Raw genomic sequence first — 72,089 nt, 5'->3', positions numbered from 1 at the left:
AAAATCCGAAAGGTGCACTTTGGAATATGTGCCCCTTTGCCCACCTTGGCTGCAATAAAGTGTCACACATGTGGTATCGCCGTACTCAGGAGAAGTTGGGGAATGTGTTTTGGGGTGTCATTTTACATATACCCATGCTGGGTGAGAAAAATATCTTGGTCAAATGCCAACTTTGTATAAAAAAATGGGAAAAGTTGTCTTTTGCCAAGATATTTCTCTCACCCAGCATGGGTATATGTAAAATGACACCCCAAAACACATTCCCCAACTTCTCCTGAGTACGGCGATACCAGATGTGTGACACATTTTTGCTGCCAAGGTGGGCAAAGGGGCACATATTCCAAAGTGCACCTTTCGGATTTCACCGGTCATTTTTTACACATTTTGATTGCAAAGCTCTTCTCGCACATTAGGGCCCCTAAATTGCCAGGGAAGTATAACTACCCCACAAGTGACCCCATTTTGGAAAGAAGACACCCCAAGGTATTCTGTGAGGGGCATGGTGAGTTCCTAGAATTTTTTATTTTTTGTCGCAAGTTAGTGGAATATGAGACTTTGTAAGAAAAAAAATAAAACAAAAAATCATCATCATTTTCCGCTAACTTGTGACAAAAAATAAAAAGTTCTATGAACTCACTATGCCCATCAGCGAATACCTTAGGGTGTCTACTTTCCGAAATGGGGTCATTTGTGGGGTTTTTCTACTGTTTGGGCATTGTAGAACCTCAGGAAACATGACAGGTGCTCAGAAAATCAGAGCTGTTTCAAAAAGCGGAAATTCACATTTTTGTACCATAGTTTGTAAACGCTATAACTTTTACCCAAACCATTTTTTTTTTGCCCAAACATTTTTTTTTTTATCAAAGACATGTAGAACAATAAATTTGGCGAAAAATTTATATATGGATGTCGTTTTTTTTTGCAAAATTTTACAGCTGAAAGTGAAAAATGTCATTTTTTTGCAAAAAAATAGTTACATTTTGATTAATAACAAAAAAAGTAAAAATGTCAGCAGCAATAAAATACCACCAAATGAAAGCTCCATTAGTGAGAAGAAAAGGAGGTAAAATTCATTTGGGTGGTAAGTTGCATGACCGAGCGATAAACGATGAAAGTAGTGTAGTGCCGAAGTGTAAAAAGTGGCCTGGTCATGAAGGGGGTTTCAGCTAGCGGGGGCTGAAGTGGTTAAAGTCAATGGGTCCGCGAAAAAAACCGGAAAACGGCACAACGGCCACGGATGCACACAACGGTCGTGTGCATGAGGCCTAAGTCAAAGTGTTTTAAAGTTATCACCACATAAAGTGACATTGGTCAGATTTGCAAAAAATGGCCTGGTCCTTAAGGTGAAAATGAGCCCAGTCCCTAAGGAGTTAAAGTTTTTGAATGGCCCAGATCTGAATCCGATTGAAAATCTGTGGGGTGATCTGAAGAGGGCTGTGCACAGGAGATACCCTCGCAATCTGACAGATTTGTAGTGTTTTTGCAAAGAAGAGTGGTCAAATGTTGCCAAGTCAAAATGTGCCATGCTGATAGACTCATACCCAAAGAGACTGAGTGCTGTAATAAAATGCATACAGCCGTTGCCCCGCCAGGGCCGTATTGCAGCCCGCATACAGCGGGTCTGCAATACACGGCACCGGCCGTGTGCACCCTGCATCACGGATGCGCACCCATTCACTTGAATGGGTCCGCAATCCGGGAGATGCGGTGCGGATCAGAAGCACTACAGAGTACTTCCGTGGGTTTTCTGTCCGTGCCTCTGCACCGTAAAATTTTTTGGGAGAAAACCTGCTAAATGTCCTCCAAATGTCTTATATGACTGTATGAGGCAAAAAAAAGTAAAAAAATAAAAAAATAAACATAAAATAAATAAAAAGATAAAAAAGTTACTGCAAACTCTTGCTGAACCACAGCTTGTAGCCATACCTCCAGGAACCATAACCCATATATCAAAACAACTGAGGAAAGAGGATGTGATAAAAAAAAATAAAAAATGTTCCATGTTGTGTTATTAAGAACAATTTTTTTTTTTAAGTGAAAATCATACTCCCCCTTTTAAAAAAATAAATAAAAAAAAATACTAACATGGAAATGACATAAATAAAGGGCCATGTATGAGTGAAAAAAAGATGCAAAAGTCATTTGCATAACCAAACAGAAAAAAAGGTTATGGCTGAAAAACAAACAAAAAAAAAATGCACCTGGACTGGGGGAAGGGGTGAAAGGCCTGGTTTGGAAGTGGTTAAAATAAGAAGCTATATGATAATTAAAATTTGGCTTGCAAATATAAAGTATTATCGTGTGAAAAATAAACTCTTTTCAGAAAAACCAAGACAGCAAATAAATTGACAATTGTTTATCAGCATTGTGTATTTCAGGTTTACTGACATTCATTTATTCCGTTTTTAATTTTCAGGGAGCATTTATAGTCACTGTACTTTTGTAACTTCGATTCTGTTACAAGGTAAACTTACAATAAAGGCTGCATGTCTTCTAGAATTAGGCAAAGTTTATATGTGAAAGTATAAAAAAGGCTTTTTCCCTGACCGGGAATCGAACCCGGGCCGCGGCGGTGAGAGCGCCGAATCCTAACCACTAGACCACCAGGGAAGTTGCTGTACAGTTTCCACTTACAAGGTTGAGTGTCTCATCCCTGCCCTCTACTGGCGCTGGAAGTCATCTGCAGTCTGGCTACAGATCGGAACTGTTAGCTGAACGCTGATCCCCCTGATAAACACATGCACCCGGCAAGACGTAGACTCTGCTATGGAGAGTGATCCTGTCCTCCTCTGCAGTCCAGCAGCAGCCTACTCTGTACCTCATCCACACCCACGCTATTTAGCCCTAAAGAGACGTAAAATTAACCCATTGAGATCCCGAGCAGCTGTAACTAGAAAGCCATTTCTACTTATTTTATATATTAGTTTGGAACTATTTTATATGTAATGCAGACATGTTTCTAGGAAACATTGTTTTAACTTTACAGCTAATAATCCAGAAATTATATTTTGGCACAAAACTGAATCTAAACAGGGCTTTATGGACATATATTGATTGTTTATAATCTTTATTAAATAACTTTTATATTTTTCTGTAGGGGTTGCACTGTATATAAAAGTGTGCACATATTCATTATAGGGAGGACTGGAGGAGGGTATATAATGTATATAGAGGGAGGACTGGAGGAGGGTATATAATGTATATAGAGGGAGGACTGGGGGAGGGTATATAATGTATATAGAGGAGGGTATATAATGTATATAGAGGGAGGACTGGAGGAGGGTATATAGTGTATATAGAGGGAGGACTGGAGGAGGGTATATAGATAGAGGACTGGAGGAGGGTATATAATGTATATAGAGGGAGGACTGTATATAATGTATATAGAGGGAGGACTGTATATAATGTATATAGAGGGAGGACTGGAGGAGGGTATATAGTGTATAAAGATGGAGGACTGGAGGAGGATATATAGTGTATATAGAGGAGGGTATATAGTGTATATAGAGGGAGGACTGGAGGAGGGTATATAATGTATATAGAGGAGGGTATATAATGTATATAGAGGGAGGACTGGAGGAGGGTATATAATGTATATAGAGGGAGGACTGGAGGAGGGTATATAATGTATATAGAGGGAGGACTGTATATAATGTATATAGAGGGAGGACCGGAGGAGGGTATATAATGTATATAGAGGGAGGACTGGAGGAGGGTATATAATGTATATAGAGGAGGGTATATAATGTATATAGAGGGAGGACTGTATATAATGTATATAGAGGGAGGACTGGAGGAGGGTATATAATGTATATAGAGGGAGGACTGTATATAGTGTATATAGAGGGAGGACTGGAGGAGGGTATATAATGTATATAGAGGGAGAACTGGAGGAGGGTATATGATGTATATATATGAAGGATTGGAGGAGGGTATACAATGTATATAGAGGAGGGTATATAGTGTATATAGAGGGAGGACGGGAGGAGGGTATAAAATGTATATAGAGGGAGGACTGGAGGAGGGTATATAGTGTATATAGAGGGAGGACTGGAGGAGGGTATCTAATGTATATAGAGGGAGGACTGGAGGAGGGTATACAATGTATATAGAGGGAGGACTGGAGGAGGGTATACAATGTATATAGAGGGAGGACTGGAGGAGGGTATACAATGTATATACAGGGAGGACTGGAGGAGGGTATACAATGTATATAGAGGGAGGACTGGAGGAGGGTATACAATGTATATAGAGGGAGGACTGGAGGAGGGTATCTAATGTATATACAGGGAGGACTGGAGGAGGGTATACAATGTATATAGAGGGAGGACTGGAGGAGGGTATACAATGTATATAGAGGGAGGACTGGAGGAGGGTATATCATGTATATAGAGGGAGGACTGGAGGAGGGTATACAATGTATATAGAGGGAGGACTGGAGGAGGGTATATAATGTATATAGAGGGAGGACTGGAGGAGGGTATATAATGTATATAGAGGGAGGACTGGAGGAGGGTATATAATGTATATAGAGGGAGGACTGGAGGAGGGTATACAATGTATATAGAGGGAGGACTGGAGGAGGGTATACAATGTATATAGAGGGAGGACTGGAGGAGGGTATATAATGTATATAGAGGGAGGACTGGAGGAGGGTATATAGTGCATATAGAGGGAGGACTGGAGGAGGGTATACAATGTATATAGAGGGAGGACTGGAGGAGGGTATACAATGTATATAGAGGGAGGACTGGAGGAGGGTATATAATGTATATAGAGGGAGGACTGGAGGAGGGTATATGATGTATATATATGAAGGATTGGAGGAGGGTATACAATGTATATAGAGGAGGGTATATAGTGTATATAGAGAGAGGACTGGAGGAGGGTATATAGTGTATATAGAGGGAGGACTGGAGGAGGGTATATAGTGTATATAGAGGGAGAACTTGAGGAGGGTATATAATGTATATAGAGGGGGGACTGGAGGAGGGTATATAGTGTATATAGAGGGAGGACTTGAGGAGGGTATATAATGTATATAGAGGGAGGTACTCAATTACCCCTTAATTCCACAGTTTTGTTCCCTGTACTGCCTGCTTTTACCTGTGCTTAAAATCAGGTTGCTATGCAGGGTCCGTCTATGTGTTGAAGGACGGAGGACGCAGAAGCAGGCTGCGTGCAAGGTCAGATTACAGACAGCCAGCTCCTCCCCAGCAGCTGATAACAGTGCCTGGGCTGTGTGCACTTCTCCCTGTCCCTGCGCTTGGCAGACGCTCCCTCACTCAGCAGAGCTGGAGAATGCAGAGTTGAAGCAGCGCAGACCAGGGAAGGGAGATCTGCCATCTGCTCAGTGTATAAATGAAAGCAACATGTGGTAAGAGGACCCCTTTGTGCTGCAGGAGATTAACCCTTAAGGGGGGAGGGCTCTGGTTACTGACATTTTTGGGGGGCTATTGTTACTGGCTAGTGAGGGCAGGCCGGATTAGCCTCAGGATGAGGGCAGTGGCGGCCATCTTAACTGAATAGTGAAATTGCAGTTTTATGCAGACTGGTTGCTAAGAGCTGAATCTTATTAAATATGGGGTAAGTCAGTCTAATCGTAACTGATTCTGGAATATCATCTTATTAGTAACTACAGAAATGAAAATTGAAATTAGGGTCTAAGTGTGACAGTTATCCTTTAAAGGCATGTGGTCCTTAAATTTGGATCAGCTGAAAAACAGCCTGTTTCAGTTTAGGCTACTTTCACACTTGCGTTCAGAGCGGATCCGTCTCAGACGGATCCGCTCATATAATGCAGACGATGGGATCCGTTCAGAACGGATCCGTCTGCATTATATTGTAAAAAAAAATTCTAAGTGTGAAAGTTGCTCAGACGGATCCGTCCAGACTTTACATTGAAATTCAATGGGGGTGGATCCATTTGAAAATTGAGCCACAGTGTGTCATCTTCAAACGGATCCATCCCCATTGACTTACATTGTAAGTCTGGACGGATCCGCACGGCCAGGCGGCCACCCGAACGCTGCAAGCTGCGTTCAGGTGTCCGCCTGCTGAGCGGAGCCCAAACGCTGCCAGACTGATGCATTCTGAGGGGATCCGCATCCACTCAGAATGCATTAGGGCAGTACGGATGCGTTCGGGCCGCTTGTGAGAGCCTTCAAACGGAACTCACAAGCGGAGCCCTGAACGCTAATGTGAAAATAGCCTGAATCGTTATTTTCAATTAATTGAATGCTCAAAAAAATGTTTTATCTCACTCTCATTTCTTCTTGTTGCATGTTGAAGCTCTACTTGGAACCTTGTTAAGATCCAACAATGTAAAATATGATTTATTGCCATTTTTCAAGTGGTCTTAAACTTTTGATTAGGACTGTATGACCCTCACATGGAGGACACATTTCTGTGGATCATTTTCAGTGTGAATCCACATTAGAGTGGGAAAATCAAGCAGTGTGAGCAGCTATGAACTAGGCATGTTTACCGGTGGTAGACTACCTGGGCCACAAGTGCAACACGGTAAGGTTGCAGCGCTGTTGAGAGTATACCAAGAATGGGGTGATGGAGGATCCTGTGGATACAAACAACTTGATGATGAAAGGGTTGGAATAGTGATAAGCAGCAGGGGCTATATTCGAATTCACGATATTTCACAAATATTTTGTAGAATATTCGTCATATATTTGCGAATTCGAGATTATTTTATTGAATGCGAAAAATCGGCAATGTAAAAATTGCATAACGTGAAATACCGGCGTGGGTCACTTTGGCTAAATTTTTCAAGCTGGTATAAGTTTCCTGAGACTGGAGAAATGGTTGGCACGGAAGAACATTACAATAGTTTTATATGCAGATAGAGTCAAGTGCTCCAATATATTCGCGATTGCGTTAATCGGCAGTGATTACAATATTTTTTCGCACTACGAGCAACTTCACATTTTAGCGGGTCTCTCTACAGATTACTGATTGGTGCACGAAGTATTGTTGTCAACTTGACATTGCTTCCTTCTCATTGGCCCACAAGCAAGAAGCAGAGAGGAATCGTGTTCAGATGGAAAAAAATGCAGAATATTCGATATAGTGAATATATAGCACTATAGTCTAAATATTCGCGAGCTCTCAAAGTAGCGATATTCGCAATAAGAATTCGCTATTCGAATATTCATGCTCAACACTAGTCAAGAATAATTCAGACAAACAGGAGGGGCACAGTCAAGAAAATAGCAGCTATATACGCAATGTGGGAGCTTCAACATGTGCAAAACCCCAACTCGCCATTCCCTGGAACGGATGGGCTATAATAGCAGACAACCAGTTTGAGCGCCATTCCTGTCTAAGGGCTCACGCACACGAACGTTGTTGTTTTGCGGTCCGTTTTCACTGATCCGTTGTTTTGTATGAGTTTTTTTCCCTCTGATTTAAGTCCTCTTCCGTTCCATTATTCCACAAGACATATCCATATGCGATTCGTTTTATTTTTTTGTGGATCGGAAGTGGAAACAGTAACTTATTAATCACCAAACACATGAGCAATATGGGCTGGGCATAGCATTTCTACAGTATGGATCCACAAAATACAGATGACATAAGGATGTGTTACGGGTGCGTTCCGTATTTTTTGCGGACCCATTGACTTGAATGGGGCTTCGGACCGTGATTTGCAGACAATAATAGGACATGCACTACTTTTTTGTGGAATGGAAATACGGAAACCGAATGCACACGGAGTACCTTCCGTTGCTTTTGCGGACCAATTGAAGTGAATGGTTCCGCATACGGTCCGCAAAAAACCCGGAATGGAAGCGGAAAGAAAATACGTTTGTGTGCATGAGCTCTAAGGGGAAGAAAAATACATGACTCCAGTGGGCAAGAATGTAAAACATGTCATTGAGCAGTGGAAAAACATTGCCTGGTCAGATTACAGTATTTTAGATTTCTGTTGCACTGTGTCACCACAGCTGCACACTTGCTTAGCTATTTTCAGAACTCCCATAAAAGTGAATTGGCATGCTGGGAGTCGTAGTTTCAACACATCTGGAGTGCCGAAGGTTGCTGACCGCTGCCTTAGACTATTCCTGCCATTCATCAGTGCAGGACATGCTATGACCAGCACAGGCAGCGCACTGAATGTAGGCAGGCTATTATAGCTACATGATAAAGTACATGGAGGATATACTATATTGGACTGTAGTACTAAGGTTATACTGCTGTGTTGGCACTTTGCGATAAATAAGTGGGTTTTTGGGTTGCAGTTTAGGTATTCGGTCTCTGAAAGGTTCAGCATCACTGCCCTAGGTCCTCTAATACCTCTGAATGGATGTTTGGACAGTAAGGCCGAATTCACACCTCCGTTATTGCAAGCCAAAACCAGTAGTGAAGCCTACTCAGAGATTAGGTGTAATGATTTGAGATTTGATTTGCATCCGTTCTGCTTTTCTGAAAAAATGTGTATAAAATTATTGTTCTATAGATACACACAATAGGAGGGCTCATACACCTCTAGGTCGGTAGTAATAGCTAGCCCTATGACAGCTCCATAATACACATGTGTGCCCAGGCTTATTACACTTCAGCAAGTGGCATTTATCATGTAGAGAAAGTTAATATAAGGCATTTACTAATGTATTGCGATTGTCCATATTGCCTCCTTCGCTGGCTGGATTCATTTTTCCATCACATTATACACGGCTCGTTTACATGGTTACGGCCACCCTGCAATCCATCAGCAGTGGCCACGCTTGCACACTAAAGGAAAAGGTGCAGTTTTCCTGTGTGTAAGCACGCCACCGCCGCTGCATTGCAGAGTGGCCGTAACCATGGGAATGAACCGTGTATAATGTGATGGAAAAATGTATCCAGCCAGCAAAGGAAGCAATATTGACAATCACAATACATTAGTAAGTGGCTTGTTTTACCTTTCTCTACATAAATTCTATTTATTGAAGCAAGACAAACCCTTTAACTTACTTTTTGTCTGATACAACTGATTAAAGAGGTTATCCGACTCTAACAAATGCTTCCCCCTTATGCGGGGCTCCTCACACAGATTCTACTTACCTGGCTCCCTGCGCCGCTCCTGCTTCTCCCCGCACACGGATGAAAACAGAGAAGCAGCGGCGGCGCGGGAACCAGGGGTGCGCAGGAAGCCAGGTAAGTAGAATGAGTGTGAGGGCTCTAGGCATATGGGGGGGGGGGGGGGGGGGCATTTGTTAGTGTGCTGCTTGCCCTGTAAATCTCACGCCTGCGCTGTCCTGTTCAGTATATGGCGCAGGTGCAGTGAGCTTGCCAGCTTCCTCACTGCGCCGAATACTGAACGGGACGGCGCAGGCGCGAGATTTACATGGCAGACAGGGACAGCAGGGCGTGGAAATGAGGTGGGCCAACGGAGCCTCTAGGAGGCTAATTTGCATATAATAAAAGTTACAATTACACGAAAAACGGGGGCATACTTAAATAAAACAAATGCAGAGTCACCGGTCATAAAAGTATAAAAGCTAGTGGTCCAACCTCTGATATTCCCACTATAACCAAAAACTATGGCTCTTATGTTCCTGTTCACAGCTCGTGAATTCTCCCCACTTTCACAACTCATCTCTATGGGTGAAAACACATGTAGGCATTTTTCTATACCCACGTTTTAGTTTTTTTGCATTAAAAGAGTCACCTCCAGATGTTAGCGGAAAGTCTATGGTAGATATGAAATGAATAGAAAGACATGCCCATTTTTTGCCCAGTGAGTTTTTTTTTCTAATTGGTGCCACTTGGCCAAGTTGAAGCTTTTGGCATTTTTTCAGGAATTTGTTCGTCCCCTTAAGAGCAAAAACACCAGAACAGAAAATCGGCAGATTCACACGTGAAGAGGCTCTATAGGAATTAACTGTCCCTTCGGAAACGGCTAAACACTTAGATTACGCTATTTATCAATTTCACTTTAATTTATGTATAATTATGCAAGGAACAAGTAGTTGGCAATGGAATTTGTGACGAGGTGGCATTTGCAAGCAGCCGAGATAGCCAAGGTACAAATGATACTTCATTCAAGGCCTCCAAACTTCTATACCTTGGATGTGTGGAAAAGGAATTTGCAAGGAGATCAGTAATTCATATCAAGCACTGTACGCCATCTTCCAAAAGACATCAGACCTCAATCAGGACATTGCATTTTTATTTGGTCCTAATATTCCTATAGCAAAGGGGAGAAACCGGTTTTCATTAGATTTAGTGAGCTCTGCCACAACAAGCATAAGAAAATGGTACCCTAAGGGCTCATTCAGACGCCCGTATGCGGATCCTTTTTTTCGCGGACAGTTCAGCATGTCCGTAAAAAAAACCGGATTGCATTCCATATTTTTGCGGACCCATAGACTTCAATAGGGGAAATGTCCTGATTTTCATTGACAAGTATAGGACATGTTTCAATTGTTTTGCGGAGCCATGGAAGAAAAGGGCCCCATAGAAGTGAATAGGTCAGCATCTAATTTGCAAGAAAAAAACTGATCCGCATTTTTGCAGACAGCATACAGCCGTCTGAATGAGCCCTAAAAGGTAGCCACAGACTTCTTAATGAAGGGACTCAGAACCCAACGCTAGCGCGGCCTTATTGATTGTTCACGTGTTATTTCTGTATAATCATCAAAACCAAAAGAGTGCGATAAAACAAGACACGTACGCCGATTCTAGTAGGAAATGTTTTATTGACATTGCTCTGCATCCACTGTTCACATAGGGCAAGAACAGCGGAAAAAGCCCTGGGTCCTCCCCTTTTGCAGTTTGATGAGAATGAAGAACATAGCCTGCAGCAGTCAGTCCTACATGTAGCTCCTCATCAACCCCAACCATTTCCCATCAGTGCTGCGGTGGGACAGGAGGAGAAATCGGGAGACATCACCATTTTGAATGCTTTGGTTTTATGTATCACAGTGATAAATTGGAAACACGACATGATCACATCTAATGCAGACAACAAACAAACAGAATATGAGGCGAGGCACAAGACCGGTGGCATTTAGTGAACACTTGCTGGAAACCATTCGATTTGTCAGGTCGGTGAAGCTATACCTTATGCCAAAGCTGCGGTCCTACCTTTCTCTAAAAAAGTTTTTTTGAAGCTGTAAGTAGTGCTCACTTTCTATAGGGTGTGCATGTATTTAGTATGTACATTAAAAAATATACATTTTGGTTGGGCCACATTCTTATAAAATGATGACTCCACTTTTCTTGGCGTTAGATATACTTTACTACAGGCTACATACAGCACTACTTAGGCCTCATGCACACAACCGTTGTTTTGGTCCGCATCCGAGCCGCAGTTTTTGTGGCTCGGATGCGCAACCATTCACTTCAATGGGGCCGCAAAAGATGCAGACGGCACTCCGTGTGCTGTCCGCATCCGTTGCTCTGTTCCAAAGCCCCCACAAAAAAAAAATATGTCCTATTCTTGTCAGTTTTGCGGACAAGAATAGGCATTTCAGCAATGGGCCGTCCGTTCCGCAAATTGCACAAGGCACACGGGCTGCTTCAGTTTTTTGCGGATCCGCGGTTTGCCAACCGCAAAAAACGGAATGGCCGTGTGCATGAGTCCTTACTATAATGACATATCTTACTAAAATGCCACAGCCTCTGATTTAATTGCCAATACCGAGTTCTGACTACTTTCCAACGATCTAGCCAATGCAGTCATTACGCAATTTATTCTTTAGCATCTAGTCGCAGCATTTAGGCATTGGGTACAAAAAAAACTAGTATCTCACACTCCTCCTGGTTCCTAGTGAAATGACCACTACAATTGACTTCACACTGCAGTGTCTGTATGACGTATGCACCAGGAAAGCTCCCGGCGTCCGCGTCAAACCACCTTTCATATAAAAGAAGCCAAAAGCGTCCCTCTATGGGGCTGGTATAGGTCACAGCAACTTCTTTTCAACTGTATGGAATAGGGTAATCCGCTATGCTATTACATATAGCGGTATACAAAAATAATCTACATCGTTTACTTTTTTACCCCTTCACCTGGGAGCCTATGCGCCACATATGCCTCCCAACATTTACTGCTGAATAGATCCTAACTCCTTCATTTACAGTCAATACATGTAAAAATGCCCTTTATTTCTCATTAGCAAAAGTGGCAATGAAGTGATATGTCCAGCACATACGTCTCATGAGCAGAAGCAATAGTTAATATGACCCGAAGACAATGCTAGCATGGTATAGAATTCTATATATGCACTTTAATTTTTATATATTTTTTTATACATTTCTTTGCATTTCTCCACTCGGGCTGCCGAGGGCATTTGCAGCACAGCAGTTCAAGTATCAGAGAGGTGACAGACGGCTTTACAAGCAGTTGCAGGTATTCTGCATTCACTTTTTTTGTTTTTTTCCCCTGCAAGGACACAAGACATTCTCGGAGTGTCCGGGAGTTAAGTGCAGAAAGCAGTGTAAACTTGAACCCCAGAAACACGGCAGACAATTAAACACGGCACAACAAACAAAAAGAAAAAGGAATAGTAAGCGGCTACCCCAAAAAAAGGATTCTCAAAAATATTGTACAATGATATATGTAGCTAACTATTGGTGGAGTATAGTGACAAGCTCTGCATTATAGCTCATATCAGATCCGACAGGCAAACAAGGGCCCCGGAGGCAAAATATTAGGCAGATACCCATTATTTAACACAAGTGTGGGTATATGTATTAATTATCCAAAAGAAAAGAATGTCCAAACTGGCTAAAATGTCCGGATATGTTTTGGAATTGCAAATTGCAAAAAAAAAATAAATAAAAAAAAATAATGATCTGTCCTCTTAAAATTCACCACTAGCTCCAACTTAAAGGGGTTATCCAATATTGTTTTTCATGCTCCCCCCCTTGATTACGGTACTTATTAAGGCTACTTTCACACTTGCGTTCGGGGTTCTGCTTGTGAGTTCCGTTTGAAGGCTCTCGCAAGCGGCCCCGGACGGATCTGTACAGCCCCAATGCATTCTGAGTGGATGCGGATCCGCTCAGAATGAATCAGTCTGGCTCCGTTTGGATCCGTCCAGACTTACAATGTAAGTCAATGGGGACGGATCCGTTTGACGTTGACACAATATGGTGCAATTTCAAACGGATCCGTCCCCCATTGACTTTCAATGTAAAGTCTGGACGGATCCGTCTGACTACAAATTGGACTTAGACTTTTTTCTGAAATATAATGCAAACTGTTCTGTTCTGAACGGATACCATCGTTTGCAGTATAGGAGCGGATCCTTCTGTGCAGATACCAGACGGATCCGCTCCGAACGCAAGTGTGAAAGTAGCCTAAGTGTTGCTTACCGGGCCAGCGGTCCTTATATGCTCCTTGCACTTCCAGCATCATGTGCCGTACGCGTGATCCTAGCCTGATTACAACCATTAGTGCATGCGTAAAAGTGTCTTCTCTTGATAGCGCTGTGGCGAGAGATTCACTCACGCATGCGCTGTGGCATGTCACCAGGCTTGGATCACGTTGCATAATGTGCGAAACACAAATCCCAGAAGGGCAAGGAGCATATAAAGACCAGGGGCGCAGCGCTCGTAAGTAACCTGTAATAAATACTAATAAAAAAGCCGCTACTGTAATCAAGGAGGGAACATAAAAAGAAAAAGAAAGAAAAGCGGATAACCTCTGTAAGGAACTAAGGAGACAGCAGAGCCAAGATATTCGAACACAGAACAAGTAACTTCTAATATGAACAGCACCCTTACATACTTTATTTAAAAGACCCAGAAATTAAATCTCGCAATTTCCTACATCTCCTCCAATGACGGACCTTTAAAAGGAATAGAAAACATAAACCAATAAACAAGCCGATCAAACTGGAGGGAAAGGGTTGTAATAATTCTGTCAGACCTTCTAATATTAAGCAGCTGTACTGAACAACTACACGTCATACTTCGGACTATACACTGCGAATGTGGAAAGGCAGCAACGTGCACATGCTTGGGGACAGGGACATTTCATTTATTATGTAGCCAATTCCATTCAAACTGTATGGGACAACACCATGAAGTGCTGCTATGCTTTATGTTGAGGACATTTAGCTGTAAAGGAGAAGGCGTGAGAGGGAATGTTCACATTTTAACACAAAATCACATCATTTCTGGGGCAAAGGTTAGTGTCATTTTGTTTGCTGGCAGCCCTTTGGGCTTTGAGATGACGAGGCTGCTATAGGGCAGAACGGGTATAATAAAAATAAAAAATAAAGTTGAAGATGACATGACGAGGATGACCTAAAATGGGGCAGAATCTTGAGATTTATTGTCTGGAGAGTGCAAATTCTGGCTTTCATTTTCTTCTCCGTTTGTAGATACCCTGGGCTGGAAACATAGAAAAGACAAAAGTTACATAATAGCACCAAATAAATAATTATTTAAAAACAAAAAAAACAAAATCACAACGCTTCTCTCTCCTCGCTCTCAGCACAGACCCCACCAATTAAAACCTTTGAGAAGTCTCTACAACATATCAATTTAGCTTCTTAAAAGTTCAGTGATACTTTAGTGCTGTAATAAGAAAACTGGAGACTTTATTACTCATGTTGGAAAATATACATTACTGTTATTACCTTTATATTATTGACAAAAACGTAATAAACAAAGTGAAATACTGTATACATAGAAGTATCACATAGCTGGATTCTACTTTGCCCAGGAGAGGCATGTGTAAGGCTTCTTTCACACGAATGATACGGATTGGCTCCAGATTCGTTCAGTGAAACTCGCACCATGTTGCAAGCAAGTTCAGTCAGTTTTGTCTGCGATAGCGTTCTGCTTTTCACGCGTGTGATAAAAGCCGGAAGGTTTACAAACAAAATCTCCTAGCAACCATCAGGAAAAAAAACACATTGCATCCAGAAGCAAATCACTGAAGCCCCAATCACTTCTATGGGGCCAGGGCTGTGCGAAAAACGCAGAATTTAGAACATGCTGCAATTCTCACGCAACGCACAACTGCTGTGTGAAAAAAACGCTTATGTACACAGACCCATAGAAATATAATGGGTCAGGATTCAGTGCGGGTGCTATGCATTCACGTCACGCATTGCACCTTCACGGAAAACTCGGTCGTGTGAAATGGGCCTTTCAAAACTGGAATAAGTAGTGTAAAAATGCAAAAAGTCACAAAAATGTTGCGCAAGTAAGGGCCCATGCACACAAACTAATTTTTTGTCCTCATCCAATCCGCACTATTTGCAGGTTGCATGCGAACCCATTTACTTAAACAGGGCTGCAAAAGATGCGGACAGCACATCGCATGCTGTCCATATCCGTATGTCCATTCTGCGGCATCCGCAAAAATATAGAATATGTACTCTTCTTGTCCACATTACGGACAAGGATAGGTCTGTTATATTATGGCCCAGACGTTCTGTTCTGCAAAATGTGGAAGGGTCGCACGGCACCAAAATTTTGATTCGATTTCGATACCATAAAAAAGTACCACGCGAAAAAATAACACCAAAAAAGCTGCGTGCGTTCCATATTTTATGGAACGTCTGGCCCTTGATAGAACAGTCCGATCATATTTTTTGGGGGGACAAAGGTGACTAAAAATGGCGAATCGGGCGGTTTAGATTTTTTTTTTGTTACAGCGTTTACTGCATAGGAAAAACCGTAATTAGACTTACCGGTAATACTGTTTCCTTGAGTCCACCATGACGGCTCTACTATGAGATTGACCCTTGACCTCTGTAGGGGCAGGAACACAGCGTTTAAAAGGCCACCACCCACTCTCACCCTCAGTGCTTTCCAAATTACCAAGTGGGTGCAGCCTTAAAGGGAACCTGTCACCGGGATTTTGTGTATAGAGCTGAGGACATGGGTTGCTAGATGGCCACTAGCACATCCGCAATACCCAGTCCCCATAGCTCTGTGTGCTTTTATTGTGTAAAAAAAACAACGATTTGATACATATGCAAATTAACCTGAGATGAGTCCTGTCCCTGACTCATCTCACATACAGGACTCATCTCAGGTTAATTTGCATATGTATCAAATCTTTTTTTTGACACAATAAAAGCACACAGAGCTATGGGGACTGGGTATTGCCGAAGTGCTAGCGGCCATCTAGCAACCCATGTCCTCAGCTCTATATCCAAAATCCCGGTGACAGGTTCCCTTTAATTTAGGTAATATATACATATATTATTATTATTTTTTTTTTTTTTGAGTATTAATTCATGCTCAACCCCTCCTTAAATCTCGGGGGGACTCAAGGAAACAGAATTACCGGTAAGTCTAAATACAGTTTTTCCATTTCGTCCACCATGACGGCTCTACTATGAGAGCTACCAGATTACTAAATAATGTGGGCAACTGCTTGCAGAACCTTCTGACCGAAGGCCAAGTCCACAGAAGCCGAAACATTAATGCAGTAATGTTTGATAAAAGTATTTATACTCGACCAGGTGGCCGCTCTACACCCCCTTTTTCTGCCCATGAAGAAGCCATAGCTCTTGTAGAGTGGGCTTTTATATTTGTGGGGCTGTTTAGACCCGACTTCTGATAGCAACAAATAATGGTAGATCTGATCCATCTTCCAATGGTGGCTTTGGATGCCTTTTTTCCCTTGTTTGGACCTGCGTATTGAACAAGAAGAATATCATCCTTCCTAAATTCCTTTGTTGAATCAAGGTACTGTATGATAGTATCCCGAACATCCAGGAGCTGGAACTGATCATGTGATGGACAATCTTTGGGAAAGGATGGAAGGACAATTTCCTGATCTCTATGGAAGTCCGACACAACCTTCGGCAGGAAACCCGGATCCAGACGTAAAACTATTCTGTCTGGAAAGATAGTGAGGTATGGTTCCCGGCAGGACAGTGCCTGGATTTCGCCCAGTCATCTGGCTGAAGTTATGGCCACTAGGAAGGCCGCTTTTAATGATCGGTGTTTGAGAGAGATATCCTGAATAGGAGAAAATGGTGATCTTGTAAGACTTCTCAGGACCAAGTTCAAGTCCCATTGAGGCGTCCTAGGGGTTAGGGATGGCCTTAACCTGGAGGCGGCTCTTATAAACCTCCTTATCCACCCATGACTGGCTAGGTCCGTATCATAGCAAGCCCCCAAGGCCGAGACCTGTACTTTAAAAGTACTTGGTCTGAGGCCCAGACATAAACCTCGTTGGAGAAAATCCAATACTTTCTCAATATTTGGAGAAGAGTTTACCGGAGGGCTCTGGCCTAGACAGCTACAGTATTTCTTCCATATTTTAAGATATATCGCAGAGGTGACTTCTTTCCTGCTAGATTTAAGGGTATTTATAACCTTCTCAGATAGCCCCCTGCTTTTTAGGACCTCGCGTTCAGGATCCAGGCTGATAATTTGAACAGACCTGGATTCTGGTGAAGAATTGGGCCCTGAGAAATAATATTCTCCTGTGGGGGTATTCTCCAGGGTTCTTCCAGAGCTAGTTCTGTTAGTACTGGGAACCAATTTCTTTTTGTCCAGTATGGGACAACCCTGGGTCCGACCTTATTTTTTGCTGCACTCTGGGTATTAGCGGCCAAGGGGGAAAGGCATAGGCTAGATCCAAGTCCACCTGATTGAGAATGCATCCGATGCCCAAGGGTTGTCCCTTGGGCTTAGGGAGCAGAAAGGATGGACTTTAGTGTTTTTTCTTGACGCAAACAGGTCTATCTGGGGGATCCCCCATCTCCTGGTGATCCGATGGAATACATCTGAGTTTAGGGCCCATTCTCCCGGATCTATGGTCATCCTGCTGAGTCTGCCTGTATATTTTCTGTACCCTTTAAATGGATAGCTGTGATGGAGAGAACATTCCTTTCTGCCCAGAAGAATATTTTTTCCGCCAGTTTTTTTAAGCTTGTTGATCTTGTGCCCCCTTGATGTCTCAGATATGCGACCGCTGTTACATTGTCTGAAAAGATTTTCAGGTGTTTTCCGGAGACCTTGTCTTGTGATGCCTTCAGCACCTCCCAGATCGCCCTCATTTCTCTGTGGTTTGATCATTTTTTTTATCATGATGTCCGACAAAATGCCCTGGTAGCTTAGCGAGCCTATCTTTGCTCCCCATCCTGTGCCGCTTGCATCTGTATATATTTGTATCTCTGGATTTTTTAGCCAGGGTACCCCTCTTAGCAAGTTTCTGTTTTTCGTCCACCAGTTTAAATCTGATTTTACATGGGTTGGAATGGGAATTCTTTTTTCTAGATAGCACTGCCTTTTGTCCTAATTTCTCAGGATCCACGACTGGACAACCCTGGTATGAGCCTGAGACCAAGTCATCATACCCAAGAGGCTCATTGCACTGCGTATGGAGCACCGAGACTGACTTTGGAACTTTTTTGTTTTGTCCACAAAAGGATGTTATTTTCTCCTGAGGGAGGGATGTAACCTGGAAAAAAGTCCAGGATCACTCCTAGAAACTTCATTCTGGTTGAAGGGATTATGCCTGATTTTTTTAGGTTTATTACCCAACCTAGGTCTGAAAATCTGCGTATCAGGTTTCTGGTAAGGCTGGTTGTTTCCAGCTCCGAGGATCCTAGGACATCATGAAGTCTCCGGCCTTGATCAAGGGAATGATGGATGTTATGGATTCCATCCTGAACTTTCTGTATGTGACAGCTTTGTTTAGTCCCTAAATTTATAATAGTGCGGAAGGTACCGTCTGGTTTCTGCACCAGAAGTAAACTGGAATAGTAACCCCTTCCTCTTTCCAAACTGGGGACTTCTATTACCACTCCTGAATCTATAAGCTGCAGGACCCCTTGCCAGATTTTTTTCTAGAGTTTTGGGGCTGTGTGAAGTTATTCTGAACTTTCTTGGAGGGGCTGAGGAGAATTCTATCCAGTAGCCATCTCGTATGATGTCTAAGGCCCACGGATTTTTGGTGACCGATTCCCACCGGGACAGAAAATTCCTTAGTCTTCCCCCCACTCTGGCGTCATTGTTTATCTGACTGTTTATTTTGTGGGTTAAGAAGGAACCCTCTGCCTTCCCCCCCCTTCTGGTAACTCCACCTACCCGCCTTCCATCTGCCCCTATAGGGTCTAGTCTGGGAATTGAAGGAACGAAAGGGCTTCTTTTTAATTTCTTCCGGAAACCCCTTCTTTTTAATCGGCAGCCTTTTCCAGGATCTAATACTGGTCCAAAGACGTATTCCCCAGAAAAAGCTATAGAACATAGCTTGGCTTTTGATGCTCTATCCCCTCCCCAGGCTTTCATCCACAATGCCCTTCTAGCTGAATTGGTGAGGGCCGCATCCTTAGCAGCAAACCTCACCGACTCCGCCGAGGCATCCGCCAAAAAGGCTGTGGCAGATCTGAGGAGTGGGATAGAGTTTAATATGTCCTCTCTAGGGGTTTTGTTTTTGATATGTTCTTCCAACTCATTAAGCCAGAAACACATAGACTAGCAACCGACGTCGCAGCTATGTTGATTTTAACCCCAAACATAGATGCCTCCCAAGATTTTTTTTAGGAGAGAGTCAGCCTTCCTTTCCATTGGGTCCTGTAGTTGTGACGAGTCCTCAAATGGGAGGGAGGCCTTTTTAACTATTTTGGCTACCTGGATGTCAATTTTTGGGGTTTCATTAAATAGTTTGACATCCGCTGGATCGAATAATAGCCTATTTCTGAATTCTCTGGATACCCCCAGTCTTCTCTCGGGGTCCGTCCATTCATCCAGTATCATATCTTTTAGGTTCTCATTCATTGGAAATACTTTTAGTTTTTTGGCTCTGAGTCCCCCAAACATCTCATCCAGGACAGATCTTGTTTTTTTTCACCTCCTCAATCCCTATGGTTGCTCTAACCGCGCCCAATAGCTCCTCCATGTCCTCGGAAGAAAAAAAAAAAGTATTTTTTACTATCTTCCATAATTTCATCCTCTGATAGAGCGTCGATATCAACATTCTGTCTAGAGGTGGAGGCCTCCTCGTCCATATCCTCTGAAGCAGAGGAGGATGGGACCGACAATCTAGTTTTTTTTTTTCGCCGGAGGTGTAGGAGGGATTGATCTGAGAGAGGCCAGGGAAGACTTATTTTCATTCTGAATTAGCGATTTGACCTCTAAAAAAAAAATGGACGGTTGCTCCTCTTTTATAAGATCATTTATGCAACCTTGGCAGAGTTTCTTTTTATGATTCTCAGGAAGTCTCTTGCTACAAGTCGCACATCTATGAACTTTAGTTCTTGTTCTGGGCTCTTTAACTCCCTATAAGAGAGGAGCAGCCAGGTATCAATAGACATGATAATCAAGCAAGTCAAAAATGATGCATCATTTTTTCTCTCCCCACAGGGGAACTCACGGTTGGAGTAGCCGAGGGGGCTTCAGATTCCATCTGGACTGCAGAGGCGTCAGGGGCTTCAGGGACAGACATCTGTAGTGCGTCTGCTCCAGGAGGAAGACCGGTTGTATGCCACTGCTATTTAAAACTGCCGCTTCTAATAGTCAGCGCGGCGTCTGACGTCATCGCAGTGCGCCCCAGTCCAAGCTCTGCCCCTTCTGACTCCTGCCGGCCCAGAGTCTAGTGCTGAGGCTTCATCCAGGAGTCAGCGTGCAGCATGCTCCGCTTACGTGCGGTCAGCTTCCTCAATGCAGGGAAGGGGGACCGACGCTGTGGGAGAGATACAGGCTCCTGCAGACAGGAACGAGATCAGCTCCACATGTATCCTCTGCCCAGCTTTGGACCCGACCGCAGTAGGGCAGAGGAAGAGGACACAAATCCTCAGGTACTTTTAAAACAATAAAATGTTCTTCACCTCCATCAGGAGGGCTCTCTGTGAGTTGCCCCCGTAGGGACAGGAAACACTGAGGGTGAGAGTGGGTGGTGGCCTTTTAAACTCTGTGTTCCTGCCCCTACAGAGGTCAAGGGTCAATCTCATAGTAGAGCCGTCATGGTGGACGAAATGGAAATATTTTTTAATAGTTCACACTTTCGGGCGTGGCGATGTAATAGGTTTATTTTTTATTGTTTGTAAATTTTATATGTAAAATTGGGAAAGGGGACGATTTAAACTTAGTATTTTGGTGTTTTTTTTAAACTTTTTATTTACTAACTATTAGCCCCCTTAGTGGCTAGAACCCTTGTCCTTCACCATAAAAGAGCTCTCCATGCTGCCCTGTGCATGGTACACACAGCAGCAGGGAGCTTACCATGGCTTCATAACTGGTAACCGATCGTAGCCCAGCGATTACACTGCTGGAGCGCCGATCGGAACTGCCACCAATGAAGAGGAGGGGACCCTGTGGCTACTGCGCCACCAATGATACTAATACTGGGGGGGGGGGGGGGGGGGGGGGGGCGCACTGCGCCACCAATGAATGTAATTACATTAATTCAAGTATAGGAGGCAGTAGGTGCCGGCAGTGGTATCAAACTCTGCACCTGGCCTCAATAACAGGGCACGCGATCCGCCGAACCGTGGCAATTAAGGGGTTAATTGCAGCGGTTCGGCGGATTGCATGCCCTGTTATTGAGGCCGGGTGCCAGGTCTGTAATACTGCTGCCGGCACCTACTGCCTCCTATACTTGAATTAATCTGTTAATTACATTCATTGGTGGCGCAGAGGCCACAGCCCCTCCTCCTCCCTGCTATGGCCCCACTGGCGGCAGCCGTGTCACAGTGGGGAGGGAGAGACTCCCTCCTTCTCCACTGTGCTAGTGAAGAGAACGTGGCTCACGCTGAGAGTGGCACGTGCCATGTTCTCTAACTGATACTAGGCTGCGCAGCCAAGTATTGGTAAATAGTAAAACCCGGTATCGTATCAATCCGGGTCTAAAAGTATCGATTGGGTATCGATACTTCGATACCCGGTGCAACCCTAAAACGCACACGGGTGGTATACATGGTTTTGCAGACCGCAAAACAAGCAATGGTCGTGTGCATGAGCCCTAAAGGTGGATTTACCTGGCCTGATATTCAGGCAGATTATTAAGAGTTCTTGTGAACACACATTCCTGACAATCTGCCCGTCTAAAGGTGCAGCAGATCACCCGATGAATGAGCGAAATTCTCGTTAATTGGGTGAAACTGTCGTTCGTGCAGGTAAATTATTGTTTCTGGGCAGCAGATCGTGCGGTCTAAACTGTGATCTGTTGCCCAGAAACAATGCACCTCTGTGAGTATGAGCGTTCGCGATAGCAATCCCCCATCCTCACACTGTGGAGGTGATCGTTGCATGTAAATGCAGAGCTTCACCTCCACTTAACAACCAGCTGACTGTGGGGAGGAAACGCGTCCTTCCCGATAACTGGCTTCTCCTCTGCATGTCTGAATCCACCTAACGTCAAAAAAAGTCGCAAAAGCCCAATTTTGAGACTTTTTGAAGCCAGAATTCTGTAGTGAAGGCATGATAAATCAGGGCCCATGTGATTTAACGTCATGTAATAAGCAATTTTACTTTATTAAGTGACCAGCTCTCAAAATATCCACAAATTATGAAAGGCATTTCAGGGTGGACTATAAACTGGCTACATCTACTAAATACAATAGCGGCACTTTGGCAGAGCACCATTTACACCACAATTAGGCAGTAGTTCTCTTACCTTTAAATTCGCCACACGTTCTTCAAAAGATTTGAAGGTTGCAGAGTTCCTAGGAAAGATGCATGAAAATAGGGTCAGGAATATTGTGATGACTACATAGATTGTATTAGCAGGTAACATATATTCTTATAACAAAGCAGGTTAGGGTCCATCCGTAATGCATTGTATGTCGGAAGTATAAGTCGGGATTAGAGAGTTCTTGAGCAACAAGGGGGTAGTGGCGTATGAACAGTCGCTGCTCTGGTGGCGGGAGAAGACTCTCTGCGCTTACGCCGCTACTCAGATCAGCAACACAGGTGCGAGATTGTCAGGGAAGGAAGTGGTGCCGGCAGTGACAGCCCCCCCGCTGCTCAAGAACTCGTTTTGGTAAATGAATTAATTCCCTCATGTCTAGTCAAGATGATTTTTTGATGCATGCCTCCAATGTATGCCACTATATAGGCGTACAGGGGCATACTTGGGGAAAACAAAACAAAAAACCAACTTATTACTAGATGCTTACAATTAAAAGAAAGTCCTACCGATGTATACCTCCGACAGATGAATAAGGACACGTATTTTGGCGCACATCAGGTGAATGGGACCTTATGGATATAGTTGATGTGTACGTTGGGAGCTTTCCTACAGTATACACCAAATTGAAACTGCAAACAGTGTGACTACATCCCTATTCCGTATGGCCATTTGCACAACGCAATTCATGTGTGAACTCACAATAAAACTATGACGTGGCCTACGGAAACCAATCATATGCTTGTTCTGCTATACTATCCTTCACAATGTCAGCAGTACGTCACAACTACATTCCTACACGCCCTAACATACAGGCCAATGAATAGAACGCACTTTAAGGGCTCATTCAGACGGCCGTATGCTGTCCGCAAAAATGCGGATCCCTTTTTTTTTTGCGGACAGTTCAGCATGTCCGCAAAAAAAAAAAAAAACGGATTGCATTCTGTTTTTTTTTGCTGACCTATAGACTTCAATGGGGCCATGTCCTGATTTTCACTGACAAGTATAGGACAGGTTTTATTTGTTTTGCGGAGCCGTGCAATGGAAGAAAGGGAATAGGGCAGCATCTAATCCGCAAAAAAATGGATCCGAATTTTTGCGGACAGCTTACGGCTATCTGAATGAGCTCTAAGGAGTGTTCCCTGCAAAGCACGGGCGCTAGCATACGCCAACTCAAATTACTCAGAACATGCAATTGCAGACGGTATCCTGCGGTTATACATTACCTCATTGCAGGCATGCTTATGGAGTGGCGGATTGAATAACTGCTACTTGGAAGGCATGAGGGAGCAGAAATCAAAGTTAGCGAGCAGAAGAGACACTGGGCATAGTACACACATATGGACAGCAACCGAGCAGTCAGTACCTGTCAGTATCTGCTTGCACCATATACAATCTACATTAACTCTTCAGTGACTTCAATTTTATTTTCCAATAATAGGGTGCACTCTGACTGGGGGCATTATGATTTTTTTGTTTTTGACAATCTGCCAACAATATATTGAGTATCACCACTGGTAGATAACAGTATAGTACTAAACTTAAAAAAATAACTATACTGTTATCCACACAAGTATTTCTGAAGGGTGACCGCACAGAGAAAACCGTGGGAAGCAGGGCGTTTTCTGCGCTACCCGTCACTCTTCCCATTTGAAATGGCCGATATAGTGCAACAGGGGACAGCACTGGACAGGTCTGGCTGCTTGCTGCATACATCAGAATCAAACACCTTGCACAACAAAACACAAATTGTCTTCACTAAAGTTACCAGGGAGAGGCGGTGACACACGGACAGTGTACAGCAACTATTCTATACATCTAGACCACATGATGAGGGCGAATCACAGGATACTGGCAGGATAGCTCGTGGCATGCATGTAGGAAAGGTTATTGTATAATGTACACATTAGACATTTGCTGATGCATTTTCTCGTCTCACAATCAAGTGTAGGCAGGAAGCACAGGCAGCGCTGTGCCGCCTGTGCTCGCCCTCCCTGGTCCTCTTCCGGGCCCCGCTCTACAGTGTCTTGACTGCATACAGAGTCAGGACATAGTGCGTGCCTACGTGCACTATGACCCAATGCTGTACGACGTCAGGTCCCAGTACAGCAGGGTCCTGGAAGAAGACCAGGGAGTCCTGGATCTGCAGAGAGGCAGGGCTGTCCGGAGCAAGCAAGGTTTTTTTTTTTTGTCAGGGGTCTGATGAAAAATATTTTTTTCTTACTTTCCTCCTCTAAATCCTAGGTGTGTCTTATAGTTGGAAAAATAAGGTATATAGAGTAGAAAGAATTTTGGAAGGGTCATATCACATTTCTACCACCTCTGCAGAACCCCATTTTATGTGCAGGGAAGGGGAAAATGTCCCAAATGTATATTTTTACCATAGACCTACAGGAGCCAGCCAAAATATGTTTACACAGTGATTGTATGCCCCACATGTATGTAATGAAGAACACAAAAGAGAGGACAGGTCCCCTTACCTAAAAGACTGAGAGAAAGGGAGAGCCCTAAGAGGGAATGAAGGGGTAGACAGAAATCAGCACAGACTGTAGTATTCCCAAATTCTTCACTGAGACAGAAGAGCACCCCCACATCCCCTCCACATACACCCAGATAAGTCCATGATGGTCAGAACTCTTCAAACCAGTAAGGCGGCCATACATTTCACCACTGCCTGCCAGAGGGGCGACAGGAATCTACTCAGAGTCTATATACACACCACTTCAAAAGGGTGCAAAAACTTTTGGCATTTTTGTTGGCCCACTGCATCCTGTTTAACAATTTACAGTTCTTTGCCTACAGCTCCTATGCGGGGCCACGTGTCTGCATGGTTACAGTCTACAAACAGAAATTGTGAATAGTCTTATTCTCTATTTTTTGCAAACCTAGACAGAGTAGAAAAGGAAAAAGGAGACCCATGGAAGTGACAAATCAGACTACAGTTTGTAGTCTGTAACCATGGAGACACTTAGGGCTGTGTAGTAGCTGAGGACACAAAACAGCAGAAGATTTTTGATCAATATTGTTTGCCTGCTTACTTTTCATTTACATGATACTGAGTGCTAACACATTGGTTGTATACGCGATTGTGTTCTTTAAGCAATCCACACCCTTCAGATTCCTGAACCAATCCCACTGACGCTGATCTAATGTGTATAGGTTGCTTCTGGGTATCCCCTGAATTCTGCTCCCGGGTGGTAGACAATTAGATCTGGCCATGTTTGATACATGCTGTATTTATTGACGGTACGTCGCTGATTCAGAGGAGTAGGAGCACCTCAAGGCACACAGACTCTTACCCTCCGATCATCTCCAAGGGCAAAAATGCTGCTTTAGCCATAACCAGGCTATGGTGTGTCAGCAAGGGAATAAACATGTTTAGTTAGATCAAGCAAAAGTGTAATGGGGTCTATTAACATGACAGTAATGTTTCAACATACTGCAGTATATTGTAGTGCAACATTGGCATATAAGGACAAAGCAATCACTTATCAACAGGTTCCCATAACAAAGTAAAAGATGGGCCCTGTCTCTTAAATGATCCTAGTAGGTCGATTTTACCTTGGCCAGAGGTAGTCTTAAAAGTAACCCCCAGGCCAATGTTAAAAAAGTGACTATACATTGGTAGCATCCTTCTCCCAATTCCCCAATCTGATCGCCCATAGCCTTCATCACAGAATGTCTGCCACAATCTCCGGCGCTGCGCCATATCTGCACACAGGTACTGTATATTGGTGCTAGCCCAGCCAAGGAGCCACCCCCGAGGAAGCGGGGTTGTTGGGTCTCTGATTGTGGCCGTCACTTTTCTGGTGAAGACAACAGAGGAATAGAATGGCGAAACAGGGGTAGGATGGTCATAGTGCGGGCACCAGGTGTGTTGTCTATACATTTGCAATGTCTAGTCAAATTTTCATATCAAAACTAGTGGTAAGCAAAAGTGGAGCGGTTGTTCATGTCACAACCAACCAATCAGGTCACTGCTTTTCCCCCTAAAAAGGACACTGAAAAAGGACAGGAGGAATCTGATGGGTTGCCATGGGTAAGTACTCTCCTAATCCTTTAGGTTATGTGTACACAGCGATTTTGGCCACGACACGTGTCACGCTCTCAAGTATCATAGTGTAGCGGGGCTGCATAAGAATGAATGGGGTTGTAGTGTGACTCGCATGTTTGCCGAGACCCCAATCATTCCTATGTCAGCCATGCTACTCTGATTCTTGGGCGCGACACGGGTGCACGACATGCGTCGTGGCCAAAATCACCAAGCAGATGTACCCATAGACAGATTTTGATACATTTCCCCAAAAGGGTAGTTTGAAAGCTGGGTGCTGAGAATCTGAGAGCAATGAAGAGCATCACCGACACTTTTCTGATCGGGGATGTAGATTTGTACCTGTTGCTGATCGATTCTTATACGGATAGTGGACATAACTCGGATGCTACAAGTATTCAATACCGTAGTGTAAGTCAGTAATAATTGTGTACTCTGTGCACTGTGACTTCTGATAACCCAGTTTATTTTATTTTTTCAAAAGGGGTATAGGGCGGGTGTTTTACACAAACTAATCCATTGTTATGTCATGAGCACAAAAAACTTCATGTGACAAGAGCAAGACACCAGGAAGGTGAGGTTTGCATTTAGATTTCACATACACAGCAGAATTGTATTCAGTTTCACTGTATCTCTTTTTTCAAGCAGCAGACCCCAAATATTGTTATAAAACTGCAAAATCATTTTCATATCATGTTGGTTCCGATGCAATTACAGTGATAAAAAATAGATTAATCTGAAATTCCTGGGGTGAATAAGTCTAGTTAAAATAATGGAAGGCCCCTGAAATGTCAAAATAGTAAATGTAAAATAAACATTGCATATATAAAATAATCAAAATGAAAAAACACACACACAAAAGATGTTTACATGAGAAAAATCTGTCTGGCGCCCTCCAACACTTTCGGGGCTTCATTCTCACTATAGGTGCGGGTCACAGCGGTGGGACCCGCACCTATATCGGGAATGGAGGCATATCCTAGCGATATGCCCCCATTGTGTGTGATGAGACATGAATGATCTGCTATTATCTGTTTCCACAATGTTTTGTTTTTTTAAAACTTAAAAGGGAGTTATCCAGGATTTTGATACTGACATCTAGGGCTGAAACGATTATTCGAATAACTCGATTAAATCGAGTCAAAAAATTTCGAGGAATCGTTTAGATCACGTGATCACGGAGCGGGAGTGAAATTAAGCGTCTCACTCACCGCTTCCGTGTCCTCCGGAGGCCAGAGAGGCAGGACTGAGCCGGCCTGGCACAGCTGAGGAGGAGGAGGGAGTCTCTCCCTCCCCACTGTGCGCGGCTGCCGCTGAAGACCAATGAGGACAGAGTAGGAGGAGGAGGGGAGGGACTGTGGCCACTGCGCTACCAATGACTGTGCCGGCCATATCCCACAGGGTCCCCCTCCTCCCCCCCATCATTGGTGGCAGTGTCAGTTCCGATCGGAGCCCCAGCAGTGTAATGCTAGGGCTCCGATCAGTTACCATGGCAGCCAGGACGCTACTGAAGTCCTGGCTGCCATGGTATGTTAGTGAGCAGAGAGCAGCGCATTATACTCACGTGCGCTGTGGCCGGCGGTCGCTCCTTCTCATAGGTCTGTGCGGCGCATTGCTAATGCTGTAAGCATTAGCAATCCGCCGCACAGACAGAAGAAAGAGCGACCGGCGGCCACAGCGCACGTGAGTATAATGCTGCTGCTCTCTGCTCACTAACATACCATGACAGCCAGGATTTCAGTAGCGTGACTCCTGGCTGCCATGGTAACCGATCGGAGCCCCAGCATTACACTGCTGGGGCTCCGATCGGAACTGACACTGCCACCAATGATGGGGGGGGGGGAGGGGGACCCTGTGGCCACTGCCACCAATGATTAATACTGGGGAGGGAGGGGGGGGGGGGGGTTGCGTTACCAGAGGGGGCAGGCAGATCAGAGGCTGGGAGGGGGAGGCAGATCAGAGGCTGGGAGGGGGGAGGCAGATCAGAGGCTGGGAGGGGGAGGCAGATCAGAGGCTGGGAGGGGGAGGCAGATCAGAGGCTGGGAGGGGGAGGCAGATCAGAGGCTGGGAGGGGGAGGCAGATCAGAGGCTGGGAGGGGGAGGCAGATCAGAGGCTGGGAGGGGGAGGCAGATCAGAGGCTGGGAGGGGGAGGCAGATCAGAGGCTGGGAGGGGGAGGCAGATCAGAGGCTGGGGGGGGGAGGCAGATCAGAGGCTGGGGGGGGGAGGCAGATCAGAGGCTGGGGGGGGGAGGCAGATCAGAGGCTGGGGGGGGAGGCAGATCAGAGGCTGGGGGGGGGAGGCAGATCAGAGGCTGGGGGGGGAGGCAGATCAGAGGCTGGGGGGGGAGGCAGATCAGAGGCTGGGGGGGGAGGCAGATCAGAGGCTGGGGGGGGAGGCAGATCAGAGGCTGGGGGGGGAGGCAGATCAGAGGCTGGGGGGGGAGGCAGATCAGAGGCTGGGGGGGGAGGCAGATCAGAGGCTGGGGGGGGAGGCAGATCAGAGGCTGGGGGGGGAGGCAGATCAGAGGCTGGGGGGGGAGGCAGATCAGAGGCTGGGGGGGGAGGCAGATCAGAGGCTGGGGGGGGAGGCAGATCAGAGGCTGGGGGGGGAGGCAGATCAGAGGCTGGGGGGGGAGGCAGATCAGAGGCTGGGGGGGGAGGCAGATCAGAGGCTGGGGGGGGAGGCAGATCAGAGGCTGGGGGGGGAGGCAGATCAAAGGCTGGGGGGGAGGCAGATCAAAGGCTGGGGGGGAGGCAGCTCAAAGGCTGGGGGGGGAGGCAGATCAAAGGCTGGGGGGGAGGCAGATCAAAGGCTGGGGGGGAGGCAGATCAGAGGCTGGGGGGGAGGCAGATCAGAGGCTGGGGGGGAGGCAGATCAGAGGCTGGGGGGGATGCAGATGGAGAGAGAGTGGTTAATGGAAGCTGCAAGCACCACTTTGGCATGTATAAAGTTATTGGTTTAGAGAGGGGTTAATGAAGGCACCTCCAAGGTGCTTTCATTAACCTCTTCAAACCAATAACTTTATACATGCCTAATGCCAAGGTGCTTCCATTAGGCATGTATAAAGTTATTAACCCCTTCAAACCAATAACTTGCTACATACCTAATTACGTACGTTATTTTAAGTAGCTTTTTCTTATGAGATTACTCGATGAATCGAGAAATATAATCAATAGAATACTCGATTACAAAAATATTCGTTTACTGCAGCCCTACTGACATCCTATGCTCAGGATCAGTGGTCAGACTGAAGTTCCTTGGGCTCACCAGACAAAATGACACACATTACCTTGTAAGCCATTTTTGTTATCATCTATAAGGTTTAATAGGATAGCTGGTGGCTATTGTTGCATTATAAAAAGGGCCCATTATTGTTTCAGAGCTTGGATCCACCAGAAGATCCTCTGTTAGGCTAGTCGGAATCTGCTCAGAATAGGCCATCAATATCTGATCAACACCATGCACCAGCGCTGCAGTTACCGGCTCCGTCCACTACACAATGGGCAGAGCTGTGTAGTTCCAGTGCCGGAGCTACAAGGTAACAGCTAATAGGCGAGGGGTGCATTATGTCGGACCCATTGATCTTATATTGATAGCCTATCCCGAGGATAGGCCATCAGTATCAACATCCTGGACAACCTCTTTAATATTAATGGCATATGCCACAATATGTTGTCAACATGTTATTAGCAGGAGGCCAACCCATGAGATCCCCACTGATCTTGTGTCTAGCATCACAGTTCTGTCTGTAATGAATGGGGCTCAGCTGCTATAGCAGATACAGACCTTAGAGGAGTAGGGTGTTGTGTCCATATCAGCTGCATGCCCCCAGTAGTGATGGCCAACTGTGGCTATTGCAGAATAACCTATTTGTTCAACAACCTGTTGGCAATAACTTGGCCACATGTGAGGCAGGAAAATGTATATTTAACCATTAATAAGAAAAGTCTCAGATGAGAAGATGTCTCACCAACTATGAGGGACAATGAGACATTCAGTCATCCTTGGTGAAGTAAGGGCATATCATATATTACAAAGGTGGACACAAGTAGTGTTGGTCTATAACTAAACAGATGTGACAATCATGACACCCCACTGCGGTCACAATGCTCTACAGAAGAAGAGATGTTAGTGTAAGATATTTTACCTCATGTCCCCCAGTTTTCTGGAGATGGCAGTGCCCATTGTAGACAAAGCAGCAGAGGTTTTCTGACCGGCAGTAGAAAGCGTCTCCTGAGTCTTCTTGTAGCTTAAACAGATGCAATGAATATAAATGAACACACCAAGCACGGACTGGATGATCAGGGTCCACAATATTACACACAAACAGACCAGGGCTTAAAGGGGTTGTCCCACAAAAAATATTCTACTTTTTTTCAAACCAGCAACTGGATCTGAATACTTTTGTAATTGCATGTAATAAAAAATTTAGCATAGCCACTGTTATTCAATAAAATGTATCTGTATAGTGCCACCTGCTGTCTGTTTGTTTTCTTATTTCGTTGTCCAGCTCAGAGAATCCCGCACATGCCCAGTTTCATCTTTCAGCTGCCTCCTGAGCTGTGATAGGGAGAGCACAGACACGCCTCCTGAGCTGTGATAGGGAGAGCACAGACACGCCTCCTGAGCTGTGATAGGGAGAGCACAGACACGCCTCCTGAGCTGTGATAGGGAGAGCACAGACACGCCTCCTGAGCTGTGATAGGGACTCCTGAGCTGTGATAGGGAGAGCACAGACACGCCTCCTGAGCTGTGATAGGGAGAGCACAGACACACCTCCTGAGCTGTGATAGGGAGAGCACAGACACGCCTCCTGAGCTGTGATAGGGAGAGCACAGACACGCCTCCTGAGCTGTGATAGGGAGAGCACAGACACGCCTCCTGAGCTGTGATAGGGAGAGCACAGACACGCCTCCTGAGCTGTGATAGGGAGAGCACAGACACGCCTCCTGAGCTGCAGCAGGAAAGACACCCCCCTTGAGCTTTCAGCTTGATATAAATCTAGCAGAGCAATAAATAGGGAGATCTCTGGATCCATGTGAGGTACAAGGCTGGTTCTTGCTTTGTTAGAAAGAGATTGTCGTGTTCTATATAACGTCAGATTTTCATTTTTTTACATTAGTCATGGGAGAACCCCTTTAACAATGTACAATTCAGGAGCAGAGGAAGACGACCCTCAGTCGTTGATAAATGTTACATTACATAAAACATTACTTAAACAATAGGCAATTTTCTTTAATACAGACTGTGTTTAAGCTGCTCTGTGACAACCCCAGCCATGTTAGGTCGCATAGTATGTTAGCAAAGCAAGCTAAGCAGCATGTTAGTGTATTAAGAGAAGCCAGGAGCAGATGGGAGGACACCTCCGAGCACCCGAGCACATACTGCAAACACCAAGCTTCCTTCCATTCGCAGTACAAACCGTGCAGACCACATAACTTTGTTCAGAAGCGGACCACCAGCAATAGTGTTAGGACTCGTTCAGACAAGTGAGGTCCATCTTGCCTCTGCACCAGCCAGAAAAGAAATCGGATCGGAACACAGCATGTCTGAATGAGCCCTAAACATGCTGGAGAGTGCTGTCCATGACGAACATTCAGGGACAAGTATTCTTGCAAACACTTGTTTAAATATTAACACTTTGTGCAAACAGACCCGACCTGAGTAAATGATCAAACTATTACATCCGCACTTCTCATATAGACACAAGAGGTCATGTATCAAAAGCCTGTAAGTGCCAAATGACAGAAGGGAGGATTCAAATCTAAATTTATAATACCACTTCTGACATTTGTCCAAACCTCCATGACTGCAGGGGTAGTGTGTACTCGAGGGAATGTATCATACAGAAAAACGGAAAGTGTGCCCGAGATTTTAACCCTTTCCTGACCACCTATTGACTATCTAAGGGTACTTTCACACTAGCGTTATTCTTTTCCGGCATTGAGTTCCGTCCTAGGGGCTCAATACTGTAAAAGAACTGATCAGTTTTATCCTAATGCATTCTGAATGGAGAGCAATCCGTTCAGGATGCATCAGGATGTCTTCGGTTCAGTCTTTTTGCCTATTCAGGACGGAGATAATACCGCAGCATGCTGCGGTTTTATCTCCGTCCAAAATTCCGGAACACTTGCCGGATCTGGCATTTTTTCCCCAATGACATGCATTAAATACCAGATCCGGCCTGAGTGTTTCGGCAAAACGGATCCGGCATTGCGGTCTGCGCATGCTCAGACCGCAAAAAATGTGAAAAAAAAAAAATAAATGCTGCATCCGTTTTTCCGGATGACACCGGAGAGACTGATCCGGCATTTCAATGCATTTGTCATACGGATCAGGATCCTGATCCGTCTGACAAATGCCATCAGTTTGCATACGTTTTGACGGATCTGGCAGGCAGCTCCGGCGATGGAACTCCCTGCCCGAATCCTCTGCTGCAAGTGTGAAAGTACCCCAAGTCCGGGCGGTCATCCTTCGAAACATCCTTGCAGACTGCGGGAGTGGGGAGCCGGCTGTCAGTGTCAGCTGTGTTGCCCATGAAGAAGACACAGATGTTTTTTTTTTACTTTCCCGGCTTTCTCCGTTGTACTATACACAGTCAGTTCCTGCTCTGGTCCCAGCAGTCATGTGATCGCTGGGGGGGGGGGGAGAGAGAGTTTACACATGCTGCTGTGTCTTAGCAAACCCAGATCAGCTCTGCAGTGAGGTTATACAGCCCTGTTGTATTGCCCCTGTAACTAAAAAACATGATGGATGCTTTTATGCACGATGTTGGCAATAAAGCAGCTTGGAAAATAGTGAGTGCCGCTTACTTTTGTCCTACTTTGAAGATTTCACAATTTTTGATAAAACTTAATGGTATTTTTTCTTTTTGGGATCCCAAGGGAGACCCTCCCACAGGCTGGAGCTGCAGTTGTCCATGCCAAGGATTTTCCAGTTTTATGCCCGCTGATAGCACAACTCCTTCTGGTGAGGAGATATATTTACAGCTTGTATGTTCTGTTCTCTGTGGGATTTTACAGTGGCTACCATTCATAATAGGTGATGGTGCACCTCGGGACATGCCACTGAGCATGCCCACAACACTCACTCAACAACAGGTTCTTACGGCTCATGTGGCTACTACTAAAAAGTATTTTTCTAAATGAAGACTGTAAAAACAAATCAGGCTACTGAACAAATCCGCTCATAATAATGCAGACGGAGGCTCCGTTCAGAACGGATCCGTCTGCATTATTTTTAGCATATAAAAGCTAAGTGTGAAAATAGCCTCGGACGGATCCGTCCAGACTTTCAATGTAAAGTCAATGGGGGACGGATCCACTTGAAGATTGAGCCACATTGTGGCATCTTCAAACGGATCCGTCCCCATTGACTTACATTGTAAGTCTGGACGGATCCGCACGCCTCCGCACGGCCAGGCGGACACCCGAACGCTGCAAGCAGCGTTCAGCTGTCCGCCTGTCCGTGCGGAGGCGAGCGGAGCGGAGGCTGAACGCCGCCAGACTGATGCAGTCTGAGCGGATCCGCTCCATTCAGACTGCATCAGGGCTGGACGGCTGCGTTCGGGTCCGCTCGTGAGCCCCTTCAAACGGAGCTCACGAGCGGACACCCGAACGCTAGTGTGAAAGGAGCCTAAGAAAAAGAATAATTATCAGTATCTGGATTGGAAACAAAACATATAGATCTGATACACTTCCTTTAAAGAAAGTTGTAGGGTACAACAAGGTGGGCAAACCGTCTAATATACTGTACACTGCATAGACATTCTGTCTGCAAGCAATGATCTAGGGCACAGTGGGTGCAGGGGAGACCGTGAGACTACAACAGCTCATATATATAGACCATGGGGGAGATTTCTGAACACAGGTGTAAAGGTAAACTGATTCAGATTCCACCTTTGTTGTCAATGTTCATTTGGAAAATGAAAGGATAAATCTGATAGTGGGAACTAAGGCAGTTTTCCTTTACATCAGTTTTGAGAAATCTTCCCCTATGTCTTTCCTCCTTGGCATTGTGTTAACACGTGCATGAATGCTCCAGACCAGCAAACTGCCAAAATGCCTGCTTTTATAGAGGTAGTCCCATTAATCGAGCATTTGATTAGCCGCAACTGGCTACTACTTACCCTCTTAATTGCTATGGAAGCAGCACGGATAATCGCACAAGTTGCAGATTCCATGCATTTTTCCGCACTGATTTTCGTGCTGAAAAACCGCAGTCTAATAATAATAATAATTTGCCTAATCCCATGTACACTTTGCCTATTTTCACGTGCGGAAATTGACTTGCCAAGAGCATGTCAATTGTTTGTGCAATTCCGCACGTTATCCACCCCATAAACTTCAATGAGGTTATTATCAAATAGAAAATCCATAACAAAAAACACATAAAAATCCCACAATAAATAGCAAATTTATCGTGTTTTTATGCAGCGTTGGTGCGGACTCTCTGCATACAAATCCTCACCGTGTGCAGCACCCTAAGGTTATGCTTAATTCTTCTCACACAGCTTCTGAATTTTGGCCTAGTTTTTGTGAAATAAATAATGACCGTGTGTAATTTGTCCCGTGTTGTTGCTCGTGAGGTTGTATTCACCTAATTTTAAGACCTTCTAAGGACCAGACGTTTTTTTTTTTTGTTTTGTTTTTTAACACTGCCCTGATACGTAAAACCAAATTCAAAGAGGGCGTGCTTTGTTTTTCTCATGACTGTACATCCACAGACAGCTATATAAATATATGTTTGGATAAGCGGCAAGAAAGCAAATCCTGCCCTCCCACAGCTTTCCCAGATGTAGTTTCCTAAAATACCTTGTCTTAAAGGGAATCTGTCACCTAGTTTTACCCTATAGAGCTGCGGACATGCACGGATAGATCTCCGCTAGCATGTCCGCAATATACCTGTACCATAGGGCTGTGTGGTTTTATTTTGCTTAAAAAAAGATGTTATTCATTTGTAAGTTAGCCAAGTAAGGTGCCCAAGGCGTGGTTACTTACAGTTAAGGAGCCCAGCACCGCCTGCATCCAGGAATCTCCTCCTTGCTCATGAAGTTACAGTGCTGTAATCTCACGTTGAGCGAGCTAGCGCATGCATAGTTCGTTCACTGAAGCTGATGCCAGCAACGAGAAAAAACACTTTGCCGGCACTGCGCATGCGCCAGCTTGTGCATCGCAAGATTACGGCACTGTAACTTCGTGAGCAAGGAGGAGATTCCTGGATGTAGGCGGTGCTGGGCTCCTTCACAGGGGGCGTGGCTGGGCTCCTATACCGCAAGTAACCACGCCTTGGGCACCTTACTTGGCTAATTTACATATCTATAAAATAATTTTTTAAGGGAAATGAAACCACACAGCCCTATGGGACAGGTATATTGCGGACATGCTAGCGGAGATCTATCCGTGCATGTCCACAGCTCTATAGGGTAAAAAGAGGTGACAGATTAAGGTATTTTAGGAAACTGCAACACTCCGTGCAGGGTTAGATCACAAAATGTGTTAGGTCTCATGCACACATTGCGGTTCTTCATGTGATTTTTCTAACACAGTCCGAAGTGTTAGAATAACTGCACCAAAAAACACAATGTGTGAATAAACCCCTATCATCCCTGAAACAGAAGACGATGTGATATATCTTATCAAGTATGATATCTCAGTGTCATTGAGAGAATGCTTTTTATACATGACCTCAGTGTTTTCAAAATTGGCACTTTGCTCCCAAATCACACCACAATCGCACCCGACCGTGCCATCCTGTTCACCAAAACATAAATGACACTTCATTCTCACATTCCTCAAGCAAGTTTAGCGCCCCCTACAGTAAGCTGGGAGAACAGCAGCTACAAAATGACTCACGCATCAGACTGCGTCACTTTTTCGTTCCACTCTCCAAATTTCTCTGTTGTTTTTACGTAACTGTAATAGAATAAACCACCAGGTTCTTAGTGAGAAGGCTGTGTAGCATGCAGAAGTAGCCTGGCCCTGTGTGAGGGGTAACTTAAGGAGGGTCTGCCACCACTCCTAAAATGTGCGTTTTACCAAATAATGGTATTCCTCATGCAGCAACAATTCGGAAGCATCTTTTCATATAACTTTATATAATGTTTTTCCTTGGTTACTGCTTCTAGAAGTTTAATCAAAAGGGCTATTTGAGAAGCGCTGGAATCCTGTGCGGCCGCCACTTCCGGGATCACGTGCTGTACATTGGGCATGCGATACCAGCCTGGGGTTAGAACCTACAGCGCATGCGCAAGTCTGATTCTCTCGCAAGCGCTTTGGCAAGATAATTAAACTCAATCTTGCGCTGCAGGTTCTAATCCCAGGCTAGGATCAGGTGCCCAGTGTACGGCACGTGATCACAGAAGTGGCCACTGCCAGGATTATGGCGCATATCGGATAACCCCTTTAATGAATAGGTAACTGGGTGTCACCAATTTTGAGGGGGGGGGGGGGGGGTCACTGCACGGTCTGATACAGTCCAATCAGTGTTGCCAGTATGAGACTGTGCAGGAACACCCCTCCAACTGGTAACACTCAGTTGCAGGTTTATTAAAGGGGTTCTCCGGGAAAGATGATACTAAAAAAAAACATGTTCTTATAAATAAACTTTTAAATGTCTTTACTAATTTATAATGGCTCCTTTAGTCTAGGGAACAATCAGTGAAGGAGCTAAAATGGCGGCTCTTGGATTTATGATCATGAAGCTGTACATTATGTGCAGATGACAGCTGAGATAACTGCTCCGCTGTATCCCTGTGCTTCAGAAAGGAGTTTCCTCATCCCGTACCCGGAGACTGAAGGGTAGGAATGAGGACCAGACGCGCTGCTGTTGGAGAGGAGCGTCATTCGAAAACACCTCAGCCTGCAAGTACAGGATGAGGAAACTCCTTTCTGAAGCACAGGGATACAGCGGAGCAGTTATCTCAGCTGTCATCTGCACATAATGTACAGCTTCACAGCGCTGAGACCGGCAGGCTTTACATAGGGCTCTGCTTTCTCACACCAGCCGTCCTGCAGTGTCACGAAAAGGACGGATTTTATGATCATAAATCCAAGAGCCGCCATTTTAGCTACTTGACTGATTGTTCCCTAGACTAAAGGAGCCATTATAAATAATTAAAGACATTTAACAGTTTATTTATAAGAACATGCTTTTTCAGTATTTTCATTTTTATCTTTCCCGGAGAACCCCTTTAATAAACTTCTAATAGCAATAACAGAGGAACAGAACAACAGAGTTACAAAGTAACGTAGTTGGTTAGGCTGAGAAAACATCTGTCCATCCAGTTCAGCCTGTTATCCTACAAGATGATCAAGAAGAAGTTAGAAGAAAAGTTGCTCCAGTATTGTTAGGAGAGACGACAGGTCCATTCTTATAAGATGATGCAACAACACATGCCTCATTGATCACTGGGCAAGACTCAAAGCTTGTGACTTCATTTTTTTTTTGTTGTCTTAAAAAAAAAAAAACACGCAACAAAAGATGATTGCAATGGATCGTAAAGGCAAGTCCATGTATTTAAAGGGGTTGTCTAACTTCAACAAATAGCATTTATTAAGTAGAGAAAGGTATTGCAAGGCACTTATTATATTGTGATTGTCCATATCGCTTTCTTTGTTGGCTTCATTCACTTCTCCATCACATTATGCACGGCTCATATCCAGGGGTTACAACGACCCAGTAATCCAGCGGCGGTGGCCATGCTTGCACACTATAATAAAAGACACCTGCCTCTCTGGTGGCCAGGACCACGGGAGTGCGCATAAGCCGATGCTTTTGCCTATGGAGTGCAAGCACGGCCACCACTGCTGGACTACATGGTGGTCATAACCCCTAGATATGAGCACTGTATAAGGCGATGGAAAAAATAAATTAAGCCAGCAAAGGAGGCAATATGGACAATCACAATACATTAGTAAGTGCCTTGTGTTAACTTTCTTTAGCCTGATTAGGGAATAGTCACACGTTGAGGTCATGTTGCATTTTTTGCCTTGATTTTCTGAAATAAAGGTGAAAAAAGGTGACAGGAGAGCAACAGGTGACTACGTCATAAGGTAGAAAACATTCTTACAGCAGCTAAAGAGCTGGCTAGTCCTAGTGTAGAGGCCTATACCCCCCTTAACAGTCCTGCAGGAAGTAAACTTGTACAGTACATCCATCTTATTGGGCGGGATCCCTGCAGATTCAGGGATAACCTTATTATCCTAGGTCAGTTACACAGAAAGGCCACTCTGCAGCAGAATACAAATATCAGACACCTCTTTTAAAGTATAGTGCATGTAGGACTAGGATAGAGCAGGTCTACTGATCTAGGACCGAGACCTTTAATCCTGTTGATTAGCAGAAGTCCAGTCACTGGACCCCACTGATCAAGCACTGATGGCCCACCGTAAAAAGGTTTTAAGCCACAGAGAACCCCTTTAAGGCCTAATGCCAAGGGAATAATCCTTGCAAGTTCTAACAGTTCTCTGGAGGACACAGAGGAAACTTACGCATTAGACATTTGGACGTCATGCAGACTCTTCGACAAGTTGAGCTTCAGCTGGCTTAGAGTATCCTGCCCCAGTTTTCTCTTTAAGTCTCCTGCATGCTGCTCCTTGGCAGCTAGAACTTGGCGCAGGGTATGAATCTCCTCCTCCACCTACAGGCATCATTCACAGATATGTAACGAGTGAGATAAGCAATTCTTTATACATTCCATTTACTTACTAGCGTGACCCTCCAATAACATACTGACATATGATGCCCCCTTATGATGTCTGGGTGCAATTTGTAAAATAACCACCAGATGTCAGACTGTTCACATAGGCAGAGATTAGGAGAGGAGTTCTACTGTGCTACAGGGCGACAAACTTTCCTCTTTATAACTTTATCAATCAAAATAGTCTGTAACTGTCATATTGCCACCACTTTCACCTACATTTACCTTCCTTGGTTACCTGGACTTAAAGGGAACCTGTCACCGGGATTTTGTGTATAGAGCTGAGGACATGGGTTGCTAGATCGCCGCTAGCACATCCGCAATACCCAGTCCCCATAGCTCTGTGTGCTTTTATTGTGGAAAAAAAAGATTTAATCCTTATGCAAATTACCCTGAGATGTGTCCTGTCCCTGAGATGAGTCCAGCGTAAAGGAGCGCAGCACCGCTTCGCATCCTCAGACTCTCCTCCTTGCTTCCCGACGTCAGACAGCCAGAGCGCCGTAATCTCGCGATGCGCGAGCTAGTGCATGCGCAGTGTCCTCATAGTGTTCCTTTCCTGTGCTGGTATCAGCCTCAGGGAAGGAACAGTGCATGCGCTAGCTCGCGCATCGCGAGATTACGGCGCTCTGGCTGTCTGACATCGGGGTGCAAGGAGGAGATTCTGAGGATGCGGGGCGGTGCTGCGCTCCTTCACGCTGGACTCATCTCAGGGACAGGACACATCTCAGGGTAATTTGCATATGGATCAAATCGTTTTTTTCCCACAATAACAGCACACAGAGCTATGGGGACTGGGTATTGCGGATGTGCTAGCGGCCATCTAGCAACCCATGTCCTCAGCTCTATACATCAAATCCCGATGACAGGTTCCCTTTAAGTTATATGTCTGGTACAAGCTTAACAGATAGGCGCTGTGTGGTTGCCTGTGGAGTTATGCTGGGAATGCCACTTATGTTTTGGGGTGAAGCCAGCTTTCCCCTTACGTATGGGACATACCTTAACCAGCTCATTGCGTAGTTCTTCTGCTTCAGCTTCAGTCAACCCCTCTGGTGCCACTCCTCCTGCAGCATCAGCTGGTACTCGGGTTCCTGCTGGGCCCACCGGGACGTCCGTCATGGTGTCTGACAGCAAACCTTTGTTGGGAGAGTTAAGGTTGATGTCTGTCAGGGGAGGAGAAGGAGAGTCAGAGGGAAGGGAGCGAGCAAGCAAGCAAGCGGGCAGGGAAATATACAGAGCAAGAAGCATAGAGGTGGCTGCGGGAGGAGGCAAAGTGGTAGGGAACGCAGCCCCTCAAAAGCCTAATAAATGGAAGCAAAAGCCGTTCAGTTGGGCAAATGGAGAGCCCCCCCCATAGGTCCTTCCAATGCAGAAAGTGAATGGCTATTGTGGACAACCACTAAATAAGTTCCACCATCTATGGCTGGCTTTACAAAGCACAAAATTACTACAGCAATTTAGACAGTAGCAGGCGGAGGGGTAGGATACTTGAGTATTCCTCAGTCGGCACTCTGTTAGTAGCATGGTGCGGGCGTCTAGGGAAGGCGTTCCATATAACAATGAAGAAACAGACCAGCAATCACTGTAGTGGTTATGATGCTTCTTCGCTTATTGTCACATAAGGCTACTTTCACACTCGCGTTTTGTGCGGATCCGTCTTGTATCTGCACAGACGGATCCGCACCAATAATGCAAATGCTTTATAACGGATCCGTTTGCATTAGTCATTAAAAAAAAAGTCTAAGTCAAAACGGATCCGTCTTGACTTATAATGAAAGTCAATGGGGGACGAATCCGTTTTCAATTGCACCATATTGTCTCAGTGAAAAACGGATTCGTCCCCATTGACTTACATTGTAAATCTAGATGGATCCCTTTGGCTCTGCATTGTCAGACGGTCACCAAAACGCTGCGAGCTGCGTTTTAGTGACCGTCTAAAAAACACAACGGAGAACAAACGCAACCAAATCGATGCATTCAGAACAAATCCTTATTCGTTCAGAATGCATTGGGGCTGAACTGATCCGTTTTGGGCCGCTTGTGAGAGCCCTGAAATGGATCTCACAAGCGGATCCAGAAACGCCAGTGTGAAAGTAGCCTTAGATACATATATGCAACGCGTTTTGGCTCAGTCAGAGCCTTTTTCAAACACGTATTGAGCCGAAACACGTCACATATACAGTATGTATCTAGTGTGACGATAAGCGAAGAAGTGTAACTACTACACTGAGTGCTGGTCTGTTTCCTTCATTGCAAGGGTAGGATAGTCTGAGTTTTATCTCTACAGATATACTGTAGCCAAGCCTGAACACAAAAAAATAAATACAGATAATGTGTGAAATCTAATACATGCAAAAAGTACAGCTGTGCAATAAGGGGGCGGTAAATAAAAAGGCAACAAAATGCTAAACAAAGGCAAAGAAATTACAGATAAGGCTACATTCACACGACCATATGGGTTTTGCGGATTCACCAACAAAACAACAACAACAACAACAAAAAAAAAACAGACGACTTCCACATGGCTTCCGTTATTTTTTTTTTGCAGATCCATTGTAACAATGCCTAGAACATGTTCTATTTATATTTTTTTGCTATGGAACAGACCTACAATTTGCATAAAAAAACGGACCTGGAAACAAAATACGTTCGTGTGAATGTAGCCTAAAGCTAAGACCTGACCAAACGGGAGAGGGTTGAGCAGGCACGGAAATACAAGAAGAGGAAGAAAAACCGTGTGTGCGTGGTCTCAGTGACGCCGATTCATTACATACATTAAAATTCACGGGAAATTCATGCAGTAGGGAAATAAGTCATATAGCAGAGAAACTAGAAAAAACCCAGGGAGTCACCCCAGCCCTCTGAGAAGAGCGAATTAGAAATGTTTGCCACTTGTCTCTATCTGTGCCCACTTCTAGAACACCCATGTTTTTCCCCAAAAAAAACCAGGCAATGAACTTGGAAGAGGCCTCTCACACACAAACAGGAAACTGCTCTCTCCCCGCAGCAGACTGTTCCTGCCTTATTTTACAATGCAGCGCCTGATTCGATCACCATCATTAGAACTATCTGCGCAGAGCCAGACGTACTCCGAGCAGCTACGGAAATTAGATCTCCCTGAATGACACATCCTACATAAACACGCAGGGGCCAGATAAGAGCGTCCTGCAGATGAGCTGACACAGAACAAAGGCAATCACAGGAACATCAGAGGAAGCCGAGCTCCGGACACTGGGCCAGCTTAAAGGATATGCAAGGAATGGCACTTTCTCATTAACAACCTTATTGCACGCTACACAAGGGTGGGCCGCAACACATGCACAGGGCAAAGCCAAGGGCAGGTAGAGCGGCACACCGAATCACTATCGCTATATGGTACCTTCTTATGACACCATTTTGTCCATTGAGGAACCTCCAGGGCACAAATGCCACAACTTCTGCAAAACTAGCAATGATTAAAAATGCTGTATGCCACTATATAAAAACGTAAGCGTACAAAAGATACATGGCCCTTAGATTTCTATAAGTGCTGTGTACATGAGCCCTTAAAGGGGTTGTGCGAGTACTAAAACTACGTTTACAACCGATGGCTAATACTATCACACTAGTGATACGTGACCCCCTCTGTGTGACTGACACCCTGGAGTTTTGTCCGAGGAAACAACATGGAAGTGATACCAGAAGGGGAAACAGAAGAGGACATGCTCTGACACACACAAGCAGCTGGTGCTAAACCTAGACATCATATGGGTTTTGTGTGGTTGTCCATGCTATATTATATAGAGACACCAGTTTGGAGACTTTCTGCTTGTCCCCCCATCTCCATCACTGCAGGTAACTTCACCCCCCCCCCCCCCCTTGAACATCACATGTATCTCATACATACAGGAGGTATAAGGCAGTTTACACTTGGAAAAGCAGATAAAAAGAATCCCTCAGAAGCTGAAGTCCTCAGGATCTGCAATCAGATCTATAAATGAGCTGGAGAACTAGATGGCAGCGCACTTTTTCTGCCAAATAGCATCTGTCACTGCCTCGCACCCTCCAAAATGGTAGAGGAGAGGGACCGGACCCCGGCTCCTGATGGACTACATGTTACTCATCCAGGAGAAATTGCTGTGGACGGCACAGAACAGCGGATGTCATTTACTGATGAGATACAAAAACGCCTCCTCTCTAATGGATTCAACTCCCACTAATGTCTGTCAGCTAAAGAATGGCGCCAAATGTACCCAAAAATAGAGAGTTATCCAACTGGTCGTTTTCAAGTGTCAGTGTGTGACAGGGAGAGGATGGTGCAGAGGCATCAGACGTCCATTTAACGGTGTTCACTAGATAGATTGGGGAGGGGTCTGTTCCTGATGACCTGAGTCCATTACCCCCCCCCCCCCCCCCAGATGTTGACTTATCATCTGGATAATCTCTTTATTTAGTTGTATTTTGCACAGCCTTTGCCTCGCTCTTTACCCCAAAGTGTTAGGGGACATTCACTGACTATCTGCAAAACACGAATACAGGCCATGTGCACGCAGTGGATGTATTGACTTCAATGGGTGTATAGGCTGTGTGCTTCCGTATCCGTGGGGCTGCTTCGCAAAAGACAGGACATGTTTTATACTTCACCACAATATTCAGACCACGGAACCATTGAAGCCAATGGGTCCACACCATGGTATGCACACAGCCGATATCTGTGTTTTGATCCAAACATGGTTGGGTGAATGCCCCCTTAAAGGGGTTTTTACCAGGACTTTAGGTGCATGCGTATGAGGGTGTTGGGAAGAATAGACTCAACAAGCGTTTCTCAGCAGGTATCTGAGGTGTATAGCCACCTTTTGATGTTGGTGGTCTGTTCTTAGAACAATCCATGAATATCAGGTCAGTGGGGGCCCAGCTCCCAGCATCCCCCACTGATCAACTGAATGAAGTGGATTAAGCTGCAAAACTAGGCACAGCCTCTAGAAAATGGACGGTTCTGTGCCTGGTGGGCAACCATCTAATCAATAGGGGGCCAGAAGTCAGACAACACCAATCTGATATGAATGGCCTTTATTAAGTCTCGGAAAACCAAGATCAAGACACATATAGTACTGAGCAGCATTCACAGCCCCTAACTGTACGGCTCTGCAGTGGAGATGTGCCTTTTTATGGGGCCAGATGTTGCGCTTGCTGCATACACTTGGTCAGTGAGCTCACAAGAGCACTTTAATCCACCACGTTACTAAATCCCTATTTGTGGCCCATCTGCAATCATTAAATCTATAATGACAGCAACCGAAAGTAGTGATCACCAGCTCATCTGTGTAAGGAGGGGGGGAGGGTTACACTTTCATTCCGATTACGGCAGGATCTCTATGATGCTGTGAGTTTGTGTCTGTTAGGGCTCATGCACACGACCGTATGCCCTCCGAGATATACGGTCCGTGAGCGGGCCATATGTCCCAGAGCGGCACGGGAGCGCACAGCATTATGATACGAGTGCGGGACAATAGTCCTGCGGGCGGCCTGATGAGCACAGCATCATAGTAACCTATGATGCTGTGCTCTGCCATGCGACGATGTATGACGCTCTGCGACATATGGCCCGCATGTCGCAGAGGGCATACGGTCGTGTGCATGAGCCCTTAAAGGGATTGTCCAGTTATTATATTGATGACCTATCCTCCTGGCACCCCCTGCCGATCATCTGTTTGACAAGCACGAATGCCGCGTTCTCCGTTACCTGCTTGACAGGTGAAACTGTGTAATTGTAGCTGCTCCGTTCCATTCAAGTGAATTATTCTGCTCCACTGTAGACAGCGAGCAGGTAAAAAGTGAAGACAAGGCTGTGCTCGCAGGAGTCTGACCCCCCCCCCCCCCCCCCGCCAATCTGATACTGATGATCTATCCCAAGGATATGATATGAGAAGGATATGATGTGAAAAAAAAACAGATATGATATGAGAAAACCGGACAAGTCCCTTAAACTCACGGCCGAGCTGAGACACGTTTTTTTTCCCGGCCAATATGTCGAACCAGTCACAAAACAGAAATCACTCTGTGTGCATTCCTTGTCGGTATGTCTGTTCCGCAAAAAATAGAACATGTCCTATTATTGTCCGCATTGTGGACAAGGATAGGACTGTTCTATCAGGGGCTTGAGCGTTCCATAAAAGGCGGAAAGTAAACGGCAGATATCTGTGTTTTGCGGCTCCACAATTTGCGTACCACAAAACATCCAACGGTCATGTGCACGAGCCCCAAGGGCTCGTTCATACAAATGCAAGGTCTCCGCAAACTCCGTGCTGCGGGCTCACTGACTTGAACGTCTCCGCAAACCGCAAGATAGGACATGTGGGTGCTCACAACACCCCTAGACCAATGATTGTTAAAGGTGTTGTCTCATCTCAGGCTTTGACGGCATTTCATTAGATAGGAGCGGGTCTCAGAGGGGGCAGCCGCACCTATCTCCAGAACGGGAACCACGAAGTGAAGGAGAGCACACCTCACATGCATGACGTGCCCTACATGTCTATGGGAGCTTCCAAAATAGATTAGTGAGCGCGCCCGGCTGTTTTCAGACATCCCATGGCAGTGAATGGACAGTGCAAGCGCATTCTCTGCTCCGTACATATATTCTCAACTCCCATAGGGGTGAACGGAGGGAGTTGAGATAGGTGCGGCTCCCAGTGGCGATATGCCATCTATGTCCCAGATGGACCAACCCATTTAAAAGCGACCCTCTGGTTCAAGAAATTTTAATTCACATTAACTGGGGAACGATCAGAACACTTACCTAGTCACCTTCTATTCATCTGCCGATCCAACATTTCCCTGGATCCGCTTCTGCCATCCAAGATGGCCGCATTGCTTCTCTGACTACCTGGAGCGTACTGTGTTCAAGACACTTCTTGCTGCCCTCGGATTGGCCAGCACTGCCCAATCCAAGAGCTGGACAAACAGGAAGTGTCACGGACAACCGATTCTTAGCAAGCACCGGGTAGTCTGAGAAGCGATGCGCCCATCTAGGATGGCAGAAGAGGAGAACCAGAATTAGTGGATCTGCAGCTGGAAAGATTATTTAAAAAAAAAAAAAAAAAAAAAAAAAAAAAAAAAAACACACACAGGTCACCAGGTAAGGCTGTATTCACATCACCTTTTCACTTTCCGTTCTTCTGATCTGTCTGAAGAACAGAAAAAATAAATAAAAATACCCGGTTCTTGGGCATCCGTTTTGCAAGTTTTCGATCTGTTTTAGTTATTTCTGTCAAGACAACCACTTTTAACCTGATGGGTCTCTTTAAAGAGGACGTGTAACCTCTCCTGACATGTCCCCTTTAGTAACTACAGTGATCCCTCAGGATACAATGTCTCAGACTCGGATCCATCCAATCAGCGTCACTTCTCTGGTAAAATAGCTGGATTAGGTGCTAGTTAGGAGCTATCCCTGACTGTTATATGTAAGGACTTGCTTGTCTTAGTTAGGCTACTTTCACACTAGCGTTCGTCGGTCCGCTCGTGAGCTCCGTTTGAAGGGGCTCACGAGCGGACCCGAACGCTTCCGTCCAGACTTACAATGTAAGTCAATGGGGACGGATCCGTTTGAAGATGCCACAATATGGCTCAATCTTCAAGCGGATCCGTCCCCCATTGACTTTACATTGAAAGTCTGGACGGATCCGTACGAGGCTATTTTCACACTTAGCTTTTATATGCCAAAATAATGCAGACGGATCCGCTCTGAACGGAGCCTCCGTCTGCATTATTATGATCGGATCCGATCGAACGCTAGTGTGAAAGTAGCCTTATCTGCTTAGTTTTCTGAAATCTTCACTTTCTCTTATTAGATGACATTTTGGGGCTTTGGAACCGATTACTCCACTTACAATGGTTTCCACATACAATGGTCGCCCTGGAACCAATTAACATTGTAACCCGAGGGACCACTGTACTTGCATTGAGCATGCAATAGCAATTCTGGAGCATCTTTTCATATAACTATGTTATGATATTCCTCTATAATTCCTACTAGAAGTTTATAAATAAATGTACAGTTAGGAGCGGGTCCTTGCAGAGCCTGACTGGCAGCACTGATTAAACACAGTCAAACTATGCAGGGACACAAGCCCAACTGGTAACACCCAAAGGTACATTTATTCCTAAAATCCTAATAGGAATAACAGAGGAATGACACAACAGGGTCATAAGAATAGATGCAGAATTAGGGGTGGGCGATATAGACGATATGCAATATAAACTATATAAATTTGGCCAACAATAGAGATTTTGTTTATATCGCGGTAGAACATGGCATGCGCCGCTCTCGGCACGCACCATGTTCTCCTGAGCCGGCACAGTGCACAGGGCAGCAGGGAGAGTGTGAGGTCCTATTCACCCTGATAGAGCTCTATCAGGGTGAATAGGACAAGGGTTCTAGCCCCTAAGGAGGCTAATAGTTATTAAATAAAAAGTATTAAAAAAAAGTTTACCCCCCCCCCCCCAAAATATATTGCGATATATATCGCATATGCTTAAAATTATATCGCAATATAGATTTTAGGCCATATCGCCCACCCCTATGCAGAATTAGATTATTTCCTGTAACGGGCATGTCTGGAGTGGTGGCAGGGTCCCTTTAAAAAGGTTGTTTGGTTTGCAAAACCCACTTCAAATACTTTATGAGGGGATTCGAAGTTATGAAATGGGGTCTCCCCAGTTCAGGATCAGCCCGGGGTATTAAAAACACTGCCTCATAGCATGCAAATGGTAAAAAAAAAAAAAAAAGACCATTTATATGCTATGAGGCAGTGTTTTTAATACCCCTGGCTGCTCCTGAACTGTGGAGACCCCATTTAATAACTTAGGAGATTATATATATATATATATATATATATATATATATATATATATATATATATATATATATATATATATATATATATATATATATATATATATAATCTCTAATCTCTAATAACGGCGCCCGAATGCCCCCTGCACTCTACTTCTTGCCCCTGTTCTCGACATGGCAAGAGATGAAGTGGATCATCCTAGCCATTCCCCGTGTTGAGAACAGAAACAGGAATTCAAGGGGGGATCGGGGCACCGTCAGGGGGATCGGCCATCTGCAGTCCAGCTCACAGCTTCCTGAGGTGATACTATGTACATACTGCTCGGTGATAACATGGCCGTACAGACAGGAGAACCACACCCGACCTAGTGCAGCAACGCCCTCCTAATGCCACTATCAGACTGCGGTGATCAACCTCCCAGACAGACTAACATGTCAGTAGAGAACTTCCACTGGTCACAAAATTTAGGGGCTCATTTATCAACCTGAATGCTATGGGCAACTAAGGCTACTTTCACACTTGCGGCAGAGGAATCCGGCAAAACGTATGCCAACTGAATGCATTTTAAGACTGATCAGGACGTCTTACAAATACATTGCAAGAACGGATCCGTCTGTCCGTTTGTCATATGGACAAACTGATCCATTACGATTTTTTTTTTCACATTTTTACCGGTCTGGCAAGTCTTCTGGGTTTTTTTGGGCCGGAGATAAAACTGTAGCATGCTGCGGTATTATCTCTGTCCTGAACAGTCAAAAAGACTGAAGACATCCTGACTAGTGTTGAGCGAACTTTTGTTTTAAGTTCAGCGTCTAAAGTTCGCATTCGGGTTATCAAAAAATCGCGTTAAGAATTCTGCTACCACGGACCATAACCCAAACCCGAACTTTAGACGCTGAACTTAAAACGAAAGTTTGCTCAACACTAATCCTGAACGGATTGCTCTCCATTCAGAATGCATGGGGATAAAACTGATCAGTTCTTTTCCGGATTTGAGCCCCTAGGACGGAACTCAGTGCCGGAAAAGAAAATCGTAGTGTGAAAGTACCCTTAGGCTACATTCACACTTACGGCAGATCCGCCGATTTGGATGTGACTTAAAGCATTTGTGAGACGGATCCGGATGCTTCTCACAAATGCATTGCAAGAACGGATCCGTCTCTCCACTTGTCATGCCGAAAGACGGATCAGTCTTGTATATATATTTTTTTCACATTTTTACTGGTCTGCACATCCGCAGGCCGGAAGGACGGATCCGACATTCCAGTATTTTGAATGCCGGATCCTAATTTTTCTTTTCCGGTATTGAGCCCCTGCGACGGAACTCTATGCCGGAAAAGAAAACCGCTAGTTTGAAAGTACCCTAAGCCAGTTATAATTTACACCAGTTTAAAAAATGACCCAATTCGATTTTAAAGGATCCTGCGAGAATTTAAAGGGGCAGTCCACTTTAAACAAATCATATTTCTTGAAAGGGTTCGCGTACCCAGTTTTACTGCTGGGGCCCCTAACAATGAGCTGAAATCCAGCAGCTAGTGCTCAATATCCCTGCAGCACCCGCACAGAGGAAATGTAACACAAAACTTAAAGGAGTTGTCCCCCAAAATACATTCAACAGTTTTCAAACCAGCACCTGGATCTGAATACTTTTGTGATTGCATGTAATTAAACATTTAGCATAGCCACTGAGTTATTCAATATAATGAAACGGTATAGCGCCACCTGCTGTTTGTTCTTTTTCTTATTTATTTGTCCTGCTCACAGAGAAGACCGCACATGCTCAGTTTCATCCTTCAACTGCCCCCTGAGCTGTGATAGGGAGCGCAAGGGCACGCCCCCTGAGCTGTGATAGGGAGCGCAAGGGCACGCCCCCTGAGCTGTGATAGGGAGCGCAAGGGCACGCCCCCTGAGCTGTGATAGGGAGCGCAAGGGCACGCCTCCTGAGCTGCAGCAGAAAAGACACTCCCCTTGAGCTGTCAGCCTGATATAAATCTAGCAGAGCAATGAATGGGGAGATCTCTGGATCCATGTGAGGTACAGGGCTGGTTCTAGCTTTGTCAGGCTCCATTCAGACGTCCGTAGCGTGTTTTGCGGATATGCCTATTCTTGTCTTATGTACTATATGATGTCTGATTTTTTACATTACTCATGGGATAACCCCTTTAATGGGCTGTCCAGGTCACTTCCACGTGTGCCAACCTGTGTACCGCCTACAAGATAGGGACACGTGTGGCCTACTCGCATCATGGTATAGGACACGCCACAGATCTGACAGGGGGCGGCAGCGGACTATACCAGTTCCATCTTATGTTAGACACGGGGCTTCACGGCGACATGTCCTCCTGCACGGCAAGAACCCAGACTGTATATCCAGGCCTCCTGACTGCAGAACTATACAAGCAGATGCACAGCCGCTCCATTTGAGTCACGGTGACCGCTCCGCCTGATATATGGCGACACACAACGACCAATCAGTGTGAGACGTGGCGACGCATAATGATGTGCTATAAGATGCAAGTTCATCATTAGGCTACTTTCCCACTGGCGTTCTGCCTGCACACAATGTAAGTCAATGGCGAATGATCCATTTTCTATGACACAATAGAAAACGGATCAGTTCTGACACACAAAGTAAGTCAATGAGGACGGATCCGTTTTCACTGGCACAATAGAAAACAAATCCGTCCTCCATTGACTTTCAATTGTTTTCATGACGGATCCGTCTTGGCTATGTTAAAGATAATACAAACAGATCCGTTCTGAATGGATGCATGCGGTTGTATTATCTGAACGGATCCGTCTGTGCAGATCCATGACGGACCCGAACCAAACGCGAGTGTGAAAGTAGCCTTAAGAATATTATTTATTAAAAACATATCCAGGACGGACGCACCTGTCCATATTACAGCCTGTGTTCTAAAATAAGCTAACACTGCTTTTGACAGCAAATCATCTCTGAGCATTTGTCATAAAGAACCCCCTCCCCCACTGATTTTAATGGGATATCCTCCCAATCTGCCCCGTTGCTCCCCCCCCCTACATTTTACTTTCCTGCAGGACAAGGACATTGAATAGTAGCTGAACCAGTCCAGACTCACCAGACGTGTCGGGCAGGTAAACCTGAGGCCTCCATACTGACAGGCTCCTGCATCCATATTGTCACCACCCAATACAGTAGGACAGGACAAAGTGTAACCCCTGACTCTTCTTTACACCTAATGTCACATGACATATTGACAGCCCCCCCCCCCCCCAATGTGATCAGACACACTGTGCCCCATCCAATGTCACATGACACTGACAGCCCCCCCCAATGTGATCAGACACACTGTGCCCCATCCAATGTCACATGACACTGACAGCCCCCCCATCCAATGTGATCAGACACACTGTGCCCCATCCAATGTCACATGTCACTGACAGCCTCCCCCCCCCCCCATCGAACGTCGCACATCCCCATTAACCCCCCCAGCACCGACACACACAATAAAGGGCGATCGGCATTGTACACTGTACAACCGCCTAGTGTCCCCCGCCTCACTGACACCTCCTCTTACAATATGACTGCCAGCATCCCCGTTCCCCGCCATGGGTGACGCCGCTTCGCCCCGGACAAGGATAAAACTTAATTTCCGCCCTCCTCTGAGTTTAGAACACAGTCAGTCCGTCATTCTCCCACAAACCACCCCCCACACCCGCTCTCTCCTCACCCTGCCCGCCAGGTTCCATTGCTTCGTTGACCGGAAGTCGTTTCCAAATCCGGGCGGGGCTACGCGACGTAAGATTAACAGCTGAGCAAGGGTCGCACATGTATGACGTCACAGCAGAGCGATGTCGCCCAGCTGAAGGAGAAGAGGACATTGTTTTGGTTGTATCGATGGCAGGTATACAAGCCAGCAAAATGCTAGTGTTCTAGAAAGCAAGACCTCCCAAGTGTCCCTCTTTTGGAGGGACAGTCCCTATTTTTGACCCAAGTCCCTCTTTGCTCCTGAAATGTCCCTCTTTTTGACCTGAGGGATAGATTTTCATTATTACATTCACAATATTGATCCAGAAAGTGGTTTGCCTGGTTCCTCTCTATATATTAGAGCCCAACTGGTAGGGTTGCCACCAATACGCGAATGACCCGGACAGTCCAGGTTGTAATCCTGTGCCCGGGCACAGCGATCAGCTAGGAGTGATGCCATGCTAGCCCAGGGCGGCGCTGACTTCTGACATGTCCACCCTCCCTCCCTTCTGGCAACCCTACCATCTGGTATATTATTTAATGCAGTTGGGATTTTAGAATTTTTTATATTCAGATTATTTTTGCGCTATTTTGTTAGAGAAAACTATTTAAGTGTATAGATTCGATCTTTCATACAATGAACCGGTTTAGACGCTCAAAGAGGGACATTTATGGTTCATTGTGTGAAAGTCCATTTTTCCTGCATATTTATACACTTTAATAGTTTTCTTAGCTCACAATAGTGCAGACATTATCTGAATATAGAAATTTCTAAAATCCAAATTGCATCAAATAATGACATAATATACAAGGTGGGGTCAAATATACAGAGAGGAACCAGCCAAACACTTTATCGATCAATATTATAAATGTAATAATACAAATCTTACCCTCAGATCAAAAAGAGGGACCTGTAAGGAGCAAAGAGGGACTTGGGTCAAAAAGAGGGACACTTGGGAGGTCTGCCATAAGTGTCCCTCTTTGACCGTCTAAAAAGTTGAGACGTATGTCTGTATATTAGAGCCCTCCTTGTATATTATTTATTTGCTGCAATATGAATTCTAGAAATTTCTATATTCAGATATTTTTGCGCTATTTTGTAAGAGAAAATGATTGAAGCGTATATATATGCAGCTAAAATGGATCTTTCACAGAATAACCCCAAAGTGTCCCTCTCTGAACATACAAAAAGTTAGGAGGTATGCCTTATTTATATTCTTTATAGATCTTCTAGGTCCTCATGTAGGATTGCCACCTTTCCCAACATATAAAATGCAGCCAAAATGATGCAGCGGACTCTTATGGCGAAGCAAATAACCACAAAGACAGAAAAAATCCATCCCTTATCCTACACGTATTTCACTGCTGCCCCTGAACTGTGCAGCCCTACGCAGGAGCCCAGTTTGCCCTGATGAAAGAGGTAGTCAGTGAGAGAAAATGTGGGAAATTCATGAACGCTTTAATGCTACCTTTCTAAAGTTGTGACAAATGGGGTTGGCCTTCCATAGGCTTCCAGATTTACTGCAATAAATGGCATAAATTATAGCTCAAGTCTCTGCCAGCCTGTAGCTGGGATGGATTTGAGTTTATGGCTCACAGAAGGCCAGAGATGCGCCTAATTTATTAAAGCGGTTTCCCCATTACAGACAATAGGGGCATATCGCTAGGATATGCCCCCATTGTCGGATCGGTGCGGGTCCCACCTATGCGCAGCCACCATCCATTCATTTCTATGGGACCGCTGAAAAATAGCCGTCGGCCCTATAGAAATGAATGGGAGTGGTGGCCGCGAAAGTGCGGTGCACTCCCATTCACTTGTATGGGGAGAGCACTTGGCAGTGGCCAGACCCCGGAAAACCTGGGGTTCTCCAGCCACTGCTCTCCCTGCACCGCTCTCAGTGTGGGTGCGGGTCCCAGAGGGGGGATCTATGTCTATCAGACAATAGAGGCATATCCTAGCGATATGCCCCCATTGCCTGTGATGGGAATACCCCTTTAAATTAAGTTAGATGCATATCACTCTATTGCAAAGGAGATAAAGACTGGCATAGGAACCTCCCAGATTTACTAATGTGTTTGCGCCTAAAACAGGGTTGCCAACCATCCAGAAATTTCTGGACAGTTCGTAAAAATAAGCAACTTTTTTTCCCTTGGCTCCAGAAAACCTGTGTTAAAAAAAAAAAAAAAAAGTTGCACATTTTGGTGTATATCATTTACGTGCAAAAGTCTGCAACATTTCTGATTTTCCACTGGTCAACATACATTTTTAACCCTTAAAGTGGTTGTCCCATTACAACAACTTATCCCCATCCCAACGATCACTAGAACAGGGCCCCCATTTGAATAGAGTGACAGACACAAATGCATGCTGCTGCTCCATTCAACTCTATGGGCTATCCGAGATAGCCGAGCTCTTGTTGCCAAACTTTTCAGTATGTATTTATCAAAGGGTTATTAAATTTCACCTGTGAGGGGCCCGGCACATGGAGGGGCTGTATGAGAAATTGGATAACCCCTTTAACCTTTATTAGCTTGAAGGGGTTTCCAGGCTCCTGATATTGATGACCTGTTCTCAGGATAAGTCAGTGGGGGCAAGACAACCTGTACCCCCATGATCAGCTGTTCCCTGCAGTCTCTGGCGCTGGAACTAAGGGCCCTTGCACACGACCATATGCCCTCCGCCATATACAGTCCGTGAGCGGGCCATATGTCCCGGAGCGGCACTGATCGTGCGCACGGGAGCGCACAGCATCATAAGTTACAATGATGCTGTGGATGTCGAGCCGCCCGCGGGGCTATTGTCCCGCACTCATATGATCTTATGAGTGCGGGACACAGCCCGCAGATGGCCCGACATCCACAGCATCATTGTCATCTATGATGCTGTGCGCACGATCAGTGCCGCTCCTGGACATATGGCCCGCTCACGGACTGTATATCTCAGAGGGCATACGGTCGTGTGCAAGAGCCCTAACACTTTGAATGGAGCAGGAAGCACAGCTCCTTTCAGAGTGTAGTAGCGATACCGAGTTACCGTAATGCAGCTCAGCTCCCATTCACTTCAATGGGAGCTAAGCTGCAGTAACCCAGCACGGCCACTGCACTTTGAACGGCGCTGTCTGCTTCCTGCTCAAGAGCTACCGTAGTCCTGGCGCAGGAGGCTGCAGGTAATAGCTGGAGCGGGGTTTCAAACCCTTGCCAATCGAATATTAATGTCCTATCCTGAGGATAGGCCATAAATATGAGGAGCCTGGAAAACCCCTTTAAAACCATAAAATCCTTTTAACATAGTTAAGGCCCCTTTCACACGGGCGTTGCGGATTGGGGCCGGATGCGTTCAGTGAAACTCGCACCACTTTGCAAGTAAATTCAGTCAGTGTTATCTGCTATTGCGTTCAGTTGTTCAGTTTTTTTCGCGCGGGTGCAATGCGTTTTGATGTGTTTTTCACGCGCGTGATAAAAAACGGAAGGTTTACAAATAACATCTTATAGCAACCATCAGTGAAAAACGCATCGCACCCGCACTTGCTTCCGGATGCAATGTGTTTTTCACGCAGCCACATTCACTTCTATGGGGCCAGGGCTGCGTGAAAAACGCAGAATATAGAACATGCTGCGATTTTCACGCAACGCAGAAATGAAGCGTGAAAAACAACGCTCATGTACAAAGCACCATAGAAATGAATGGGTCCGGATTCAGTGCAGGTGCAATGCGTTCACATCACGCATTGCACCCGCGCGGAAATCACGCTCGTGTGAAAGGGACCTAAAGGTTTCACTTGTGTCGCTCCTTTACCCTCTTTCCTTGAGGCTATACCAATGACATTTGTCAAGTTTTTCCTGCTACACATGTTTTTGTTGATTCCAAAGATCGCACAGAATTCTTTCATGTAGCCTTAGACTAAGTATTTGCTGTAGGAATCCAAGGCTGTTTTTCTGGATTCACCCCCCTCCCCATATCCAAGGTTTCTTCTCTGTGCACCATGTTATTAGTAGCAACAGTCTGTCTTAATATATACCAGCTTCAACCACTAGAGGGCGTCCAAGCAGAGAGAATGGTGTGTCATCTTGGATCCATAGTCCCTGTCACAGCTCTGGAAGCAGGCGCAATAATCCAAAATGTCAAAATAATGCTAAACGTTTGTAACTAATGTTCTCCGTAATGACAGCTGAGATAACATTTAACAGAACTTCTAATACAATCAAAATAGTTATTAGCAAGGATCGACGTGGGGACCCTTTTGATCTATTTTATGACAGGTTCTTGCAGTCCGCCCTGGAAATGGATTTCCCTGAAACTGTGATTCTGTAGCTGACACTTGTTGGATTCACCATTGTGAAATCTGAATATGGCAGCGTGTGATATTTGACATCCCAACAGTTCCCCCGTTGGGGTAAACAAGGGCTGGAATTTACCTAGTTTGATTCTTTGTTTCACTTAAGATAAGCAGCGCCAGTGTTATTTGGCAGCCATTTATTTCCCTCCCTGTTGAATAGAATGCAATAATATTAGAACAGAGGCGCTGACACTCTAAGGCCTCATGCACACGGTCGTGCCCATACTCTGATCTGCAAAATATGGATATCCTCCATGTGTATTCCGCATTTTTGTCACTCCCATCAATAGAAAAGGGCTACACTCATCTGCAGTAAGGACCGGAGTCGGACATGTTTTGCAACTTCTGGAATGCCCACACGGATCTGCAAAGAAATACGGATGTGTGCACGGCCCTATAGTCAGTGTGCTAGCTACAAAAAATACGTATGTGTGCACGGCCCTATAGTAGTGAATGGGTCGGTGTGCTAGCTACAAAAGATGCGGATAGCACACGGATAAAGAATACGGTCATGTGGATGAGGCCTAGTCTTTGTAAAGGAATAGTAAACATCTTGTGGCAGTGAAACAATTGTCATACTGGATTATTCTATGGCATACATACGTTCCTTATTCTCAATACTTGGTACAGAGCTGGTAGGGGACGGGGTGGGTTAGCAGCTGGATAAGGACAGGCTGTTCCTCTTTAGGGCTTTATCCACATGGTCTAACAGAAAACCAGCCTTCCCCTTTCTAGCACCCTAAAAAAAGACAGAGCAGGTGGGTGGTAGTAAGTTCCTCTTACCTCTCCCCTCACTTCTCCATACAGGAAGGCGGTTTACCTGCACCAACCCCTTCGCTGCTGATCGTGTACTTTTTTGTACAGTGGTCCCTCGTCACAATATTAATTGGTGCCAGGACAACCATTGTATGTTGAAAACCATTGTTACTTGATTCCATAACTCTATGGAAAACGAGTAATTAGTTCTAGATCCCAAAAATGTTATCCCAAAATTAGAAAAAGTGAAGTTTTAAGAAAAATAAGCAGATAATCAGGTTCTTGCATATATCAGCCTGGAATAGATGCTGAAAGCTGTTTAATCACTTTCTATGGTGAGGGCATGAAGCTCTCGGGGTCTTGCATAGTGCATACATGTACCAGAAAAATTAAAAAGAAGCCGTCGCTCACCTGGTGTCCAAAGGAGCAGCTCATCCTGGCACAGATGGGGTCGTACAGAACATTTAGTACAGCAGAGGAGCTACTAGACAACCAAAGGTGTTTTACCAATGAAATTGCCATCTTGATTGGTTGGATCAGAGCCTAAGACATTGTATGTTGAGTCTAGTTTCAATTTACGATGGCCCAGAACAGACCCTTTGTAAGTTGAAAATATTGTATCTTGACAATCAGCTGTAGGATACTGATTGTGTATATATGGCACTGTGAGACCTTGTCCTGACCTTCTACGCCTGGCACTGTCAGACCATGTCTTTTCCATGCAACCCTTTCCTGACCATCTACACTTGGCCCAGCATGACCATCATTTACTCATCCTAAGGATTCATGCACACGAACGTATCTTCTTTCTATGTCCGTTACTTTTTGTTTTGGATACCGTAGGCGGAACCATTCGTTTCAATGTGTCCGCAAAAAAACAGAAGTTACTCTGTGCGCATTCCGTTTCCGTATGTCCGTTCCGCAAAGAGATAGAACATGTCCTATTATTGTCCTCATTACGGACCAGGATAGGACTGTTCTATTAGGGGGCCAGCTGTTCCGTTCCTCAAAATACGGAATGCACATGGACGCCATCTGTATTTTTTGGTAGATCCATTTTTTGCGGATCGCAAAATACATACCCTCGTGTGCATGAGCCCTAATTATAGTCATCCAGTATTGTTGGACCCCTTCCTGATGCAAAATGCAGACTGCGCTGACCATTTACACCTGGCACAATGTTAAACTCTATTCGGATTATCTACTCCCAGTACTCTAAGACCTTGTCACCATCATATACTGTACACTATCATATACACCTCTAGTCCCCCAACCCAAATCTATATCTATCTAATCTAACCGCATCCTGATTATAGGGTATGCAGCTATATCCCTCGTTTACATCTGGCTCCATTAGTATATATCAGTGTTGGCGAACCTATGGCACGGGTGCCAGAGGCGGCACTCAGAGCCCTCTCTGTGGGCACCCACACCCTGAAAAAAGTCTAAGGCATGCCAGTATGCCTAACACTTTTCCTGCCATTCATCAGCGCAGGCGTGCTATGAACAGCACAAGAATCACACAGAATGTAGGCAGGCTATTATAGCTAAATGATAAAGTACATAAAAGATATATTATATTGGACTGTAGGTACTCAGGGTAAATTGCCGTGTTGGCACTTTGCGATAAAGAAGTGGGTTTTGGGTTGCAGTTTGGGCACTTGGTCTCTAAAAGGTTTGCCATCACTGGTATATATTCTCTCTACGGTCAGAGGGTCATTCCATGCTATACTGATATGGCATGATACAGTACATTATCTTTGGCAGTATGCATATTTTGCCCCAAGTATGCCTGAATGAAGCCTTTATTTCTTAGTGTTTAGGCACCGGACCCCCCCCCCCCCCATCCTCTCCATGTCCTGGAGGTACAAATCCTCCTTTGACCCTGAGAATTCCTGACTGCCTCCCCTCCCTCCAGGTGTGCCTTCCCCCACCCCCTCCCAGTGCAGAACAAAGGGCAAAGCCCGCACCACCCCCACCACCTACTGCAGCCATGGGTGCATCCCCACTCCCAATGCTGGCAGCAGGAGAGGAAGGAGTTAAATGCTATAAACATATATTAGGCTAGGTGCCTGGCTCATTTTAATCAACCTCATTCACATTATGCGTCCAGTTCACATAACAGTTCTTATTAATAAGATCATTTGTATTTCTAGATGATGAAAATTATTAGTCATCAGTGTAAAAGTTCTGGTTTTATGTTATTGGGCAGCCTCTGACTCTACCCACTAAAATTCCCATTGACAAATTTACATTACTAAAGGATCCCAACCTAACAAGAGCATGCGGGTCCAGAGGAATGGCCCAGTGATAGATCTGGTTCCAAAATAATGACATGCCGACACCCGAAGGGTAAAAACAGCTACATATTGACACTGAGGAGCGCCCATACACATTAGGTAAAAGTCCACCTAGCTAATGTGTATGGGGCCTCGAAACTGTCCCCGACGGTAGATGTCACAGAAAGCAAGGATCAGCATGTTGGGTTTCTAGATAAGTTGCTGTCGGAGGGGTCTGGCAGCAGTTTGTTTTCCTCTCCTTATTGAAATAAACATCGAATAAAAATCAATTCAAAATAGTGACTGGGTCATTGGTAGAGAAGAGGTTAAAGGGAACCTGTCAGCAGTTTTATGCAGCTCTAACCACAGGCAGCATAAAATTGCGACAGACTCCCTCATTACAATTAACCATGTTTTACTCTGAAATGCTACAGGTTTGAAAAGAGTTGGGCACGGGGAGAAGAGTTTCATAGGTGGCTTACGGCTTCTTCCAGCTTGGCTAATTGACAGGTCTCTTTCTGCAAATCCTCAGTCAGTCCTTATAAACAAGTAGGGAGAAAATCTGCTGACTGGATAGGGGAAAAATAACTGATCTGTGGTAGTACATCTACTGGGATCCCCACTGGTCCTGAGAAGAGTTGCCCCATAACCCTGTCCTGATGGAGCAGCACGTTCATTCATTCTCTTTGGAACGGCAAGAAATACCAGTTAAGTTCTTGGCCTCCTGTCAGTCCTATAGACAAGGAATGGAGTGGCAGAAGGTGTGTTTAACCTGCCGCTCCATCAGGACAGGGGTACCAGAAACCCATTCTCAGGATTGGCCAGACCTCCTCTGATCATTTAGTTGTCCCCTAATCCAGTGGTTCAGAGTCAGGTACCTGGTGTCCAGTGGTCAGTCCAAACATTAGTTCACAGTTTTGCTGGCAGGAGCTAAGAGTGCAGGGGTCCTGCGGTCAGCCTCTTTAGAGTGGTGACATCAAGTTCTGAGATTATGAGAGAAGGTGTGAAAAGCATCTCCTAATTTTTTTTTTATTTAGGCCTGCCATTTACATAGGCCATGCCCTCAAGCACTGGTAATCTGCTGTATTCCAATCACATGCAGTGCAAATATTGTTCATATTCTGAAATTAATAAAGACCTCAGACCAGACCCCAAAGTAAACCAACCCTACAAAAAGTATTGTCTCCAAAATACTTACAGACCCCAGAATGCACCATAAAATGTGGCCCCAGATAAGACCCCAAAATAAACACAGATCTCTCACACCACAGTGTTAAGTACAGACCCCCAAAGCCCATAAATAGATACAGACACCAGACCAGACCCCAGAATAAATACAGACTCCAAAATGAATACAAACCCCAGACCAGTCCTCCTAAATAAATACGGAAACCAGAATACAGTACTCAGACACCAGAATACAGACTCCCGAATAAATACTGTATACACCCTAGAATACAGATCCCAGATCAGACCCAAAAAATAACTGCAGACTCCCTAAATAAAGCCAGATCCCAGACCTAAATAAATAGGTACCTCAGAGTAAATACATACTTCAGATTAGACCCCTGAATAACTGTAGACACCCCTCCCAAAATACATATCTCAGACCAGACACCAGAATACAGACCCCAAAAATACACTCAATGACAAAAAATAACACGCTAAGAAGGAGTTCTATATGTGAATGTAATGACGATATTTGTAAGTGATTAGAGTGTAAGGATAAGTAAACTGGGGAAAACGGTACAATGGAAAGGCGCTATCTGGTACCCTGTTGGGGAGCTTCTAGCCCGGATACAAGAAAAGATACTGTTTGCATGGAGGCATACACGGTCTATATGGTATCCTGTGGCACATTTGTCCACAGATGTTACAGATGGACCTGGAGATTGTGCACTCTCGTAGGTTGGCGGAGCTGGCGTCCCAGCTGGTCCTATAAATGCTTGATTGGCGATTAAATCTGGAAATCAGGCAGGCCCAGAAAGTGTTGCAGTCAGGCGGAGACATTCTTGGGAAACCCTTGCGGTGTGATGGCAGGCATTGTCCTGCTGAAAAATGCCAGTTGGAAGTTTCCCCTGCCATGAGAGGCTATACATGTGGCTGCAGGATGTCCTTCACATATCACTGAGCTGTGTGTACTAGGGGTGACAGACTGTCATATCCGATAGCTCCCCAAGTCATCACACCAGCAGTTGGGGCAGTGTGTCCACAGTAAACGAAGGATAGAAGTTCTAACCACAAGGCCTCCATACTCTACCCGGACCATCATGGGACTCCAAACAGAACCTGGATTTGTCACTAAAGTTGATATGGTTCCAGTCCGTAGTAGTCCATGTTTCTCATTCTTGACACCACTGCAAATGAAGGTGATGGTATCTGGCTGTCAATGGCAGGACATGAAATGGGCGCCGTGACACCAAATTTCCTTCTGTTAAGTGCCTGGAAATGGTCTAGGCAGAGACAGGGGTGTGTAATGAAGGTGAAACCTGTGTCTGGATGGTGGACAATGAAACTGTGGGAGCTGCCCGTGCTTGTTGGTGGATCAAACTATTCTCTCTACTGGTTGTCTGAGCCATTTAGAGCCTTTTCACTGTGTGCAAGCCCCCACATAATCACTGCTCCCAACACAACCTAACAGCTAAGTCATAACGGCCTAGATGGTGGGCAGTTCATTGACACAGCCATCCTGGGTCTTTTAGTCAAATGATGTAGAGGCATGTCTAGAAGTCAACAATCTCTCACCTAGAGGTGTGTATGCTGTATGCTATATGCCCTCCTGTGGCAAGACCTGGTGCCTGATCAGACCATTCTGTAATAATTTACATATCTGCCTGATACATAACTGCATGCCAAGTTTTGCAGCAATCTGACATTTCTTTCTTTCTTTGTCAGTGCATGTAACTACAGACCCTATACCCTAATACAAAGCCCAGACTAGACCGCCTAAATGAATACAGACACATAGCAGCCCATACTCTCTTTTTCTTAGCAGGGTAAAGAGTAGAGACTTCGGTTCCGGCGCGCACATGTGAGGACGGGAGAGTAAGAAACTCTGGGACCCATAGCTAGAGTTGAGCGGACACCTGGATGTTCAGCTTTGACGGGTTTGGCCGAACTTCACAAAAAAGTTCGAGTTCGGGACCCGAACTTGATCCCTAACCCGAACCCCATTGAAGTCAAAGGGGACCCGAACTTTTGAGCACTAAAATGGCTGTAAAAATGTCATTGAAAGGGCTAGGGGGCTGCAAATGGCATCAAAATGTGGTTAAGAGCATGGCAAGTGCTCTGCAAACAAAAGTGGATAGGGAAATGACTTTAAATAACATAAAATACATAAAAATAATAATAATAATCTTGATCTAGGAGGAGGAGGCACATAAGGAGTAGGAGGTTGAGGAGGCAGTGGATTTGGCGGTGTAGGTGGAAGCAGCGGTGCAGGAGGAGGAGGTAGCCTACACTGCTTTTTGGTTTTAAATTTATTTTTATTTTTTTAAATTCAGGTACACCCCAAAACATTGGGAAATATAACCTGTGATAACGCCCCCTGCCGTGCTAAACACATGTTCAGACAATACACTGGCTGCAGGGCAGGCCAGCACCTCATAAAGGGCAAGCTCAGGCAATGTGCCCAATTTGGAGACCCAGAAGTTGCAGGGGGCAGAACCATCAGTCAGTTCGTGCAGGCGTGTGCACACATACTGCCCCACCATGTCGCATGTCCCCGTGATGTTCACGATCCAATTGGATATCTGCTCTATCAACTTTCAATGTTCTTTTATGCGCCTATCATGGTGATCACAGGTAACGGGGAATCAGGGTTTCACCCCCGAGAGGGAGTGTGAGAAAGAGAGATCACATCCAAGGGAGATCAATGCATGAAATTTAATTGTGATTGAGCAGAAATGTAGGAGAAGCTATTAAAACGGAAGAATTGAAGGAAAGGAAGGGGAGCGCGGCAATTATCCCCTCCCGACTCGGGGAGGTAGTGATGATAAATAACAATACAGGACTCTTAAGATGCCCTGTTATTGGAATGATTAATAAAAAATTATAGGGAATGTCACTGGGGTATTTTGGATTTGGAAACGTTATACAGGAGAGGCCCTGCTGCCGCTTTGTTGACTCGAGATAACTTCTGCCTGATCGCACGTTCCTGTGACGTCCACCATCCATTTGGATATCTTCTCTATCAACTTTCGATGTTCTTTTCTGGACCTACCATGTTGATCACCGTTATCGGCGAACCAGGGTTCCACGCCGGAGAGGGAGCGTGAGAAAGAGAGACCTCATCCAAGGGAGGATTAATTGTTTCAAATTAAATGTGATAGAGTAGAAATGTGGGACAAATTATTAAATGCGCAAATGTGGGACAACTTGTCAAAATTTAAGCATTGAATGAAAGGAGGTGGCGCACATCAATTAAAGAAGAATTTGTGAAATGTTATTCCCTGTCACCTATGCAGAGCAGGGGTTTCTATCCAGCAAAATTTATAAAAGGTCATCTGACAATGTAACGGACGATGTTTTAAAATGTATGTTCCTGTCACCTATGCAGAGGTGCCCGCGTGACATCCACCATCCATTTGGATATCTTCTCTATCAACTTTCGATGTTCTTTTCTGAGCCTACCATGTTGATCACGGTTATCGGCAAATCAGGGTTCCACGCTGGAGAGGGAGCGTGAGAAAGAGAGACCTCATCCAAGGTAGGTCAATGGCTGCAATGGGATGAAGCGGAAATGTGGGACAAATTATTAAAGCAGAAGGATCGAATGAAAAGGCCAATTAAAGACGAACTTTTTGAAATTTAAGTCCCTGTCACCTATGCAGAGTAGGGGTTTTTCATCGCCAGAAATGGGTTAATGTCACTCACCAATGGAACGGATTATTTTTTTAAATTTCTGTCCCTGTCACCTATGCAGAGCAGGGGTTTATTCACGTCCAAATTTGTAAAATGCAACCTAAGAATGTAACAGAAAGATTTAGTGAAATTTATTAACCTGTCTACAGAGGCGGCTCTAGACTTTGTGAGGCCTTAGGCAAAACTCGAACATGAGGCCCCCACGAAGTTTGTTGGGATGCTCGTGATCTCCCGTACGGCGCACCGACTCAGTCCTCAAGAAATAAGCTGTGTCAACCACCGCACGGAGCGGTGGTGGGGTCAACACTGCCCCTCCATGTATCTCTATGGAAGACTCGGAGATACACAAGTGCTGTATCTGCGGCTCTCCCATAGATACATGGAGGGAGAGTGTTGACCACCGCTCCGGGCACAAGGAGATCCGGAGTACCACACAGGAGATCGTGGGGGATCCCATCGGCTGGAACCCCCCCTCCCATCCCCCGATCAGACACTTATCTCCTATCCTTTGGATAGGGGATTTATTTTTCCTATCCCGGAGTACCCCTTTAATATGCAGTGACATCACAGTAAAGGGTTAATATGCACAGTGACAACACAGTACAGGGCTTATATTCACAGTGCACATTAACACTTTGCATTAACCCTGGCTATACTGAGATGTCACAGTGCATATTAACCCTGGCTGTACTGTATGTGACATCACTGTGCATATTAACCCTGTACTGTGACTAACAGTACAGGGTTAACATGCACAGTGAGTGACATCACAGTACAGGGTATACACAGTGATGTCACAGTCAGGGTTAAGCAGCTGCATGCTTGCAGCGCATAGTACAAGGCAGGGACGTGTATATTGTGTGGCACAGTGTGTGCTATATACGTACAGGGCAGGGACGTGTATATTGTGTGGCACAGTGTATGCTATATACGTACAGGGCAGGGACGTGTATATTGTGTGGCACAGTGTAGGCTATATGTGTATAACAAACATATTTCACAGGAAAACTTACAGTTACTTGGCTTGACCCTTGGGGATCTCGGACACCACTTCCACACTTTGGCCGGGGGCTCAGTGGAGCTGATGTTGTGCTTTATCCTAATGAGAAAGATTTCATAATAAGGATTTGGAGAAAGGGCAGAGGGATAGCAGAGCAGGGAGAGGCTGGTGCTGCTACTAGGGGGTCATACCATGGGGGAGTAATAAAACAGAAAGGAGGGGGGTACTCCTGCGCTGCTGCTAATCTAAGCAACCTACGTACCGTATCTGATATTGCCCTAGGAATAATTCCGGGGGCCACTGCTGGGTTCCGATAGAAAGCCCTGCCTGGACTTAACATTTAAAATCTAAAATAGAAACTATAAGGTTAATTGAATCCTGCGCTGTAAAAAAGACACTTCCCTTGGATACTACAAAAGATATGACCTGATGTAACAATCCTGCAGCGTTCTCACCTGCAATAGAATGCTGTCAGTTGCCTCCAAGTTCCTGGTGATGTAAGTGGGATGCGAGTACTGTCCCAAGTCCCTTTTTCCTCTCTCTATTCTCCCTTTTTTTTTACCTCGTGGTAGTTAACTTGCTCTGTCCTCTCGACTCCCCTCTCTTGTGCGCGCCGGCCGGTAGCTGGTGTGAGCGCGGGGAAGCCAAAGAAAGTAAGTCCAAGAACGGTTCCTGTGTAACGTCACACCTGTCGGTACGGTTGCCTTTAGAGGAAAAAAAACATAAGTAATAAAGCCCACCATAATGCCCCCCGAGTAGAAATAATTCTCCTTATAATGTGACAGTGCAAAAAATACCCCCTTGTAATGCCCCCAATTGAGCTAATGTCCCCATAGTGCCCCCATAATGTGCCAGTATAAAATACCCCTATATAGTGCCCCCAGTAAATGCCCACATAGTGCTCCTCTCCCCCCTTCCTCCTAGTGCCCCCCATAATGTGCCAGTATAAAATACCCCTATATAGTGCACCTCGGAGATGACCCCATAGTTCTCCTCTCCCCCTTCCCTATAGTACCCACCATAATGCGCCAGAGTAAAAAAAAAAATACCCCTATACAGAGCCCCCCATATAAAATGCCCCTTCTTTGTGGCCACAGTAGATGCCCATATAGTGCCACCTAATGTGCCAGTAAAAAGTGTCCCCCAATGGCTGGCAGCGGCACATTTTAACTTCCCCCAATGGCACATTTCTCCCCCTCCATGGGTCTAGCAGGGTGGCAGCGGCACATCTTACCCCCTTCCCTCTCCAATGGCACATTTCTCCAAATTCTCCCCCTCCATGAGGCTGGCAGCACATCTTACACCCCTGTCCCCCCCCCCTCCCCAATTGCACATTTCTCAGTCCCCCTCCATGGGCACATTACTGGCTCTGGCACCAGTCAGTAAGTTACTGTTGTTAATATCAGATCAGGGCAGCCAGGGAGGGGGGGGGGGGGGTGGTCACAGCGGCCAGCAGGACACACACCTGGGATTCTTCTTCGGTTCGGGCACGATGGTACCAGTCCACAGTGAGTCCACCACTGTCTTCAGGGCGGCGCCGGCGGCAGCCAGACACCGGACAGTCCACACAGCCGGTGAGGTAAGGCAGGAACCTGGCGGCTGGTGCTCCTTCTCTCCCTGGCTGCGCAGCGCTCTGAGAGCGGGGCTTCCATTGCGTTTAGAGACGTGCCAGTGTGGCGGCACGCTCCGAGCCCCAGCAGCCACTGCTCTCCTAAAGAGGCAGAGAGCAGAGTGGCTCGAGCGGCCTGGCCGCGGCATCTCTTAAGACGTTACTTTACTTATAGCACTCGTCTGCAGGTCCGGAAACAGCCAATAAAACTGCGGCGGTGTCAGGTGCGGGTGGGAGCCAGAGAGAGGCCCCCACCAGCGTGAGGCCTTAGATGGCGGCCTAAGTGGCCTAATGGAAGAGCCGTCTCTGCCTGTCTACTTGGTAGAGCAGGGGTATATGGCAGAAAAAAATTGCTTAATGTCACCCGAAAATATAAAAGAAAAATTTGTGAAATTTATTAAGCTGTCAACTAAGTAGAGGAGGTGTATATTACACCCAAAAATTGGTGAATCTCACCCGAAAATGTAACAGACAAAGTACTGAAATGATATAAAATAAAATACGTACAAATCAAAAAATATATATATTGATTTATGAGGTGGAGGTCTATATGGAGTAGGAGGTTGAGGAGGTGGTGGATGTGGCGGTGTAGGTGGAAGCAGCGTTGGAGGAGGACGAGATAGCCAACACTGGTTTTTGGTTGTAATTTTTTTTTTTCAAATTGGGGTACACTCCAAAAGAGTGTGAAATATCCAAAATACAAGAATGAGCAATTGCGCTGTAGTATAACAATGGCTGGTTAAGGCAGGTATACATGTCTATTCTGCACAAGGTACGGACAAGTCCTGTAGGATCCATGCCTGGTTCATTTTAATGAACGTGAGCTTGTCCACATTGGCTGTAGACAGGCGGCTGCGCTTGTCAGTGATAACGCCTCCTGCCGTGCTAAAAACAGGTTCAGATAATACACTGGCTGCAGGGCAGGCCAGCACCTCTAAGGCATAAAGGGCAAGCTCAGGCCATGTGCCCAATTTGGAGACGCAGAAGTTAAAGGGGGCAGACCCATCATTCAGTACGTGTAGGCGTGTGCACACATACTGCTCCACCATGTTGGTGAAATGCTGCCTCCTGCTAAGACGTTCCATATCAGCTGGTGGTGCTGGTTGTTGTGGCGTGCCGACAAAGCTTTCCCACTGCCTTCTGAGGTGCTGGCGGTGCCCCAGCTGCGTTGGCGACCTCTTCCTCCTCCTCCTCCTCCTCTGCCTTTGCCTTGTGCTTCCACTGTGCCCCCGCTGTCAGGTGGGAATGCCACCAGCAGCGCGTCTACCAGCGTGCGCTTGTACTCGCACATCTTACGATCACGCTCCAGTGACTGAATTAAAGACGGTACGTTGTCCTTGTAACGGGGATCCAGCAGCGTGGCCACCCAGTAATCAGCACAAGTTAGAATGTCGGCAACTGGGCGGTCACTGCGGAGATACTGCAGCATGTAATCGCTCATGTGTGCCAGGCTGCCCAGAGGAAACGAAAAGTTACAGTGATGGCCATGAGCTGGTCTGGGTGCCACCATGCTGTGAACACGGTTCCTCCTCCTCCTCATCCTTCACCTCGTCATCCTCCAGAACTGTGCCCTGGCTGGACAATTGTGTACCTGGCGTTTTGTGGGTGCAGGAACCCACCCTCGGAGCCACTTATGAATGACTTTCCGGAAACCCTACAAAATGATCCCTCTTCCTCCTCCTGTGCCACATCCTCTTCAATCATCGCCAGCAGTGGTTTTTCAAGGAGGCATAGAAGTGGGATAGTAACGCTGAGAACGATGTTATCGGCACTGGCCATGTTGGTGGAGTACTCGAAACAGTGCAACAAGGAACACAGGTCTCGCATGGACACCTAGTCATTGGTGGTGAAGTGGTGCTGTACCGCAGAGCGACTCACCCGTGCTTGCTGCAGCTGAAACTCCACTATCGCCTGCTGCTGCTTGCACAGTCTGGCCAGCATGTGCAAGGTGGAATTTCACCTTGTGGGCACGTCGCATATGAGGCGGTGAGCGGGAAGGCTGAAGTTATGCTGCAGCGCTGACAGGCGAGCAGCAGCAGGGTGAAAACGCCGAAAGCGCGCACAGACGGCCCGCACTTTATGCAGCAGCTCTGGCATATCGGGGTAATTTTTAAGGAATCTCTGCACCACCAAATTTAGCACATGCGCCAGGCAAGGGATGTGTGTCAAACCGGCTAGTCCCAGAGCTGCTACGAGATTTCGCCCATTATCGCACACCACCGGCTTGAGGCTTGAGGCTCACCGGCACCAACCACTCATGGGTCTGTTGTTCAAGGCCCGTCCACAGCTCCTGTGCGGTGTGGGATTTGTCCCCCAAACAAATACGTTTTAAAACTGCCTGCTGTCGTTTATCCCCGGCTGTGCTGAAGTTGGTGGTGAAGGTGTTACGATGACCGGATGAGGAGGCGGTAGAGGATGAGGAAGCAGAGTAGGAGGAGGAAGCAACAGGAGGCAAACTGAAGCGCCCTGCAATCCTCGTGGTGGAAGGACATGCACCAAACTGCTATCCGCCTCAGGCCCAGCCACCACTACATTTACCCAGTGTGCTGTTATGGAGATATAACGTCCATGACCGTGCTTACTGGTCCACGTATCCGTAGTGAGGTGCACCTTGCCACAGATGTCGTTGCGCAGTGCACACCTGATTTTGTCCCCCACTTGGTTGTGTAGGGAAGGGGTGGCTCTCCTGGAAAAGGCTGGGCACGATGTACTGTGGGACAGCCACCACCGTAAGGCCTTTAAAACTCTCCATCTCCACTAGACGGAATGACAGCATTTCAAAGGCCAGTCATTTAGAAATGCTGGCATTCAGGGCCAGGGATCGCGGGTGGGTAGGGGGGTACTTCCTCTTCCGCTCCAGTGTTTGGGAGATGGAGAGCTGAACGCTTCCGTGGGACATTGTGGAGATCCTTGGTGATGGTGTTACTGGCAGATCCTCTGTTTGCGGGGTGGCAGGTGGCACTGTCACTCCAGAGGTGGATGAAGAGGCTGAGACTGCAGCATAAGAGGAAGCAGGAGGAGCCAGAGACCTTTCTTGGTTTTTGAGGTGTCTACTCTACTGCAGCTCGTGCTTTGCACTTAAATGCCTGGTCATGCAGGTTGTGCTCAGGTTCAGAACGTTTATGCCTCACTTCAGGCTCTGATTGCACAGCGTGCAAACCACTCGTGTCTTGTCGTCAGCACATTTTCTGAAGGATCCCCCGAGCCGACAGATATGAAGACTCTCCCGAACCAAGGATCGGAGTGGAACTGACGGAGGACTCTGTCCTAGACAGAACACGTGAGATGTTTAAAGGGAAAGATATTAGTTTTCCATGGCATGTCTTGTTTTCGGCGGGGCTTAACTAATGACTCTAGTTTAGAATATGACGGAGCGAGATAATGTGAACAGAGATTGTAACCAGTAGCAACTAGTTCTGCAATCATGAGCAAATAATGACGGGATGACAAAATGTTTGTTACACCTAAAGGGCATAGGAGGCGACTGAGAAGCATGTTTATAGTCTGATTTAAGAGATGGGTAGTGACAACGACTATACCCAAGAATGTGCGAAAAAAGAGAGGTCCAGAGTGTTGACGTTATCGTTGTGTTTAAGCAGTTGGATATTTCTGTTCGGGGGAAGGGGAAGGGAGGGTGGGGCAAGAGATCTATCTTTATTCCATGTTGAAGAAGGGGACTCAAATATGGGATCCTGGAGGTCAGGCCTTTGTCGTCAGGGGGTGTCTCTTGTAGAAATCAGCATGACAGGGATAACATGAAAATCGCCACCTGGAATGTGAAAGACTTGCGTTCCCAGTTCAAACGTACGACCGTATTGAGACATTTACAAAAACTCAAGGTTGATGTGGCTCTCCTGCAGGAGACACCCTTAGAGGAGCAGGATTTCTGGAGACTCCGAAAACTATGGGTGGGACAGGTGATAGGCTCTTCCTCGCTGGGGAATAGGGCAGGTGTCATTCTTCTACACAAAAACTTGCAATGCGTGGTCAAAACTACCACGGCAGATAGAGAGGGACGATTAATAAAAATACAGCTGGATTCGCTGTCGGGGTCAATTATCATCTATAACATCTACTCACCCAACACAGCTCAATATGGTTTTTACTGCAGATTAGAGACGGCCATACTACAGGAGGGGAAAGGTCAACTGATGGTAGCAGAAGATTGTAACAGGGTGCATGTCGAATAGAAAGATAGGCGCCAATAAGTCCCCAGATCATGTCTGATTCCGAGAGGCGCACATACCCTCTTTCCGTTCCTGTAATCGACAGGCCTGACTGATGTGTGGAGACACCTCAACTCGGCCGGGAGAGAGTATTCCCATTTTTCCCATGCTCAGTCTTCATGGTCTTGGCTGGATTATTTTCTATCATCTCCCAACCTTCTATCGAAAGTCCAAAGTGTAGTGATCTCTGACTTGGTCATATCGGACCACGCTCCGGTGATACTGGAAGTGAGGAAGGATGTTCCGAAAGGAACAGACTATATCTGGAGACTGTCCTACCGCTTGGCAACTGATAAAGACTTATCAGATTAAATAGATTACGAGGATGGTTGTGGGAGTTTTCTCAGGATAATGAATCCCACAAACAGAATTCTAGATTATTCTGGGACATGGCAAAATCGGTATAGAGGTGGCGAATTGTAGCCTATTCAGCGGGAAAAAAGAAAGAGACGCAGTGTGAAGAAGCTGTAAAAACCTTGAGGGAGACATATATTACTTATGTCCATGGCCTGACTGAGGTAAATAAAGTGCTCTGGGTAACAGCAAAACATAGCTTTGACTATTATATGGAAAGGAGGGGCAAGTGGCTTTGGGAACGTAGGAAGGCGAATCTATTTAGACATGGCAACAACGCAGGCAAGCTGCTGTCGAATTTGTCGAGACCATTCACTAAACAGCCCCACTCACATCCCTTAAAGGATAGGGCGGGTGTCTTACACACTCATCCCAAGGAGATAATGGAGATTTTGGGAGACTATTTTACAAACCGAATTGCAAAAAAGTTGGGACACTATACAAATCGTGAATAAAAACGGAATGCAATGATGTGGAGGTGCCAACTTCTAATATTTTATTCAGAATAGAACATAAATCACGGAACAAAAGTTTAAACTGAGAAAATGTAACATTTTAAGGGGAAAATATGTTGAATCAGAATTTCATGGTGTCAACAAATCCCCAAAAAGTTGGGACAAGGCCATTTTCCCCACTGTGTGGCATCTCCCCTTCTTCTTACAACACTCAACAGACGTCTGGGGACCGAGGAGACCAGTTTCTCAAGTTTAGAAATAGGAATGCTCTCCCATACTTGTCTAATACAGGCCTCTATCTGTTCAATCGACTTGGGCCTTCTTTGTTGCACCTTCCTCTTTATAATGCG

At 45.6% G+C, this 72,089-nt stretch overlaps 1 protein-coding gene and 1 non-coding gene across 7 annotated transcripts; both read right to left on the bottom strand.

The window, feature by feature from the left end:
- Positions 1–2,538: 2,538 nt before the first annotated feature.
- TRNAE-CUC lies at positions 2,539–2,610 on the bottom strand. Its single transcript has one exon. It is a non-coding gene; the product is annotated as a tRNA-Glu (tRNA).
- An 11,361-nt stretch (positions 2,611–13,971) lies between these two features.
- TPD52L2 (TPD52 like 2) lies at positions 13,972–51,903 on the bottom strand. Of its 6 annotated transcripts, none has more exons than XM_044296027.1 (8): positions 51,844–51,903; positions 40,302–40,438; positions 39,097–39,245; positions 36,460–36,519; positions 30,753–30,854; positions 23,779–23,820; positions 22,541–22,589; positions 13,972–14,343 (listed from the first exon to the last, which is right to left on the bottom strand). In XM_044296027.1, the coding sequence occupies exons 1-8, from the start codon at positions 51,860–51,862 to the stop codon at positions 14,257–14,259; spliced, it is 645 nt and encodes a 214-aa protein (XP_044151962.1). In that variant the 5' UTR covers positions 51,863–51,903; the 3' UTR covers positions 13,972–14,256. The 6 variants fall into 6 exon arrangements, with proteins under 6 accessions (XP_044151962.1, XP_044151961.1, XP_044151963.1 ...); XM_044296026.1 differs by having other exon boundaries at positions 40,302–40,465; positions 51,844–51,901; XM_044296028.1 differs by lacking the exon at positions 23,779–23,820 and having other exon boundaries at positions 40,302–40,465; positions 51,844–51,901.
- Positions 51,904–72,089: the final 20,186 nt, after the last annotated feature.

The sequence above is a fragment of the Bufo gargarizans genome, chromosome 6 (genome assembly GCF_014858855.1).
Source record: "Bufo gargarizans isolate SCDJY-AF-19 chromosome 6, ASM1485885v1, whole genome shotgun sequence".
NCBI lineage: Eukaryota > Metazoa > Chordata > Amphibia > Anura > Bufonidae > Bufo > Bufo gargarizans.
The sequence above is the reverse complement of the archived record's forward strand: the minus strand, read 5'-3'. Positions and strand labels throughout refer to the sequence as shown.

What these genes read in the sequence shown, in the direction of transcription:
- TPD52L2 (XM_044296026.1), bottom strand. An exon ending in TACGCAATGAGCTGGTTAAG is followed by an intron (nt 39,246 to 40,301) that starts GTATGTCCCATA and finishes TGATGCCTGTAG; the next exon opens with GTGGAGGAGGAGATTCATAC. An exon ending in AACGTGTGGCGAATTTAAAG is followed by an intron (nt 14,344 to 22,540) that starts GTAAGAGAACTA and finishes CTATGTTTCCAG; the next exon opens with CCCAGGGTATCTACAAACGG.